This window comes from Aethalodelphis obliquidens, unplaced genomic scaffold (genome assembly GCF_003676395.1).
Source record: "Aethalodelphis obliquidens isolate GAN/ISIS:26980383/991018 unplaced genomic scaffold, ASM367639v1 scaffold16, whole genome shotgun sequence".
In the NCBI taxonomy this organism is placed as follows: domain Eukaryota; kingdom Metazoa; phylum Chordata; class Mammalia; order Artiodactyla; family Delphinidae; genus Aethalodelphis; species Aethalodelphis obliquidens.
Window position 1 is genome coordinate 24,418,211 of NW_020837960.1, and position 72,089 is coordinate 24,490,299.

General features: G+C 37.7%; 1 protein-coding gene across 2 annotated transcripts; it reads right to left on the reverse strand.

The window, feature by feature from the left end:
- Positions 1-15,160: 15,160 nt before the first annotated feature.
- RFC3 (replication factor C subunit 3) lies at positions 15,161-29,945 on the reverse strand. 2 transcript variants are annotated; one of them, XM_027116528.1, is made up of 9 exons: positions 29,756-29,945; positions 27,055-27,192; positions 24,363-24,430; positions 22,351-22,448; positions 20,129-20,310; positions 18,958-19,094; positions 18,769-18,867; positions 16,646-16,715; positions 15,161-15,449 (listed from the first exon to the last, which is right to left on the reverse strand). In XM_027116528.1, exons 1-9 carry the CDS (start codon positions 29,840-29,842, stop codon positions 15,258-15,260), a joined length of 1,071 nt encoding a protein of 356 aa, XP_026972329.1. In that variant the 5' UTR covers positions 29,843-29,945; the 3' UTR covers positions 15,161-15,257. The 2 variants fall into 2 exon arrangements, with proteins under 2 accessions (XP_026972329.1, XP_026972328.1); XM_027116527.1 differs by having other exon boundaries at positions 29,690-29,929.
- Between the last annotated feature and the right edge of the window lie 42,144 nt (positions 29,946-72,089).

Consider the following 72,089-nt stretch of genomic DNA (forward strand, 5'->3'; position numbering starts at 1 on the left):
CTGCATCCTCACAGAGCGTCACTTGAGGCATTTCTGCCTCCTTGCACATTTAGGTAACTGTAATGGGGTCAGCTCCAATCACAGGAACTCAAGTACCTTTCTTCCCCATCCAGCACCTCTTAATTCCATTTTCCTATTAAACCTTGGGCCCCTAATGCCATGTAGTGACATAAGTGCACCACCTCTCAGAAAGAGGCTTTTTTGGTCCTGTGCCACAGTGGCTGCCTCACTGCCTCTGGCTCCGGGATTGCTTGGGCAGTGAAACTCACCCCCTAGAGAAGAGTTTCCATTCATTCCCAATTTGTTTTGGCTGAAGATCCACCCTGAACAGATTCCTACACTAAGTGATTTTGATGCTTCTGAAGCTTGTGGCCCTGGGGAAAAGTTTTAAATGTCCCAGTGTCTGAGTAGCTTTTTTGTTCAACTACATCTTTTTTCTGAAGTACTGAAACATACCACTGGTACTGAATTTCCCTCTGTTATTTCCCCACTCCTTTCAAGAAGGCTATTTGAGCTTAACAATTTAATCTACTTCTTAAAGTGGCCACTTTCCTTCTCTAATACGTGTGGGAGCTAATGCTACTTGTTGAAACTTAGTGCCTCCCTTCCATTTATTTCATCTTTGCTTTCTGGTTATTTTTATAACTTCTCTGGATTCTTCATCATCATCATCATCATAGAGAACAAATCAACAAGTTCTGGATTCGTTGTTCAAATTTTGTCTACCTTACTCTTGATGAAATGAATAATCCCCGCCTAGATATATTCTTCCATCAGACATTTAATCAAAGCCTGGACTTGTTCTCTGATTCTCACATCTAGATTTCATCACATCTTCTCTCAACTTTCTTTTAGGATCCTCATTTCATAAATGTATTGACCAAGGTCAGTAAGTTCCCTCAGGGCAAAGGTAATGCCTGTTTCAACTGCAATGATGTGTCATATGGAAACTCAGCTGAAAAATGCTTTGAATATTTCACATGAATTTCCTTCCTCAATCCTGCCCCAATTTTTTATAACCACTTGGTACAGCTGTCCCACTCTTTAAGGAAGTGGTTCTCCAACTGCTCTGAGTGGGGACCCATGGCTTTCAGAAGTCATCATCCTCGGTGACTTGGCCTTTCTTGAAGGAATCAGATCTGCTATCTACTAGATTTGTTTGGATCCCAGTCATCATTGCTGATCTAGTAACAAAAATGTCTTTCCTTCTTTTAGAGCAGTTGGAATCTGGGTACTGCTTTTTCCCCCTTTTATATTGGTCTAAAACATCATCTTTAAGATGCCCTTTTCTTCTTTACTCTTCCTTAACATAAATGAATAAATTTTTAAAATCTCTTCCTCCAGCTTAATTGGCCTGTGTTCCTTTATTTTTTTAATCTTTCATTGCTTCTGAGTTTGACAGTAAAACTGAAGTACATCTTTCAAACCACTACAGTTTCTTCTTGTTTTCCTAAGCAAATGAATTTATTACTAGAGGCAAACAGTTCCAGGCACTGAGCATTTTTGTTTCCTTCTACCTCTGGGTTTGTAATAATGTCATTTAGTTGAATTTCTATCTTAAGGGGATGGCATTATTTAATAAGGGCTCACATATCTTATTTGTTCATTAAGTCTAACACAAGAACAAGGGTGAAGCCACAATTTGGGTGTCAGATATCAAGCCAGAGTTATAACTTACGATGTTAACATAGAGCCGATCTGAGATTCTATGATAGGACAGTGAGTCTTGAAAGTCAGAGGAAATGCCACATGGAATCAAGGTTAGTCAGTCCCTCCAGAGTGCCCTCCTTGATCCTGAAAGAGGAATAGAACCTAGTATTTCCAATCTAGATTACCTAGATTACCTAGGCTTGGTACTAACCATATAAAGCTAGAACATCTCTAGTGCTCTGTTCACATGCAGAATTCAGCTGCCCTGCAGTTGAAAAGTGGCAAATATTCTTCTGACAACCGATGCGTAAAACAGTTGTAAAACTCTTCTCTGCAATGGAATCTGTCTCAACAAGGAAAAGCAAGGCCTGTGCAGTAAACTAAAGCAATCTACCTGAAGCCCCCAACACAGCCAGAGGGTTGTGTCTTATTTTCTCACATAAATTGCATAAGTCATATGTTACAGTCACCTGCTAAGCTCAAAATACCTCATGACAGCTAAAATTTCTTTCTCAGGCGACAGAAATTCAAAGTCAAGTACAAAAGTGTAAAAACACATTTGGTCTAAAATAAGCCTCTATAAACCAGCAAGGTTTCTCCCCCAAACTAAAGTCCAAGACCCACGGTGTGGGCCCCGGATGCACAAAAAGCTTCTGACCAAATTGTCCCCCTCGAATTTGTCGTTTATTTTTCTTTCTCAATGTTGCTGGTGAATAAACAAAACTTGGGAATCTGAGAGCCCCTCCCCAATAAAAAGCACCTTTAATATACACTAGGCTTATAAACAAGTTGAGAAGTACAACAAAACAGAAAACTAGGAGGTCAAAATAATGCAGGCTGCAGGATATGGTTTGTTGGGGGGGCAGGGGCAGGGGTGCAGTGCTAGAGGTGGATAGGCCTCCCTGTAGGTAGGAAGTCTGACTAGTTAAGATTTATAACTTAGAACACACAGGCTCATTCCAAACAGGAAGAAAGCTGAAGCTAAGTCAAGCAGGTTCATTTATTCTTCCCAAAGTTGACAATCAAAAAAGACTCGATCTCTCTTGGAGCTGGATGAATAAAGGATGGAGAGAGACCTACAATGACATTAAGAGATCTCACTTTACAGGAAGGAAACATCAGAAATGGGAATTATTCCCAGCTAACAATGCTTGCAAACAAGGTTAAATTCTTTGCTTACTGGTTTTTATACTGAGAACAACGTTTCTCAATATATTTGTGCAATTCTGATAGGATATTCTCATATTTAGTTTTCAGTACCACATTGTGCTGCAATTTAATAAATCCCATTCGTGGATTACCAATGTTTCACAATATCGATATTAATTCATTTTCATAAAATTTGGTATCAGAAAGTCAATTTTAGAATTTAGTCTTCAACTACACAATTTGGGGAATGTTCATAGTTATGTCTGTTATTTAATGTCTGGAAATTGATTTCCCATAAGATTATAGGCCAGATGATTCACTGACAACTAATTTCCCAAAGACTTCAGTAGGAGCATATGTGTAATGGCTTAAGAATGACCTTACACAAAAATATTCACCGTTTAGATGCACTGTATTATCAACTAAAGAATCCAATCTTTGCAAAACAGGAGATAGGGGGTGGGGAAAAATTAAGAATAGATTTTCCCTTAGATGACATGAGCAAAGTTGACTTCTTTCAACAATTCAAAAATCATTCTCATCTAACCTTTGTGTAAAGATAGCCTACACCTATATTATTTTATGCACTCAACTTATCCAAGATATATCATTACATTTATACACGTTCTTTACCTTCTTTTAACAATGATTTATTTTCAATGTACAGGTCTTAAGCATTGTTTTTTAAACTTATTACTAATTATTTTAGCATTGTATTTGTAAATTATTTAAACTTTATTTTCCAATAATTTACTTGTTTATATAAAAATACAATTAATTTGTGTATATTAACTTTATATCTTGCGAGCCTGCTAAATTCACTAATTTGTTAAAAGAATTGTTGTTTAGGATTTTTCAGGTAAACAATAATTTCACCTGCTAAAAAAACAATTTTCCTCCATCCTTTTGTTTCCTTATGCCTGTTATGCATTTTTCTTGCCTTATTAAACTGGCTAGTTAATGATATACATGCTAACAGGCTGGGAGAAAACGTACTTACTTTGAAATGCAGCAAAAACATAAGATGACTAAAGAATGGAGTGATGGGTAGATATGTGATAAAGCAAATACAGTTAAATGTTCACTGTAAAATACCAGCATGAATGTTCATTGTCACTTTTTTTTCAGTTTTCTGTATGTTGGAAACTTTAATAAGATGACATTAGGAAAATAAAAACCAAAGCAACAATCCAATTTTGAGAGAGGGACTGAGGACAAAAGAGACAAGGACAAAGGGACATCATAGGTTTTGAGGGACAGGCTAAAATTGGTGAAATCCAAGGCTCAGGATTAAAAACAGATGAGCAGCTTCTCTGTCTCATCAAGAGAAAATATGAATGCACACAGAGTAAATCGGATACATACAAATGAACATACAGTAATACAGGATGCATACATATTTGGTTTTGGTAGCTGGCTGGTAAGGATATAAGGTTATCTGTTCTAAATGAAGTTCTGGAAAAGGCATTGTGGAGACTGGATCTGAGAAATGTGAGTTTGCTGGGTAGTACTGAGGGCCTATTTCTTGGTTGGTGGCTATGAATGTAGTTGAGGGCAGTCTGTGCTCAACTGCCTGGATCCAGTTTCTTCACCTGTAAAACAGGATAATAATGGCCAACTTCAAGATCATTAAGAGAATTAAGTGAGAGAATGCCTGTAAAGAATCTAACACAGTGTCCCACATAAAGACCAAGAACTTTTTTCGATGCCTACTTCTAGTGATTATTTTGTACAGCCGCACTTCAGGAAGTTGCTAAAGTTTCTCATGCTGCTATCTACAGAGAAGGTAATTTCAGTAGGCGATCAGCTCATCAAAAGAGCTGAAACAGGCACAGAAAGTACCAAGCCACAAAGGTACCATGCAGTGTTTGTAACCAGCATTAGGTTGTAATTTAAATGAGAGTTAAGGTTTGTAGGGACCACTTTCCTTTACTGAGAGGAAAGTAATTTATTATGTCTTCCATACCACAATCAAACTGATAAAGAGCATCTCATGATAACACTCCAAATTTCTATTGGAATTGTAAACAGGAAAGAAACCAAGGGGCAAATAGCTAATAAAATTTAGTTCATCAATTTGAAAAATATGAAATGATTATGTCTTTCTTGAGAACTAGGTAGAAAGAAAATGGCTGCTAAGGGTTGATTCTGTAATTTTTAAGAAATGTGTTTCATGATTTGGAGGGCTGTAATTTGGAAATAACATTTAAATTCCTATTACTCAGTTCTATAACTCAAACTATAACACAGTACTTAAGGAAAAACCACAGCAAGAGGTTTTTTTTGTGTGTGTGACACATATTACACAACTTCAAACCTTAGGAACAAAATTTAATTTATATTATAAAAACATAAGATCAAAGAGGAGTGACATCAGTATCATGGCAGCTTAAGATGTACCTCATCTTTGTCTTCCCACCAACAATAAAATTTGGCATCCACCTATGGAAAGAAATCCCTTTCAGGAAGCTGCGGAATCCAGCACCATAAGTCAAGGGACCCGGGAGGAGTCTCATCCAGCCATCCATCAGGTAATAGGGAGACAGGCCTCAGTCCCCGATGTGGACCCTGTCATGGCCTATAAACTGGCCCCAGCCTCTTTCAACCACCATCTAGGAGCCCCTGAGAACACCAACTTAGACATTCACTCAAGGACAAGAGAGACTTTGCAAAAGTTCAGGTTTCCAGAGAAGTCCCAGAATTCCATTGGAGGAAAAAAAAAGTTTGGATGTATTGGAGGAGGTAAGAGGGACAGTTTGACTTTACCCACATCACCCCTCCACCGAGGGATGGCACAGCTTAGGGCCAAGAGAGATCTTCCTCACAGTGATTTATCCCACAGAAGAAAGGGAGAGCATGTGAGTGAACACCCCGCTGCCCCAGCTGTACACAACATGCCAAAGGGGCTCCTTTCTCTCTTGCTCCATCCAGAGTATAGAATCATGAGTTACGTGACTGTGGGCAAGAATAAGTGGGGAGAGTGGCAGATACAACTACTGAAGGACAGTAAGAGGCACAGATCTTAACTGTGTTGTGAATTCCACCAAGAACCTGCCCAACAGCTGCTGGGAATGCATTACCAGTGGATCACAACTGGCTCACGGGAACCTCAAGCACTCTGTGTGCCTCACCTACAAACTCCCCATCTTGTGGTCAGCTCCCTGCGTGTGCTCCCGATGGTGGCAGCAAGAATAAGCTTTGGAAGATAGTGAGCATGCACATAAGCTGGCCAAATCTGCAGGCCAGGGAGAGATCACAAACTTGACCCTAAGCACCACCTGTGGGAAACAAAAGAGAGGCTGTCAGCACTCACTCAGCCTGGTGCATTGACGGATCCAGAGAAGGCATAAAGCCTAAGAATTCTGCCACAAGAGGGAGCAAGAAGCATGGAGGAGGTATACTCCAAAAAGGGTCTAAGATAGCCTCAGAATCTCTAATAAGGCTGATGGGAGGTATCTCTCTCCCAGAAGCAGTTAGTGAAGCCTTGAGGGGGTGACTGCTACTTTAGAAGTAAAGAGATAATGCAAAAGTTCAAAGAACATGAAAAATCAAGATAACATGGACACCACCAAAGGATCACAGTAATCTTCTGGTAACCAAACCCAAAGACATGGAGATCTGTGATTTACCCAATAAAGAATTCAAGTTTTAAGGAAGCTTGATGAGGTACAAGAAAACACAGAAAGACAACTGAACCATATCAGGAAAACAATAAATGAACAAAATAAGAAGTTTAGCAAATGCTCATAGCAGCACTATTTACAATAGCCAAGACACGGAAACAACCCAAATCCCCATCAACAGATGATTGGCTTAAGAAAATGTGGCATATATATATATATATATATAAAATATATAAATATGATGGAATATTACTCAGCCATAAAAAAGAATGAAATATTGCCATTTGCAGCAACATGGATAGACCTAGAGAATATCATACTGAGTGAAGTCAGACAAAGATAAATATATGAAGTCACTTGTATGTAGTATCTAAAAAGTAGTACAGACGAATCTATATACAAAACAGACTCACAGACACAGAAAACAAACTTATGGTTACCAAAGGGGGAAGGGAGGGGAGAAGGATAAATTAGGAGTTTGGGATTAACAAATACAAACTACTACACATAAAATAGATAAGGAACAAGGATTTACTGTATAACACAGGGAACTATATTCAATAACCTGTAATAACCTATAATGGAAAATAATCTAAAAAAATACATATGTAACTGAATCACTTTGCTGTACACTTAAAACTAACACAATACTGTAAATCAACTATGCTTCAATTAAAAAAAAAAAAGAAGAAGAAAAGTTTAGCAGAGAGACAGAAGTCATAAAAAGGAACCAAATGGAAATTCTGGGGCTGAAGGATACAATGAATGAAATGAAAAATGAAATAGAAAATATCAATGGCAGAATGAATCAAGCAGAAGAAAAAAATCTGTAAGACTGAAGAAAGAACTCAGAAATTACGCAATCAGAGAAGAACGAAGAAAAAAGATGTAAAAGAGTACAGAAAGTTACATAATCTATGACATATCATCTAAAGGACCAGTTTGTAAATTACTGAAGTTCCAGATTTAGAAAAGAGGGAGAAGGGGGCAGATAGCTTATTTAAAGAAATAATTACTAAGAACTTCCCAAGTCCATGGAGAGATTTGGAAATCCAAGTTCGTGAAGCTCATAGGCCACCCAACTAAGAGATTCTCTCCAAGGCACATTATAATAAAACTGTCAAATATCAAAGACAAAGAAAGAATCTTAAAAGCATTAACGGAAAAAAGCTTGCATTTTTTTAATGCTATCAGCAATTTTCTAAGAAGAAACCTTAGAGGTTTCTAAGGTTTATAATGCTATCAGCAATTTTATAATGCTATCAGCAATTTTCTAAGAAGAAACCTTAGAGGTCAAGACAGAGTGGGATAATATATTCAAAACACTGAAGGAAAAAAACTGCCAACCAAAAATATTTTATGTGGCAAAGCTGTCTTTCAGAAATGAAGGTGAGATAGACTATTCCAGACAAAGCTGAGGGAATTCATCACCACTAACCTGATTATAAGAAATGCTGAAAGGAGTTCTCCAAATTGAAATGAAGAAACACTAATTAGTAATATGAAAATGTACTGAACACTGGTAAAAATAAGTACACAGTCAAATTCAGAATACCCTAATACTGTAATACGGTTAAGTGTTAACCACTTAACTTTTGTACAAAGGTTAAAGGACAAGAGTATAAGAATTACTATAGCTACAATGATTTGTTAATGAATAAACAGTATAAAAACAGATAAATTGTGACATCAAAAGCATAAGAGGAAGGGGGAGTAAAAGGATAGTTATTGTGTGCAACTGAAGTTGTTAATAAAACAGACTGTTATATCTATGTTTTATGTAAGCCTCATGGTAATCACAAAGCAAAAATCTATAGGAGACTCACAAAAGATAAAGAAAAGGGAATCAAAACATACCCCTACAGAAAACCATCAATTCACAAAGCAGCAGCAGCAGAAGAAAAAAGCAAGGGACTTACAAAACAGCCAAAAAACCATTAATAAGATATCATTAATAAGTCCTTACCTGTCAATAATTACTCTAAATGTAAATGGAGATTCTTCAAATAATTAAAAATAGAATTACCATATGATCCAGTAACACCACTTCTGGGTATTTATCCAAAGTAAATGAAAACAAGATATGAAGCCTGTATCTGTACTTTCATGTTCATTGCAGCATTATTCACAACAGTCAAGATATGGAAACAACCTAAGTGTTCATCTATGGACAAATAAAGATGTGATATACATACATACACAAACACACACACATAATTATTATTCAGCCATGAAAAAGATGAAAACAGTGCCATCTGTGACAACATGGATGGACCTTGAGGGCATTATGCTAAGTGAAATAATTAACAAGAGAAAGAAACATACCGCATGCTATCACCTATATGTGGAATCTAAAAAAGCCGAACTCATAGAAACAGATAATAGAATGGTGGTTAACAGGGGCTGGTCAATGGGGAAATGGGGATACACTGGTCAAAGAGTACAAGCTACCAATTTTAAGATGAATAAGTTCTGGGGATCTAATATACAGCATGTTGATTATAATTAATAATACTGTATTACATACCAGAAAGTAGTTACGAGAGTAGATCTTAAGTGCTCTCACCACAAAAATAAAATTGTAATGATGTGATGTGATGGGAGGTATTGCTAATGCTATGGTGGTAATCATTTTGCAATATGTAAGTGTATCTATCAACACATTGTACACTTTAAACTTACACAATGTTAATCAATTATATCTCAATAAAGCTGGGGGGAAAAACGTAAATCATACATTTTTAAAGAACTACGTAAGATAGTGATTCACACCCAGGAATCAGGGCCTTCATTTAAAATCCTGACATCAAGACTTTTACTGCCAGTTAAAAAAGAGTAACTGATACTGGACTTGCCCTCCATTGTAAACAACTAGAAAACGAGACAAAACATAAAAGGAATGCTACATCAGACACTGGAGCAGGTAGTGCAATGCTGTGATACGTTAAAGAAAAGAAACCAAGGAAGTAAACTCTAAAATCACCCCTGATTTCTGCCTAGAGGCACTTTCCAGCCTACAGGGTAGGAAGGGCAAACCCAGGCAGACAACTGTGACAACAATGAGTTGAGGAGAAAAGAGCAAAATTCAGAGACTGGGGTGGCTGAACATGCATGCAGAGATCTGAAAAGAGGAGAATTATACAGAAAAAGTGCAACAGAAATCTGCATAATGGTTGCCTTGCATCCTTGGCTGATTACTAAGCTGCATATACATTGAGTATGACTCCACAAAGCCAGGCAGAGAGAAAAAAAACAACAACAAAAAAACTACTGGGGAAAGACCTACTAGAAACTAAGCTGAATAATTACCAGAGCTCACACAGGGCTGGAAGACAGTGAGTTCTGGTGACCCAGGACATAGCTCCTCAATGATCTCTGGGGACATTCGATCAACACTAGAAAGATCAAACCACAGCTGCAAAGCTCAACTAGGGATAAAGACTACTCTAGGCACACCCTAAAAGAGGTTAAAAATAAGCATGAAAAGGATCAAGCTGCTAATCAAATAACTGCCTGTGAAAACAAAGTTCAACACTGTTTAAAGAAAGACGGTTTCACTGGATGATCTTTAAAGCAAGTTAGACTGTGCAAAAGATTAGTGAATTTAAAGGCAACAGAAACTATTCAAACTGAAGGACAGTGAGAAAAAGTCTGGAAAAAAGATAGAAACCCTGTGATTTACGGGCACTATCATGAAGTCAGAGATGTAACTAGAGTCTCAGAGGAGAGGGCAGAAAAATAATGAAGAAAATGGCTAAATTTTCCTAAATTTGATAAAAAACACAAATCCACAAATCCAAAAACTGAAACAAATGTAAAGCCAGTATAAAGCAGTATGAACACAAAGAAAAATCATGCCAAGACACATCTTAAACTGCTGGAATTGGCCATAAAGAGAAGTTGTAAATCTTACAAGGAGCCACAGGAAGTAAAATAAAACAAAAAACGCATAGGAAAAAAATTAGAATGCAGATGTCTCCTCAGAAACAATGCAAACTGAAACACAAAACTGTATTTTTAAGATACAGAAAGAAAAACAACTGTCAAATTACAATTTTATACCCATTAAAAATGCTTTTCAAAAAAGAATGCAAAATAAAGCCATTTTAGGCCAAACCCCCCTCCCCCCAAAAACAAAAACAAAAACCTGGGAGAATTCACCAGAAGATCTGCCCCACAAGAAAAGCTAAACCTGTTTCAGAGTAAAGGAAAACTACATCAGATTGAAATTTGCATATACAAAAAAAGCAATGAAGAAATGAGTCAGTGGAGGGCTACTTCTATTAATTGAAACAGGAGGAGATTGAGTAATTTCCCTCCACAGAAAAGTATAAAAACAGACAAAATTGTCAAAAAATAACCAATCATGACACTGAAAATTGATCAAAATCAGACAACAAATTTGAAAAATGTTTATTGTTGAAAAACTAGATTTGGACAAAAATGGTAGCAACTCCATGACTTTCTATACTTGGTATTATTACCTTGTACCTACCACTTATTCAGTAAAAACTGTACCTTTATAAGTTTAAGGCTAGTTGCAGCCAGAGTATTAGACTGAATTAACAGTTGGGAACAAGGAAAACCCATAGCTTTGCTAAACCAAGGTTGCAAGTCCAGTTCATGGCCACTAAGAAATCAATCAGATAGTGAACTGAGAGATCCTAGAAGTGAAAGAGCCACACAGTGGCTAAGACAAGCTCTTAATTCACACATACCTGACCGACCGCTTAAGTGGAAAAATGAAAACCAAGGGATACTGAGAACTGGTTGCAACCTTGAATGTTTTCCTCAACTCACACACAGCTCAGCAGACTTAAAGTCTCAACTTGAAGATGTCTGAGTTCACACTCCACCCAAATCATTGGGTTGACCACTAAGCTATGCAGACAGAAAGATGAAGCCAGGCTAAAATAAAAACAACTGAGTAGAAACATCAGTGGCAGCACAATGCAAGGAAGATAAATTACAGAGTTTAAGTATAGGTAAGCTAGGAAACAAACAAAAAACATACAAAAAAAATCAGAAAACCAAAAGAGAATCCAAAGTTACTAAAATATATTATCTAAAATTAAAGTTTTCAGCCACAAAATTACCACACATTGGTGTAGGGGGAGGGGGAAGAAGTATAATGATACACAAGGGAAAAAGCAGTCAATATAAACTGACTGAGTGGGACCAGACGCTGGGTTCAGGAAAGACTTCAAAGCAACTATTACAAACATGTTCAAAGAATTAAAGGAAAACATGCTAACAAGGAGACAGAAAATAGGAAATCGTAATAGAAACATTGAAACTATATAGAACAAAATGGAAATTCTAGAGTTAAAATGTACGAACACTAAAGTGAAAAATAAATTAGATGAGATACCAGATATGAAATGGCAGAAGGATTCAGCGAGTTTGAAGATTTATCAATAAAATTATCCAAGCCAAAGAACTCAGAGAAAAAAGACTAAAGAAAAATGAACAGAGAATCAGCCACCTGTGGGCCAATGTCAAGTATTCCGGGATATAAGTAAAAGGAGTCTCAAAGTAGATGAGAAAAAAAGGTCAGAAAAAAAGTTTTGAATAAATAATAGCAAAAAAATTCCCTAAATTGATACTATAATACTAATACTACTCATAATAATCTGATCCAAGAAACTAAACAAAGCCCAAGTAAGATAAACACAAAGAACTACAACTAGTTACATCATAGTCATCTTGCTAAAAGGCAAAGAAAAAAAATACTGAAAACATCAAGAAGAAAGTAATGTATCATGTAAAAGTGAACAATCATATGTTACTGGCTAACTTCTCATCAGAAATAATAGAGATCAGAAGGTAGCAGAATGAAATATTTGAAGCGCTAGGGAAAAAATAATAAAAATTTTAAATGAACCTAGAATTCTGTGAGTGAAGACAAAATAGGTACATTCCAGATAATCAAAACTGAGAGAATGCTAGCAGACCTTAGCTATACGAAATATGTCTACCATACAAACTCTAATCAAAAGAAAGCTGGAGTGGTAATATTAATATAAGATAAAATAGATTCAGAGTAAGGAATATTACCAGAAATCAGGAGGAGCGTTCATAAAGGGGTCAATTCATCAGGAAGACATAACAATCCTAAAATTTTATGCACCTAATGAGCTTCTAAATGCATGAAAACCCAAAAGAACTAAATTAGACAAATCCATAAATACAGTTAGCGATTTCAATATTCCTCTTAGTAAATGACAGAAAATTAACAAGGGTAGAGAAGCCTTTAAAATATATCTGAAAATTTTCAATCATTTGGAAATTAAACAACACACTTCCAAGTAATCATTTGGTCAAAGAAAAACATCTCAAGTGAAACTGAAAAATAGTTTGAACTAAATGGAAATGAAAACACAAGATATCAAAATCTGTAAGAGGAAGTTAGATCAGTATTCAGGGTAAAATTTGTAATTTTAAATGATAGAAGAGAATGGTCTAAAATCAATTACCTAAACGTCCATTTTAAGACTCTGGAAAAATAAGAGCAAACTACATCAAAAGAAGAAGGATGGGATTAATAAAGATTGAAAAGGTAATCAATGAAATATAAAACAGACAATATAGAAAATCAATTAAACCAATTTTATAGAGACAACTAGAATGCCCATACAATGCTGGTAGGAATATAAAATGGTACACTTTGAGAATCTGGTGACTTCTTAAAAGTTAAACTGACACCTATCTTAGGTCTAATTATTCCATTCCTATGTATTTACTCAAGAGAAGTGAAAACATATGTCCACAAAATGACTTCCAAAATATTCAGAACAACTTTATTCATACTAAACAAATCCTGGAAACCCAAAGGTCCATAAACAAGTCAATGGGTTGTAAAAGTGTATATAAACATACACTGATCAATGAACATTAAAGAAATTAATGAAATATGCAGCAATACAGACGAATCTCAGTTATAATTCTGAGAGAATGAAGCCTTAACCAAAGACCATACAGTATTTGACTCTAAATTCTTGAACAGGCAAAACTAATCTATAATGACAGGAAGCAGATCAACGGTCACTTGAGTTGGGGTAGGGGTGGGATATCCCTTTTGACTGCAAAAGGGATATGGAAGAAATTTTTCAGGGTGATGGAATCTGTATCTTGATTGGGATGATGGTTACACTGAATACCTTTGTCAAAAATCAAACTGCAGACTTAAAATGGATATGTTTTATTGTATGAATTATACTTCATTTCTCTACATCTCAAGTTTCTTATTCATAGCTCAGAGATAATACTTCACAGAGTGGTAAGGTTATAATGAAATAGTACACATACCCAGTGCAATGCCTACCATGTAGTAAGCAGTTCGTTATTCATCAGTTCTCCACCTGAACACCTGCTGTTTCTAAGGAGCTTTCAAGACTCCCATACCATTATTAAGATAGCTGCAGTTAAAAAATTCTTCTTCATAGGGAACTAAAATGCCTCTCTCCAACCTACATCCACTGATCCTAAGTCTACCCTCTCTAGAGCAGTTGTTCTCAAACTGAGGCGTGCATCAGAATCACTTGGAGGGGTGGTACAACACAAAGACTGCTGAGGCTTATCCCGATCGTTTGATTCAGCAGACCTGGAGTGAGACCTGAGAGTTTGCATTTCTGAGTTCCCAGGTGATGCTGGTGATGCCAGGGATTCCACTCTGAGAAGCACTGCTTTAGAGAAACATAATTTATAAGACCACTCATACTTCCAAGTGCATCATTTTAAACACTGGAAGAGTTAACGTATTTTTTAACTTTCCTTTTTTCCAAATTAAAGCAGTCTTAGCTCTTCCAAACCTCACTTTCCTAGTTCTCTGTTAGAATGTCAATATCCCTCCTAACATGTAGCCCCCAGGACTGAGACTTCCAGTTGGGACCTGACTAGTACCACACCCCCCACCCCACAAAAAAGGCAACAATCATTTATCTTAACCTGAACAGTTTCCCAGGTTTAGGTTTTTCAGTGTGTGTGTAGTTGTGTCTTTGTCAATCAAACACTTCCTGATTGTTTATCACCAACTGCTATAAGAGCAGGTCTTGCTAATACTCTTATACAGAGCCTGTCATAAACTTCTGTCAAGCAAAGCCTTTGTTCCATGAACCAAATTCCTGAATTAAAAAATGCTCCAAAGGACAGGACCAATAATACAACAGTATACTGTAATTTCAAAGAGTAATTTCAACAGTAATATACCTTTGCTTCAGAACTACGTGATGCATATTCTTCAGGAGTCTTCAAGTACTTAATGAAAACATGCTTATCTGAATCACTGAAAATAAAAGCTGGAATTCTACAGTTTCAATAGAAATGGTATGTGCAATTTTCTCCACACCCATGCTATTACATTTCAAAATTAATTCCTGTATTTCCTGCAAAAATATAATTCTTGGTTGAGGGAAAAACTGATTAAACGTAATGACTTGCCAAGCAAAAATTTATGTACCTGTGGCCAAAAATGGTCATCTGAAGGATAGAAAACAATCCCTGCTTTCTTATGTGTAAATTTCCTCCAGCAGGTGAGAGAGTATACAGAAATGAGAGGATCAACACTGCATACTTGGAAAACAAATTTTTAAAGTAAATTAAAATCATGTTCCTAGACTCTAAAGTTTCTAGTTGTATCCTTTCAATACACTTCAATAGTACAGGAGCAATTATTTAACCTAGAGAATAATGATTAATAATTCAGAGGAATTATTACAAAAACCACAAATAAGACATAATTAAGTAAAGTTAGTTTATTTTACCTGTAGCTCTTCCAATATAAATTTAATGTAAATGCTGATACTGAGAAATATTAGGAAGAATTACTGATAGATGTCAGAATATCATGCCTTCCAATCCATCCTCCATGAACTTCTTATAAAGTGCCATAAATTTGGCCACAAATGCTTCCAAGTGATAAATGGCTTTGCTACCCAGCTGTAGACGATGTTCATAGTAAGCTGCCATCTGGGCCACTTCCCCTTTCAGTTGTCCATCACAATTATGTAAAAGCTCTGAGAGAAGGCCCTAAAGAAAGATAACTAGTAATTAAAAAAGTAATCATTTTTAAAAAATATTAGCTGAAAATGCTTTATTTCTCTCATTCAAAAAGGAAGTAAAACTTAAGTTAAATATGTTCTTTTTTTAATTTCTGATGGACCAGCAGACTTCATCCAAAAGTATATACCATTCTATAATGTAAAAATGTGGTAGTTATCTTTCATATTCCAACTCTAAATATTTAAATGTACAAGGGTGCAAAGATATAAGTACAAAGATGCTTACCGCAGCATTATTAATTATAATAATCTGTAGACAACCTAAAGCTCCACCAACAGGGGTCATATCCAAAAACTGTGGTATAGTCATATAATGAAATCCCACCCATCCACTAAAAAGAATAAGGTAAATCTGTACTGTCATGAAACAGCAACCACACTACACTGCTGGATTTTAAAAAAGAAGGGGAAAAAAAAACAAACAGCGCAGGACACTGAATTTTTGTGAAACACACACATATATGGGCTTATTTCTATGTGACTAGAAAAGAGGTCTTATGGAAACAGTGTGGAGCTTCACTTTTTTCTTTGTATATTTGGTATCATTTGAATTTTTTCATGTAAGGATTACCAGGTAATTTTAATAAATACAAACAAACAAAAAAAAAGTGTGTTCCCTAAAATCTAACAGTCAGCCTATCTATCCAGCTGGGGAGTTGATTAGGTTTAGATCAGCCCTAAAACTGTGTCTTACAATATCCCTCTGCCTCCTTCTTTAACCTCATTACTCAAGTGCACCGGGCCTTGCTGTCTGCAATACTTGTTCCCCAGCTACTTATATGGTTCCCTTCTTTTAATCTTTCAAGTTTTAGTTTAAACATACCTTTCTCACAGAAGCCATCACTGACCTTCCATAACTCTGCCCTCCATTGTTACCATTTCACCTTGTTACTTCCTTTGTGGCACCTGGAACATTCTGAAATCCTCTTGCTTCGTTTCCCATTTCACCCCACAAAAATGCAACTTCTCTGAAGGCAGGCCCACCCGTCCCCTTCAACACACCCCTAAAGGTGCCTGAAGCACCAGAAGCTCAATAAATATCTGTTGAACTAATGAGCTGGACAGAAAGAAGTGACAATGTATCTTAGTGCAGCAAAAGCCCTGAGATCACACAAAGTCCAAGTTTTATGGTTATAAACAGTTCAAAATTTGAAATCAGGATACCTTCATTATTATTTCAGGAGGAATACAATGAGTCAGAAGCTCATAGAGTCTCCCACGAACTTCAAGGAGCCTATACAAAACAAAACAATATTCTGTGATAAAAATGGGAGGTAATTTTTCCTCTGTACTGTCTTAGTTTACGAATTAAACATCCCAATACAGACATTTTCTTAAATGGCTTATCATACTTAAGATACACCTATGGAAGCTTATCCTAATTTCAGTTCATTTTTCTAAAATGATATAATAATTGCTCACTAAATATTAGCTGCTATTCAAATTAGAAAATTATGAATTTTCTAAGATAGGTCAAACAAGAATCAAGACTAAGGGGTCAAAAATCAGAAGGAGCCTGTGTGGACCAATGTTCAGAATGACACTAGCCATCCCAGTATTTCTGCATAGCTCCAAGGTTTTCTGAAATTAAGAGAAATTTCTTTTTATACAGCATAATGGCATCAACTCCCAAAACTGTTAGTCTAAATAGGCAACAGCAGCACTCGAACAAGTTCATTTATGAGCTGTCAAAACCTGTTTGGAAACTGGAGGAAAGGGCCGCAGCAGCTAGAATAATTAAGTAAAGTAATAATCAACTGAAGTCTTAAAAATACATCTAATAATAGTCAAATAGTCAAATACTGCAACATCTGTACCTAAATCTCTTAAGAGCAGGAAAGTTCAACTACTACCGCCAATTTTTCTTCATTAAAATCAGAACAAAAACAAGAAAGTCATCTTTAGCGTGGAAATATTTTATGGAAGTAAAAGGCTCCCAAGACACGCTTTGTTTGAATTTTATTTCTTTAAAGCCTGAAATTTCTTCACTGATTGACAATATTTTACAGAACGGAATGCACATTTTTTCCTAAAGTCAAGGTTTCTTTTCTGAAGAACCTACCTAAAACGTTTGCACTTTTCGAAAACTATTAATTTCTTCAACTAAAATAAATGAATTAATAGGAATTCAATGCAAATACCACATACCCATTATCTATGACTATTCACCTCCTCTAATCTATATGGTAGCCCAAGAGTACACATTATCATTTCCTTTGAAGAATTTCTTATAAAAATAAGAATTCATCAGATATACCATACAAGAAGAGAAACATGGTATAATCCTCTCATGATTATTTTCACATAAACCAGGGAAGCTTACATTTCAGTGGTTGCATTCAGTCTAGTCTGTTTCCTAAAAGAATCAACCCTCTCTAAAGTCCAAAGATGGTTTCTCAGTTCTGATAGGCAAAAAATAGTAGCAAACTGTGTCTCAGTGAGCCTAAGGGACCTTCACTAGATGTTCCAAAGGTAGTGAGTGGGCCTTAAGACTGTCACTCTTGATTTGGAGAAGAGCAGACTGCCCTTCTCAATCAAAGCTGTCATGATAAATCAAACAAGCAGTGGCTGAAGTACTCTCAGCATGGTCTACTACTGAAGAAGAGACCTAGGAAGTAAACAGAAACAACTGTACAGCAAATACGCACAGAACACTTCCTAAATACTGATGGCATATACACAATATTATTCTTAACAAAGCCTATCATCACACATGAGCACCGGGTCTTCTAGTTCTCAATCCATTATCACACAATCTCTTCTGCTCTTATAACAAAGGTACAAGTATCCTTGGTATAAATAATAGCATCTTCATTATACAAATGAAAAAGTTGAAGCTCTAAGATGAAGTTACCTGCTCAAGGACACTTAGCTAAAACTCAGTAGAAGAACTAGAAGTCTGACCCACAGTCTAGGGTCTTTCTATGACACATCAATACAAAGTTACATATTGTGATTTTCAATATTAGAAAGCTAGACACATCATGCTATGTATTAATATTAAATCATCCAAGATTCTGGGAAAAACCTAAAACTTCCAAAATTTGTTTTAATTTATGTAGAAGTTCCACATTTACATGCCAATAGCCATGATATCATATGCTAAACTATTCTGAACCACTAAATTTCTAAAATTAAATCCTACCTTTTCTTTATAAGTGTACTATTATAGATTTAATTATAATTCTAAATGGCATGGTATTAGCATAAAACAGCTAACCTAAAACTTAGAATATCTGTACTATATCAATGACCAAACTTTCATGGTGATCTTTTACAGTGGTTACCTCTGTGGAGTCTGCTGACTGACAATAGCATTGGCAGTCTCCCTCAGATACACCTCCCAATCTGTTTCAGGGATTTCTTGATCTCCAGTAAAAGGATATCTACATGACAAAAAGAGAACACAATAAATTAAATGAAAGTGGGCTTATGTCCCAAAATGTTTCCCACGGTAACTTCCCCCTTTCACTCACTGTTGCACTCTGCAGGCTTCACACATAAGCAGAGCTTTTCTGAGATTTCTGCAGGACTTCTCTGCAAGTCTACGGGCCAGTTGTGAAGGAAGATTTAGACCTTCCTTCTTGCACACAGTAGATAACACATGGCAAATCTACAAACAAAATAATTAACAAAAATGGGCAATCTGTCAAACAGCATACTGAGACAATTTCTGTTAATATCTTTATAGACCCTCCCCAACCTTTTTTTTGGTCACTACCCTACCCTAACCCACTGCTCCTTCAGCAGGAGGCTAGGGGTCTAGCCTAGCTGTCAGGAAGAGGCAGCAGCTAGATGGGCAACTGGAGGAAGCTCTGGTCCCAGCTCCAAGCCTGACAGCCTCCTCAAGGCAACATGGAGTTGGAGACAAAGGGTCTCATGTTGGGGGCAAAGATACTGCTCACAAGGCTGCCAAGTAGAGCCGTACAAGCTGAAGTGCACACGACTCAGGCACTAAGACCTGAATGGTGCCCATGGGAGTGGTGTAACCTGGCAGTGCTGCTGCTTTATAGACACTTTTAACTCTATCACCCCCAAAATTTTTACAAGTGAAACTTATAATAAAGTTACTTTAACTACTTTGAAACTAATACAATGTCACATATTATCCCCACTTTGCATAAAATTGTCCCAAATCTATTAAACAGCAGGAAACTGCCTGTGAGAAACTGGTATTTCTACTGACAGCTACTAAGAATGATAAAGAAAACAAAAAAATGTATTATGTTTCAGACTAACTTTGGTCCCCTAACAGGGGACTAGGTATTCCCAAATCATCTTCTTGCAAAATCTATTTCCTGAATACTCATGCCTCCTCCATAAGCCAGTTAAATCAGGTTAAGGTAGAAGCCATTAAATAACCAGCCTTTACCTACTTTAGTAAAATCCACAATAATTACTTGTTTAAAGTAAAAGATGATTTAATGGAAAGAACATTTTCTATATATTGGTATCTGGTATTTACTACATATATATATATATATAGGTTTATACGTATACTAATAGTTAGCATCCAGGCCATAGCTATTCCTAAATTACTGATATAGCTCACTATGTTTTCACAAAAACAAACATGACAGGGATGTACACACAGTACGCATGGAATTTGAAGTGAAATTTTTTTCTGAAAAGTTTAACTTGACTTACATCTTCAATGCTGGGAGCAGGCACACGAACTGCAAGGCACCTACTACGAATAGGTGGTATCACTTTTGATGTAGAATTGCAACACAAGATCAACCTGCAGGTGGACATATACTTTTCCATGGTTCTGCGCAAGGCATGCTGAGCATCTTTAGTGAGTTTGTCAACTTCTGTCAATAACACGACTGAGTCAAGGAAAAACAAAACAAACTTTAACTTAAGTATTTCTCTTCGTCTTCCTCCTCATTATTCAGAGTGAAATCCTAAATAATAAGCCTAATATACTACTTTCCCCTTTGGAGAAGACATGCAAAACTTATAGGTATGGCGAGAATAATTTCTTTTATTTTTATTTTAAAACATTCTAAGATCAAACAAGCCTAAGAAACACTAGGCTAAACAAAGTTAAAGAGGTTATTTTGTTGTAGAATTTACTGCAGCCTTTATTATATTTATACACAGTAGAAATCACCACGACAAGGATATAATGTGCTGCATTTACCCAAAATAATTTATCTCAGGAGCACATTTCTGTAGAACACCTTAGCATTAAGAAATACACTTTGGAAAACACTGGCACAAGAGATGTAGCAAATAGGCATAAAGACATCTGGTTACTTGTATAATAAGATTCCATCTGGTCATAATCAAGGATTGGCCTTAAAGTGCTTCAGGAATAGTATGTAGGTACTGAATCCAACTGTTGTATTTTTCATTGTATTAAATTATTTCTAGAAGATGACAGTGGTAGCATTTGTAGCATTTGAATCTCTCCCATAAAAACAGAAAAAGTAAAGATTCCAAGACCCAAGACAACATTTATATCAAAACTAGGTGACAAGTTGTCCCTAAGAACCCTAAATATGAGCAAGTGGGAACAAGAAACTATGTGTGGGAGGAAATGGCTGGGATCCACCAGGTTTTTGACAGCCTTTAGGACAGGAGAACCCCAAATCACCCACAAAAGCACACTGGAAATATCATGGGCCAATTTAAGAACAGCACTCAGAGGGCTCAATTCATGGCTAAGAGCTAAGGAACCTTGATGCAATAAGGTTTGAGAGAACATTGGACTGAAAATAATAAAATGAATATTCCTTCCAAGATAACACTTCACAGTTTGGAGACGTTCTGGAATTAGAACCGAAATTGAACAGAACAGGAAAAATAAAGACAAGGAGATTGATCCCAGTATCTGACAAGGATAACACCAAATAAAATGATAAAAAAATAAATCATTGCTAGGTGAGAAAACAGCAGCATATTTTAAAAATTAACACATCCTAACCAAGTGACATTTACTCCAGAAATGCAAAGCAGTTTCATTAAAAGATCCAGTAATATAATACTAAACACTAAGAAGAAAAATCATAAAACTACATTAATGGATACAGGAGAGCATTTGAAAAAAAATTTTTTAATTTATTTTGAAGTACAGACTGAGGAGGAAAGATAAGAAATACACTGGAATATGCACAGGTGATTTACAAAACAGTAAAATAAGCAATGAACAAAAGATAAAATCATCACATTCACTAAAAAAAACGAAGTACAAACAATTTATTTTCTCCACTCAAACTGACAAGGATTAAAAATAATTATCCAGTGTTGATAAATGTTAGAGAGAAATGGGCATTCCTAAACACTGCTGGTGGTAGCACAGAGCTATACCCTCTTTCACATGAAGAACTTGGCAAAATATATCAAAAGCATTAAATATTGGCATATTTATCAAAAAATCTCCTGTAAAAATATACGCATATATATGCACATAAATAATACTGCAAATGTTAAGAGTAACTATTATGGGGATTATAGCTGGTATGAATTTTCTTTTGTTTAGCTAAACATTTGATAATGAACATGTCACTTTGGTTCTAAGAACCATTATTTTTAAATCATGCAATTTCTTATTTTAAATTAAGTATTTTTTCATTACTTATCTAGTTCTAAAGTAACAAATGGGTGGCACAAATAGTTCTCTTTCTGCCAAAATTCAATTCCATTAGACTATAAACTCCCAGGAGCAGAGATCATGTCTCTCTTGTTCACTTTTACATATTTAAAGAAAAAAAAAAGGTAGCATAGTACTTGGCACAGAACAAGAGGTTAATAAATATTTGCTAAATGGATGGAATTTACATTCCCCACTACATTTTTCTCTTATACCCACTGCTTGTAATTTAAGTGTCTGCCTCATAAAAAGAAATCTTTTTATCACATACCTTTAAAATCTTTTTGAGAGTTTGTTTCAAGTTGCTGTGATTGTGCCACTGTTTTCAACATCTCCTGAATTACTACCCGGTCACTATTTCCAGCATCACTATACAAAACAAAAATAGTGGTAAATATGTGTGTAAATATTTAGAAAGTATTATGCCCTTATTCTTAATCTGTTATTGTACGAAAAATGTTGAAGATCTTAAGTGATCAAAAATTTAATCAAACTGAGTTACACCTATTACATTCACAAAACTTTAAAAGTGAAGTGTTTTAGGGTCATTAAATACTAAAAATATTCCAATACTCAACTACAATTTGGTTAATATCACTGAAAACACCAAGCATGTTCTTATATTAAGTTTACTGAGAAGATAAACAAAATTGATAAATCATTAGCCAGACTCATCAAGAAAAAAAGGGAGAAGACTCAAAAAAAAAAAAAGTGAGCCATGGCCACTGAGCCTGCGCGTCAGGAGCCTGTGCTCTGCAACGGGAGAGGCCACAACAGTGAGAGGCCCGTGTACCGCAAAAAAAAGAGCAATAGCTATCAACAGCTTATCAAATACTTTGATACTTCTGTACCCACTATAATTCATACCTAGTCAGAGCTAATTTAAAATATAAAAATAACTCCTTGGAACAGAAATTTAATCTCTGTTCCTCTTCCCCACCCCCAAAATAGTAAAGGTCTGAGAGAGAACAAGCCTAGACAAGTCCCTCTCAGCACAAGCAGAGTTGATTCAGAGTCTTCACAAGGGGATGGGATAAGCAAATTAAGTTTAGCACACAAATCAGTACTCTGTAAGCTGCTGACTTACAGGCATTACCTGTCATTTATACCAATATCATTGCTTTAGCACTTAAGTCCTGCACCTCACAAACCAACATAAGTCACCTGGTTAATTCAGGCTGAATGTCAATTTAAAACACCTGAAAAACAAACAGCTTACCCTCTGACTATTCTTGCTACAGAGGAACTCTCAAAGAGAAAAAGAGGGCATAGAAGTCAGCTTTAGTTTATTCTCCCAAACAGCCATTGTCTGTCTCAATTCAATATTATTAGATCAATATACGTACGGTGTTTCTTTTATAATCATTTCCTTGTCCAGAATCTAAAATAATTCGCTTTTGTCTATGGAATTACCACTCTCTACTTTTACGATCAGACCCTTTCCCACCAACCTTACTTTTTTCTTTGACATACCTAGGAAAAATAATATCAGTCTGTTAGGGCTGTTCTGAGGACTGAATAATCCATGTAAAGCTTCCCACACAGTGCCTGCTACTGAATACACATTAACTTAAAACTCTCTTCCTCTTATTCCATTCAGTCTAGAAAGGGATGCTCGATCTCATTGCTGTGCCACTGCCCATAAAGTTGCCTTTGCCTGAAGATGTCCTTGATTCTGTTCTCCTTCAAGAACATATCAGACCCCGTAGAACCCTGAAGGCTTAGCCAACTTTACGCCCAATACAATCATTTCTACATCATTTACTTAAGCAGAACGTAACTGCTGTGGCATGAGTTTTCAATGTGCCTCCCAACAAGATCCTAGTCATTATCTCATGATAGAGAATACACACAGTGGCTGATGGACTACAACACCCTCTAATCAAAAAACTGAAACAAAGAAAATGGGAACCCAAATTCACTTTCTGAAATATTTTTTCAGGCATTTACAAACTTTTTAGACACACTTTGCTCACCAGTTCTGAATGAGTCAATATAATTCAACAAAAACTTACTGACTATGCAAAATACTTTGTGTAAAGCACAGAGCTCTGTAGAGCAAGAAAACTTAATTAAAATTATTTGACTTGGGGGGGGGTATCAAAGAGAAGGGAAAGAAGGAAGGTTCTAGGCTCCCCGTCTCACACAGGGCAGCTTCACTTTTATCTATTTTATATATTGTTTCCATACATAATTTTATTTCAAAAAAACATTCTACTCTTTAAAAAAAAGTCTGAACATCACTATTCTAAAATTGCTTATTTCTATGTAGTAGCAACTTACCTGGGATTAACTTCAAGGTGGTAATTGCTTGCAATAGTGCTAATTTCAATTTTCTTTTTAGATGGAGTCTGTGGACAAAGAAAGTAGGTTTCTTTTTAGTGTTTATTCATGACTATTTCTCCTCTTTTCTGTATTTCATTCTTTTTAATAATGTAAACAATTTATGTTTACTAAAGAAAGAAAACTTTAGATGACCACCACTAATGCTTCAACTTCATTAACGCCATTCCTTTCTTAAGGTGCAGGTAAACATACATGTTTTTACGTACATTGGGTCATATCACACATTGTTTTTAGTGTGATCACTTTTCTCCTTTACCTCCAGTAATCTCCAAACCATTCCCTGTTATCAGATCATCGTTGTAAACAATCTGCCTATGTCCTTTCACAGCCTTTTCCATGATAACACACAAAAATAAACACATACTAATACATTACTACATAGAGTCTGTCAGCATACTTGCAAAAATTGTTTTAAAAAGAGGCAATCATATATATTTCTCTGTGTTTTGCTTTTCCTTAACAACACATCTAGACAACCTTCTCAGACAAGTGGTATAGGCTGTTATAGTTGCATATCAACCATAACATGGATGTCCCAAAGCCAGTCATGCAGATGGGCATTTTGTTTCTTGCTTTTTACAATCTCGAACAATTCCATAATTAACATCCTTGTGCATATGTCTCATGCACTGCTTTCACGTCTATGTAACAGATTCCCAATAAAAGATCTGCTGGCTTGAAGATGATGTGTTCTCTAAATTTTTATACGTATGTATGTGTTTATTAGACTCTCACTGCTTTTCCTCAACTACCACAAAGGTCAAACATCTTCACATAGGTTTACTGACTGTTTATCTTTCTCTCCTGTGGCCATTTTTTGTTCAGTTTTCTACCAGGTTGTTTTTCCATTGTCACTTTGTAAAATCTTTTATCTAATACGTTCCTTTCAAATATTTTTTATAATTCTTCATTTTTCTATTGATCTTATGTATATTATCTTGTCATACAAACTTTTAAAATTCATATATAGCCAAGTATATATTTTCTTCTACAGCTCCCATGTTTTTTATTAAAAGGTGCTCCTGACTCATACACTGTTCATACTGTCTAAGAAATTCTATTCTAAGAAATTTAGTTTTATTTTACCATTTCAGCCTTTAATTGATCTGGATATAAATTATGTGTAATAGGGATTCAACTTTATTTTCTTCTGGGTTGGTAACTAGTTATGCTAGCACATTTTGCTGACCAATCCTCTTCCTACTGATGTGAAATTGATCTTGGGCTGTCATATTTCTGGGCTCTCTATTCAGTTCCACTGATGTAATCCTCTATCCCATTGCCATAGCAATATTGTTTTGCTTATAGTAGGCTTACAGTATGGTTTAATAAACACATGTCCCACTTCACAAATCTTCTTTTTCATAATTATTTTAGCTAGTCTCAGAAATGTACTTTAAGATCACTTCATACAATTAAAAAAATAAATTGCATTTTAATTGGAATTTCACTAAAATTTATACTGAACATGGGGAGAAGAGATACTTTTAAATACTACTGAGAACATGATGCATCTTTCCATTTGATCAGCTCTTGTTTTTTGTCCTTTTATAAGATTATGTATAAGGTTTTCTTACTACCTTTCTTATTAAATTTGTCCCTGCATATTTTAAAGAATTTCCACCAGGATGTACTACCAACATCTCAAATTCAATGTGTCTAAACACAAGCTAATCCACATTAGCCTACAGTCCATTTATTCTCCTAAAGATTCTATTAATAGCACAACCTACTGTCCAGTCACTCAGTTTACATTTTTTCAGTGCCTAATATGTGCAAGACACTATACCAGAGGCTATGAAGAACATAAAAATGATGGCAACTGGACTTATTGTGATTATTTCATAATGCATAAAAACATCAAATCACTATGCAGTATACCTGAAACTAATATAATGCCACATGTCAAGTATAACTTACAAAAATATAAAATTTACCCTATATAACTTCAAAACAAATACAATCTTGTCAGAGTCAAGATGTATAAATAACTATGATCAAGGCAAAACAAAGTAATGCTCTAAAAAGTATAAACTATGGGTTGTAGGAGGAAACATTAATTATAACGGGGTTGGGGGGGCACTTCCAAGAGGATACCTTTCAGCTAGATCTTAAACACTGTCAGTAAAGAAAGAGTATGAAAATGCATTGCATAGCATGAGGCTACAAAACACAGCCAGGGCAAGATCATGGGAACTCTGAACATCCCAGAGCCTCATGTCTCCTCTCCCAGGCAGTCAGCTGCCCAATCTTTCCCGAGTCACCAGATTCCACGTTTAAAATTTTTCTCCAAATCGTTCCCTTTCCATACCCACTACTGCTCTCAGAACAATGAACTTTAGAAACTTGAGTTCTAGTTCCAGCTGACACTAATTTGAATCTGAAATGAATCCCACTACCTACATCTTACCCAAAGTCTCCTGTTGCTTATATTTCTTCTCTAACGTAATGTAACTTTTGTCTGGTTATAATACTTAGGTCTATAAATCAGCAACTCTCAATCCTGTACACCAGGATTACCTGTGAAATTCTTACTTAAATCACACATTGGGCAGCAAAGGGTCCTATATGATGAGGACTGAAAATCCCTGCTCTAAATATTTGGAGGGCCTCAAAGTGAAATGCTTACTGTGATGGTCTGATGTTCAATTCTCAATTTTTCCACTCCCACACCATAAAGTTCACGTAGAATACACATAATTCTTGTCTTTTTTCCAGCACCTGATGGTCCATAGACTAACAGATGAGGAAAGTCACCACACTGCACCTGGAAAAAAAAGAACAAGGCATTTTCCCCAAACTACTGCCCAACCTGTGGAAGTAAACTACTTTTCAAGTATCAAATATTTTGTGTCTCTACCTATGAAACTTCAAAACTGTGTGTGTGTGTGTGTGTGTGTGTGTGTGTGTGTATAGAGAGAGACAGATCTTTATCTCTGAAATGTTGATTATCCCCCTGGGATTAATGTTACATAACTTATATATCTAGCACAGTACATGTAAGATACAACACTATATGCTAGAAAGCAAGAAATCCCAAACCTGGCTGACTGTCAGAATCTTCCAGAGAACTTTTAATAAAAAGACTAATTACTGGACCCCATCCACAAGATTATGATTCAGTAACTGAGACTGATGCCTGTCGTAGTTTGGGCTTCTACAAATAGTCCCTTTGATAAGAAACGAGTGCATCTGGTTTTATTTGGAAGGTAAAGGAAAACTTTGTAGGGGAGCAGGAAAGCAAGGAAGGAAGGCAGCCAACAACAGTGCTGTTAACTTAAATACCACTCTGGGCATCTGGGGCGTGATCCTGCTGTGGATACTCCTGAAGCCAGTGCAAAATACACCACACTATTAAACCACCCAAGGGTGGAGGAGCTGGAGTATGATACACTACCTCTCATCAGTCCTTTGCTGGCTTGGGAAAGTGAACGGAGAGAAAGAGAGGGCATTAATTCCCTGACATTTCAAGTCTTCTTAGAGGTGTCAGCAAGAGAAAGCCTTCAGGAAATGCAGATGCAGGGAGTTGGAAGTCGGTCTGTGTAATTTTATAAATTAAGAGCAAGGGAATGGAGTAGGACGCTGACAGTGTTGCATTTCAAAACAAGATTGTTTGTTTTTAAAAAAACGTTCCCAGGTGATTGTGATGCTCAGTCAGGTCTGGGGATCAGTGTTATGAAGGCTATAAAGATGACAAGAACACAGACCTTAGCTTCAGGTGCATAAAATCTTGTGGAGCAAAAGTTTTATAAATAACCGTTTTAGAAAAAATGAAAATAAGTATCTTAACAGAAGTGCTTGTTACAGTGAATTTTAATACTCTGTAAACTCATCTATCTCTGGCACTGAAAGAAAAAAGTGTCAAGGAAAGGAACTATTTACCTAAGACAACGCATGGAAAATAGTAGGTACTCCACAAATATAGCCTTCATTTTTTTAAACTTCTATCTCACCAAAATTAAGTTATGCTGCAAATGTTTCACACTTCTATTAGGTTTTAGATTCAAAGGTAAACAGGTGAATACTTTTGAAAAGCCAAATCTATTAACACAAGACTAATACACTAAATTTTTGTGCAAATATTTATTCCAAATTCTATAGAATAGAAAACTGGCAATAGAATATAAAATATATTCCATGGTTAAGAAAATCAAAGTCGAAGCTATTGTAAGAAAATGCAATTTGTCTATAAATGAAGCTGTATCCATTTATAAATTGCATTTTCTTAGAACAGCTTTGACTCTGATTTTCTTAACCATGGGATACATTTATTTAGATTTATTTAAACAGTATTTTAAATACTAAAAATAAATAAAATACTGAATTAATAGATTTACTTAAAATTAGTATAGTATTAGTATTGGAATACCAATAATTTTAAAAGAGAGTTTAAAAAAACACTTCACTCTCACAACACCACCAACTTTTCTAATGCCTTTCATATATAAAGATGGAGTTCTTTTATTATAATTTCTCATTAAAAAAAAAACTTTACAAATAGTACATGTAATTCTGAAAAAGATGGGTACTGGAAGCCCAGAGGACTGAGCAAAAACACTTCCATCATGAAGTGGTACTTTAGGCCCTTAAAAAGAGTAGATAAGTGGCTTTTCTACTCAAGACCCTTCTTCCATCTCCACTCTCTACAAACTTCAGTTTGTTTTTCACAAAGCACTGCCATTAGATACTTTTATCAGCTACAACATAAAAATAGGCATCGCGACAGGAAAAGAAAAATCTTCCATTAAGGAATTAAACTTAAGGACAACCTAATACCACATAGTTTAGAATTAAAAATGACCTTAGAAATTAATAAACCCAATATCTTCCTTTTTGTAAATGCGGGCAATGACACCAAGACATTTTAAGTAAGTTTATTAAAAAGTCAGATGATGTCACTTCTCTGTTCAAAACGTTCCAAAGGCTTCCCATCTCACTCTATTAAAATTTACTGTATCTGCACTTCCTCCCACCCCCAAACTCCCCCATTTCCTACTTCTCTTCCCGCTGGCCCACGGTTAGCCACGCACTGGCCTCCCGAGTGACGGGCTGTGCACACTCCTGCCTCAGGCATTCTGCACCTGCTGTTCCCTCTACCCGCTCCACTCCTCGCCCCGGAGCTCCCTACTGTGGGCTCTCCCACTTCCTTCAAGCTTCGGCTCAGATGACAGTCCTCACGGAGACTTTCTTGGTTTACAAGCACAGGCCCCTCCCCCACACCGTGTCCTCGTCCCAGTTTTACTTTTCTCCACAGCATTCATCACCTTCTGAAGCGGGAGAGCGAAGGCCTCGCCTCCTCCGGCTCTCCCCGCCCCGTCCCGCCAACTCACCAAGTTGCGCAGCTGGGCCGCCTGCTTCTTGTGATAGTCCAGCTGTCCCAAAGAGCAGGGCCGGTATTTGTCCACCCAGAGGCTCATGCCGACCCGAGTTCCCGGGGTCGGACACTCGAACTTCCCGCGCGCTCGTCCTCCGCCCCGGACTCACAGACAAGTTTTCCCGCGAGCTCTAAATCTCGCGACATCACTACCTGCGCGGCGGCGTAAACGGGTTAGGGGCGGAAAGACTACGGAAGCCTAGTACGGACAGAATTGGGCGCAAAGTCGGATATCACCTACTCGTTAAGGCTCATTGTTTTATTTAATCATTTTCTTTGTTCTCACCCTCTATCATAGTACAGTAATTATTAAGCAAAATTGGAAATTTGGCTCTGATACTCTAAGAGTCAAATTCGGGAACTTAAGAGAGACCATCCTCCTAAATTCATTTCATTCGTTCATTCAATCACTCATTCGTTCTACAGAAACTTACAAAATATTTATTGTGTGGAGCTCTGTTTTTGGCACCAGAAAATATCCGGCTTTTCTCACTTGGCAGGCACCAAAAGAAGCTTTATTGAATAAACCGCTAAAACTAATATCTAACCTTCACTACCTTTCCTTACCTCCATTCCTCAAGATTCTTACTGAATTTAAAGCAAAGGAATCTAAAGGTCGTGAAAAGCTACAGAAATGTGGCCACTCAAACTGCACCTCTTAAATGCACTTCTCTAGGGTAATTTTAATTACTTATTTAACTTATGCTTTTATTTTACATATTGTTCAAAATCCTAAATACTGCCACAGGACAGGAATTGATTTCCAAATATGTTTAATAACCTTCTATCAAGGTGCCCCCTCTCATTCACTTATGACACAAGAATTTATTGAATTCTTTGAATCATCATATTTACTGAATTATTCCTGTGGGCAAGAAATTATTGGGCACAATTAATAACACCACCGGGCTTCCCTGGTGGCGCAGTGGTTGAGAGTCTGCCTGCCGATGCAGGGGACACGGGTTTGTGCCCCGGTCCGGGAAGATCCCACATGCCGCGGAGCGGATAGGCCCGTGAGCCATGGCCGCTGAGCCGCGCATCCAGAGCCTGTGCTCCGCAATGGGAGAGGCCACAAGGGTGAGAGGCCTGTGTAAAAAAAAAAAAAGAAAAAAAAATAACACCACCAAGTATAAGACACAATCTCTGTTCTCAAAAAACTTTTGAAACACCCTGGGAGACTTGTACCTCAAGGTCTTTGTGCTTACGATTTCCTCTTCCTGAACCACTTCTGTCCAAGTGTCAACAGAGCTGGGTCCCTCTTCAGCCCGTTTGCTCGGAGTCATCTCCTCAGTGAGGCCTCCCTGACCATCCTATTTAATACTGCAAAACTCTCCACAATCCCTATGCTCCTACCCTGTTGAATTGAGATGTTTGAAATTAGAAGGTAAAAGAAATCAAAAGCAAGGGTATTGAAGTGTCATTTATGTGGATACTGGAATCATAAAAAAATAATGAAATTATTACCGTGAGAAAGGAAGTGAATCAGGTGCTAAAACAATCAATGAATTGACATGAGTGACAACAAGCATGGCAGACAACTTCAACAAGGAGGGGTTCATGTAGAAAGTGGAGTCTGAAGACCTGTGTTTCAAAGTTGCGAGTGCTAAGGAAGCAGAAATGGTGTGGAGGGGACAACAATGCATAAGAAAGACACTTAGCTCACCTTGACTTGCCAGATTTCACAAATAAAAATACAGGAGGCCAAGTTTAATTTGAATTCCAGATAACTTTTTAGTGTAACTATGACCATGCAATATTTGCAGTAATATTGCATGGGCATACTTATACAAAAAAAAAATTCATTGTTTATCTAAAATTAAAACCTAATTGTCATTCTGTATTTTATCTGGCAATCTCACTCCAGACCCTTGAATATATGGGATGTGAGAGATGGCTGCTCAGAAGAGAGCCAGAACATGAAAGAAGTATTCAGAGAAGAAGGTATGAGTATACAGCAGCAGCCAGCAAACTACAGCTCCAATCACTTAATGACTCAGGTTCCTCAGCTCAAAATGGGGTTAATGAAACTTGCTTTATGGCTCATTTGAAGATTAAGGGAGGTAATGTAAACACCTGTCACACAGAAGGCATGCAATAATTAATGGTTACATTTTATTGAGAAAAGACACATTCACAGTGATGTCTGCCATCTTGTACCTATAACCAAGGACTAAAAAGAACCAACCAAACCTTCCAAAGACCCTCAAGATGAAGGACTGTGTTACCTGGGCTCTTCTGCTCCTAACCCTTGACAGTTCTTCCCAGTGCACGTCTCTGGGGCAAACCTGTAATTGGTTCTTGCCAGAATCAGGAGTAAGGTTCTTCTCCAGGCTGGATCTAATTTTGGTTCTTTAAAGAGAAGTAATGAGGAAGAAATTTCAGGGTCTCTAGAGGCTGAGAGACTAGTTAAGGGTATAAAATATATATATAACTTTGGCTTAGCCCCTATCCTTGTGAGTTTTCTTCTTTTTTCATATGCCCACACTTTCTCTGTTCATTGGCCAGTTAGATGCAGAAAATCCAGAGGAGGGCTTTGAAGCTCTAGGGGACAGTTGAGGCCCTTGCTAGAAGGAAACTGGGTCCCTGCATCTTAGCCCAGGGTGATCCACCCTCTCCCCCAAAACAAAGCGGGTAAGTTATTAGGGAGATGATCAAATGGATCAGCAGTGAGAGACTGAGGAAAGCGAAATGGGAGGAAGTAAAGCCAAAGCAAGGTGTGTTATCAAGGTCACTTCTATGGGCAACTGGGGCTTGATCCCTCTGGGGACTTTCTGAGGAATGAATAGAGTATTTCTTTGAATCATCTATTGAGGAAAGATGGGAAGAAGCATTCATCCACCAGCTCCCATACTCTATTGGTTGAGGGTTTCTCCCTTGAGGATGGTAATTCCCAACACACACAGAGTTCCGTACTGGGCCTCTGTGCTGGGCAGGACCCTGCCTGTGCCCATGCTGTCAAAGGACAACAATCCTACCATTTTTTCCTATCCATTCTCTGTTTTCTTATCCATTTATTCTCTTATGCTCCAAGAAAACAGGTAATAATGGGTTTGTGCTTTCCATATTAAATTTACACACAGTGTTAAAATATCCCAGGATATTAAAGATGGATTTTTTTTTATTTTGTATTTTTTTTTTTGGCTGCATTTCACGGCATGCAGCATCTAAGTTCCCCTGACCAGGGATCGAATCCACGCCGCCTGCAGTGGAAGCACAGAGTCTTAACCACTGGACCGCCAAGGAAGTCCCAAGACTGAATTTTTATAAAGATAATTATAATAGAAACAATAGCCATGATTTATCAGAGAGATTGATGCATAGCAGAGAAGTATTTTTCTCATAAAAGGAAAACTGGCATCTCCTTAAAATGCCAGGGATTCTCAAACTGAGTGGGAAGGCAGACGGTTCTTTGGCTAGTGTCCCTTTGCCCCTGTGTGGATGACACCATTCGTGGCTTCAAAAAAGAAATCTAAGAATTCAAACCGTATGGTCCACTCTATGTCAAGGGCTGCTTCAGCCAATTGTCACCATCAAGAGTATATGCTAACTGAATGACCTCTATTACTAGACTAAATTTCCTTCTAATGTTCTATTTTTATTTTAATATGAAAATTGTTTTCTTTCTAAATGTGTATTTTTTTTCTTATGTTAAATCTACTGATTACATTGCAATGAAAGAGGAGGATCTCTGAAATAATGTCTCATGAAAATAAAGGCAAAGTACAGCCGTGGTATGCTACAATGTAGGGTTTTTTATAGGTCATGTGAGGCACTTCTGCCCATAACCTAAGTATCCTAATAGACTTCTGAGTATGTTGGTTGTGAACTGGCATGGCTGGTGTCCCTGGCTCTGAGGAGTATCTCAGGACGGCAGGTGTTGATAGTGGACAATGGGAATGTGGGTGCTGTGAATCAGAGAGCATGTCAGCATGGAGGGTCTTCCTCCACTGCTCTCTGAGCCACATGTCCATGCAATACCATGCATCCAAACAGGAGCCAGAGCACAAGATTGAGATCTGTGCCTGGATGACAGGGATTGGAGGGTAGTAACAGCAGACACCACGAGTGCTTTCATATTCAATCAGACAAGTATTGTCATTTATGTTTTTATACATGTATCTGTGTAACCATAATCCAGATCAAGATATAGAACATTTTCACCACTCTAGAAGGTTCTCTCATGCCCCTTCCCATTCAATACATCCCTCTGGAGTAGCCACTATTCTAAATTCTCCCATTGTATACTATTTTCCCTGTTCTTAATCTTCATAGAAATGAAACCGCATAGTATATTCTCTTTTGTGTCTGACTTCTTTTATTCACAATATATCACGATATTCATCCGCTTGTATGTAGCAATAGGTTGTACCTATTTTTATTGCCATGTAGTATTGCATTGTATTAATATCAGGCAGGCTTCCTGGGATGTCACCTGTGCAATGTCACATAGCCTTTTGCTTGGCGTAATGCTCTGCTGTTGCCATCTTGAAATTCTTAATAATTTCTTAACAAAGCACCTGAATTTTTAAATATTTTGCGCTGGGCCCTGTAAATTATGTAGCCAGCCCTGATCAATATATCTTAATTTATTTATTCATTGTACTATTGATGGACATTTGGGTTGTTTCCATGTTTTGGTTAGTAAAAATAATATAGCTGAACATTCTTGTGCATATATTTGAGATATGTACTAATTTCTATTGGACACATGCATCTAGGAATTAAATTCCTGAGTGATAAGGGTAGGCATATGTTCAGCTGCAATAGATACTAACAAGAGTTTTCAAAAATATTTGGACCAATTTACACACCCGTAAGCAAGGAATAAAAGTTACATATTTCATATCCTTCCTGACAAAAACCTCTTTCTTTATCGTGGTAAAATATTTGTAACATAAAATTTACCATTTGAGCTATTTTTTTTTAGCTATACCATATTTTATTAAATTAACCTTTTATTTAGAAAAAAATTTACATTCACATGCAGTTGTAAGGAATAATACAGCAAGATTCTGAGGACCCTTCACCCTGCTTCCACCGATGGTAACATCTTACAAAACTATAGGATGATATCACAACCAGGATGTTGACATGGACACAGCCAAGATACTGAACATTTCCATCAGTGCAAGGCCCCCCTTGTGTAGCCCCATCCTCCCTACCCCAGCCCTAGCCCTGGGCAATCATTCACCTTCACTAATCTGTTCTCCATCTCTATAATTTTGCCATCTCAAGAATTATGTATAAATAGAAGCATACTGTAATGTAACCTTTGGGCACTGGCTTTTGTTCACTTAGTAAAACTCCCTTGTAACCTGTTGCATAAGTTAACAATTATCTTAATTGCTGAGTAGTATTCTGTGGCATGGAGATACAAGAGTTTGTGTGACTATTCACCCACTGAAGGGTATCTGGGTGGTTTCTAGTTTTAGCTACTATGAATAAAGCTGCTCTGAACATTTGCATACACATTTTGTTATAAAGTAGAAACTAACACACCATTGTAAAGCAATTATACCCCAATAAAGATGTAAAAAAAAAAACACCACAATGGGGTATCACTACAGACCTAACAGAATGGCTGAAATAATAAATATTGACAACATCAAATGCTGGTGGAGATACAGAGAAACTGAATCACTCTTACATGCTGGTAGGAATGTAAATTCGTATATTCACATTGGCAAACAGTTTGGCAGTTTTTACAAAACTAAACGTGCAATTAGTGTAAAACCAAGCAAGTAAACATTTGGATATTTATCCTAGAGGAATGGAGACTTATGTTCACACAAAATCCATTTGAGCTATTTTTAAGTGTACAGTTCAGTAGCATTAAGTACATTCATTCACATTGTTGTACGACCATCACCACCATCCGTCTCCAGAACTTTTTCATCATCCCAAACTGGAACTCTGCACCTATTAAAAGTAACTCCTGGTGCTGGTAATCCCCAGGCTCTGGCAACCAGCATTCTGTTTTCTATAAATTTGACTAGTCTAGGTACCTTTATAAGTGGAACCATATAATATTTATCTTTTTGTGTCTGGTTTCTTTTACTTACTCTAATGCCTTTAAATTTCATCAATGATGTAACATGTATCAGAATTTCATTTCTTTCAAGGCTGAATAATATTCCATTGTAGGTATATACCATAATTTGTTTATGCACTTATCCATCAATAGACATTTGGGTTCTTTTCATCTTTTGGCTTCTGTGAATAATGCTGCTATGAACATTAGTGTGCAAATATCTGTTCAAGCTTCTGATTCCTATTCCTTAGGGCATATGCTCAGAAGTGGAATTCCTATAGTACTGTTTTTCATGTCAGTTGCACCATTTTATGTTCCCACCAGCAATGCACAAAGGTTACAGTGCCTCTGCATCCTCACCAACCAGCAAGCTTTTTTCATTTTAGCCATTCTGGTGGGTTTAGAGAGGAGTAATTCATGGTGTTGAGCATTTTATCACGTGCCTATTGGATATCAGAATATTCTTTTGTAAAGTGGTTTCAAGTTTTTTGCTATTTTTTTACTAGATTGTCTCTTTCTTATTGACTTGTTTCTTTTCAAACGAATATATTGTAAGTATCTTTTTTTCTATGCGTGACTTGGTTTTGAACTCTCTTAAAGGTTTCTTCTGATGAACAGAAGTTTTAAATTTCACTGTAGTTTAGTGCATATTGTTTTTAAAAGATGTTTGCCTACTCCAAAGTCATGAAGATGTTATCCTGTGGGCTTTTTAAAACTTTATTGCTTTATTCTCATATTTAGATTTTAAATCCACTGGAATTGATTTTTTTTCTGTGATCTACGACATAAGAGTCAAGGTCCTTTTTTTCCCCATGTGAATATCCAATTATGCCAACACTATTTTTTGAAAAGAACTTTCTCCATTACACTGAAGGGTAAACTTGTCATAAGCCAGGTGACATATATGTGTGGATTTGTTTCTGAACTCCCTATTCTGTTCCATTGGTCTATTTGTCTATACAGGCACAGATACCACACTATCCTGATTACTGTAGCTTTATGACAGGTCTTGATTTCTGGTAGTCTGACTTTTTATCTTCTTATTCCAGGCTGCCTTTGCCAGTCTTTGTGCTCTGCATTTTCATATAAATGATAGAATCAGCTTGTCAGTTTTGCAAAAGTCTTGGCTAAGATTCTGTTTGGGATTGCTAGTTACAAGTATTTAAGCCCATATTTGAATATTGTGGATTTCATCTCTTTGGTCTTAGAAATCATAAAATATAAATTGTTCCACTTGAGCACATTACAAATCTGTCACCCATTTTACTCAACCTTTTACATATGAAGCTGTAATTTCAAAAGGGAAAAAGCACTTTCTTCTGCATGATTTAACTGTGATATATATTTAACATGTCTTCAGTTGCCCTTGCTACCTTCTTGAAAGGTAATATATTAAAACTAAAAATAGTCACTAATAGGGCTTCCCTGGTGGCGCAGTGGTTGAGAGTCCGCCTGCCGATGCAGGGGACACGGGTTCGTGCCCCGGTCCGGGAGGATCCCACATCCCACATCCCACATCCCACATCCCACATGCCGCGGAGCCGCTGGGCCCGTGAGCCATGCCCGCTGCGCCTGCGCGTCCGGAGCCTGTGCTCCGCAATGGGAGAGGCCACAACAGTGAGAGGCCCGCGTACTGCAAAAAAAAGAAAAAATAGTCACTAATAGATGTTGAAAGGGAGGATTTATTTTACATAAAATGGCATAAAAAAACAATTACAACTTTAAAAACACAAAATGTGATTAAATATCCAGTGTAAAAAGAAGAATGCCTTTATTTCTTTGAGGTTCTGAGGCACTTGTCACTGATATTATTTCATCTTGATGTTTTAAAAATGACTAATCTGTGGCCTCTGAGAGAGAGATCTAGTAATGAGGAGATCCCACAGTGGAAGAGAGCAAGAGGGCATTGCAGGCAACAGGGCAGGAAAATCCCAGGCAACAGTGATAGAGCAAGCTTGGCAAACGACCTATTCAGGCTGGAGTAGGAGGATAACTACCTCCTGAAGATGAAATTAGTATCTAATGTGCTCACGCATCCTGAGATGAGATTTATACATATGCAAGAGAATATGGGGAAATTAGCAGGATGTATTAATACATTAAAAACTAACCAATGAGAAAACAATTAGCAAGAGCAGTAAACATAAAAATTATATAAAAGGCATATGTAGTATCTAAGAAAGGAAACGTTATAACGTTTTATCATGTGGCTTAACTGTGCATAACACAGATTCAAAATAATATAAACACCACATACTTATCTAACTAGAAATTATGATATAAATGCACTGGGAAGATGACAGGAGGGGAAGTGTGCCTAGATTCTAAAACCCTGAGCAGTTTTCCCAGGGATTTCCTCGGTGATGGAAAGCTCTCTGCTGAGTGTCAGGGCATAGCTCCACCCTGGCCCGGCTTCATTCTGGCTTCTTTTTTGACTTTGATTAAGTCACTTTCTCTAGGCCTGAATGGACTCAACCACAAAAATGAAAGGCTGGGCTACTAACTCCGAAGGGCCCTGCAAGCCCTAACACTCTTTTCACTTTTGCACTCGTATCTGTACTTTTACCAAAAGGAAGAATTGCCAGTTGACATGTTTCTACAGAGTGGAATGGCAACACCAGTGAATGCTGGTTTTAGCAAATGGGACACAGAGACAATGGTCTAGGATGGGTGGCAGTCTATCATGACAGTTTTAGATCAGTTCATTGAAACATTGTTTTTGAAAATATAGTTTGCTTTTTTCTCTCAGAAATTATTATATTTCTATAAACTAGATAATATTTTCAGCAACATTATTATGCTTTTTCTATAATCACAGCAGCTCATTAACCCATACTGTTTGATTATTTTTTCTCATTTCATATATCTTCTGCATTCCTCTTCACAGGAGTTACAAACAGAAACGCCAGCACGGGCTGAACAGGCAAATAAATGCATGATCTCAGCTTGGGAGAATAAAACAGGAAGAGAATGCAGTAAGTTTCTTCCTACCAAAAAGGGGTGGCAGCCCCTCAGCTTCACTCGATCACCCACAAGCAGGATCCTGGACCACTGGTCATAGAATTTCATGTGTTTTGAAAGAAGCCACAGTCCACATTTTTTTTGTACAATCTCCTGAGAAAAACAAGGACACTGTCAGGGCCAACAGAACTTATCTGCAGGCCAGATTCAGCCTGCCTCCTTGGCTTGCGAACTCTGCTTAGACCTTGTAACATTCAAACCTCAGAAAGAGAAGCAACAAACTCAAAATTCAAATCATGCAGTATCTGGTTTATTCTCCCCTGCTTGATCCTGGAGGGAAAACTCTGGTGCAGACAGAAACGGAAACAATTGACTAAGAGAAGCGAGGAGCTCGTTTGATGGTCACTGATGCAAACATCCTCTGCCTCCTAGCATCAGGGATCCCAGAAGCTGGTAACTATTATCTGAAAGGCTATCACTCTGGTTTAACAGGTTAATGGAGTTTTGCCTGCTTGGTTTACAAAAACGTGTAATATAACACATTTATCTATATTTTTCACATTTGAAGACTAATCATGTTTTCTATAAATAATGTGTCCACAAATGATACTCAGAGATGTAAAGCAAAGCACATCTGACCATTTAGTAATTTATTTCCACAATAATCTGTAATATGGAAATCAATTTTCTTTTTCATTTCTGAATGAAAAGGCTCAGAAATCCCTTCAGTTTCATTTATTCTGTGAGTTGGATGATATATATTACAGCCAATAATTATAAAAGGCTTTTATTATAAATGTGATTGTATAAGTAAAAGTGCAAGGATCAGTAATAACTTCTAACAGAACCCCATTGATTTTCCTTATATTCCTTATACTTTTTTATGTCTCTGATATTTTTAATTCAAATACTCTGCTAAATTCCTCATCCTTCCTACCTCTTAAGTTGGAGGAATGATTACATTTTATAGGAACTATTTACCCATAGAGGTAATTTTGAATTATCATGTCCTTTCCTATGGTGCTTTTGAATATTAGTCATTAGAAATACAGTTTCAAAAAGCAGTTCTGTTTATTCATGGGTTATGGGTTTGAAAACATCTGTATTTTAGATATTTCCCTAGGAAACATTAGTATTTCAAACTTACTCATGATTTTGCTACTAATTATTGTAAGAAAAACATTAGACCTGCAATTTCTACGTTGCATTTCACTGGTAAAACTAGATACATTCTAGATAAAGGAGGTTTTAAAAAATTCTAAATAAAACAGCAACTATTCAAATCAGAACATGGTTTTTATGGTATACAATTAGCCTGGTTCAGCCACCTTTGAACATGGGTATATAAATAAAAAGAAAGCTAATTTAACAGGAATTTATATTTACAAACATCCCTCCATCCAAAACTGAAAACCATAACCAGTTCAAAAACAACACTGATCTTACACTAATGTCATGGTATCATTCTGCCAAGTTACAAAATTCCAGCTGCTTTAAGTAGGATACGCAATCTACTGTAAAAACAGACCCCAAAATCTATAATGATGCAAGAAAGATGGACTTTTATTTTTCACTTATGAAAGATCAAAAATGAGTGATCCTGAACAGCAAGTGGCTCTCTTGCAGTCAGTAATACAGGGTCACAGGCTCCTTCTCTCTTTTGTCTCTGCTATCTTCACCAGCTGGCATCCACAGCCTCCATACTTGTCTTCATCAAGCCCATGGAGAGGAGAAGAATGTGCAGGACCACATGTGGAAGGTTCCTGTGGGCCAGGACCAGAAGCAGCATATGGCACATCCCATTTGCTAGACTCAGTGGTGTACACACACCTAACTCGAATGGAAGCTGGAAAAAACAGTCCCCCTTTTGCGAGCTCTTGCTGCGGCCCCTTAGCACTATGTCTATGAAGCTGTTGTGATAAATTAACCTATAAACTGTTGTTACAGTTGTAGACAGCCTGTGGAATGACTGCTAAGTGTCAGGTGCTGCACTAGACCCTGGAGGAGAGACCCAAGGAGGAAGGCGTCGTGGTCCTTGTCTTCAAGGACTTTACTCTCTTACACGGGCTTTCATAGAAGAAGCTGACAGGCAACCAAAAAGGAAATGGAAGAGGACCCACACTTATATTGAGAGAGAGAAGTGTTTATGTTAGACACTTAGCTTAAGGCTTCACTCTATCCTTGCCACTCAAAGGGTGGTACCTGAATTAGAAACATCTGCAATACCTAAGAGCTTTATGAGAACACAGACTCTCAGGCCCCACTCATCATCCTGGTCTGCATTTTAATAAGATCCCTAGATGATGTTTATACACATTAAAGTTTGAGAAACACTAGCCTATATCTCAATTAAGAGACTTATAAATCATTCTTCTATCTACATAGAATTAATACTTCTGTGTACACTCATAGACCAGTGCCAGATAAGAAAAGTTCTTTTGTATCATGCTGAGGAACTTGAATTCACAACATGTGACTTGTTATAGAAAAAAATATAAGCCTAGAAACAGTGTGGATGGTGGATTGGAATAGACAATGAAGCTGGGAGAACTGTTAAAAACATACTGTGAACGTCTAGTCATGGGATGACATGAGCCTTTTCTAAGTGCAACTAAGGACAGGTATTTAGAAGATACTTAGATGGGATTTGGGGGTACAGAGAAGAGTTGTCAAAAATATTTCTAAAATTTCTTATTTAAATGACTGAGTAATAGTAAAGCTATTTACTGAGCTCTGAAAGTTCAAGTGCATTTTTTTTATTTATTTTTTAAATATTTATTTATTTATTTGGTAGTGCTGAGTCTTAGTTGTGGCAGGCAGGCTCCTTAGCTGCAGCACGTGCTCCTTAGTTGCGGCCAGTGGGCTCCTTAGTTGTGGCACATGGGCTACTTTAGTTGCAGCAGGCAGGCTCCTTACTTGAGGCTCAAGGGCTCCTTAGTTGCGGCTTGCCTGCTCCTTAGTTGCGGCATGCGAACTCTTAGTTGCGGCATGAGTGTGGGATCTAGTTCCCTGAACCCAGGCCCCCTGCATTGGGATCACATAGTCTTATCCACTGTGCCACCAGGGAAGTCCCTCAAGTGCATTTTAAATAAATAGAATTGCTCCTAAATTTTTATCTTGTCTATCATAAATTTAATATTATAGCCCAAGCCCTTAGTGAATGTTGTAAACACTGAAGAATGCAGACTCTCATCCTCGCCCCCCCTCTACTTTTACTTATTTTATTAGTAATTTGAAGTACATTTTTCATATGACACATTAAAATCAAAATATTATAGAACCACTGGATAAAGAACAGCTATGCCAAGTAAGCATTTCAAAGAAAATTTGCTTTTACCTCCTAGGGAAGTAGTTACTAAATGATTTTTGTCCCCCAAGAATGTTAAGTGTTATTAAATGAGAAAGTAGAGTTTTCAATTGGCCCCCAGGTGGCTGAGATTCTTTTTCCTGAGTCTTCAAGTTGTCACTGTTGTTCCTCAAAGTAAATTCTCGAATGTAGCAGAGCCTACAGAAGCTTTCAGTAAAGACCATTCAAAGGCTAATTCCCAGAGATACAGATTATAGTACTCCACAGTGGTCTGCAAAGTAACCAGATGCCTTGCTCTGCAAACTTTTAGACACAGCAAAAGAAAGTTTGTTTAAAACATAACAGACATACCTTGGAGATCTTGCAGGTTGGGTTTCACTGAAATAAAGCCAATATAGCAATAAAGTGAGTCACGAATTTTGGGGTTTCCCAAAATAAAAAGTTATGTTTACACTATACTGTAGTCTATTAAGTGTGCAATAGCATTATGTCTAAAAAAAAAATAATGTACATATCTTAATTTTAAAATAATTTATTGCTAAAAAAATGCTAGCCAGCATCTGAGCCTTCAGTGAGTCATAATCTTTTTGTTGGTGGAGGATTTGAAATATTACGAGAATTACCAAAATGTAACACAGAGACATGAAGTGAGCAAATGCTCTTGGAAAAATGGCACGGACAGACTTGCTCGAGGTAGCGTTGCCACGAACCTTCAATTTGTAAAAAAACACAGTTCCTGCAAAGTGTAATAAAACGAGGTATGCCGTATACAATTGTGTTTGTTTCCTGGGGCTGCCATAACAAATTACCACAAACTTGGTGGCCTAAAACAACAGAAATGTATGCTTCCACAGTTCTGGAGGCCAGAAGTCTGAAATCAAGTTGTCGGCAGTGTCGGCTCTTTCTGGAGCCTCAGAGGGAGAATTTACCACATGCCTCTCCCTAGCTTCTCTTCTTCTAGTTGCTGGCAATCATTAGCATTCCTTGGGTTTAGATGCATCATTCTAATCTCAGCCTCTGTCTTTCCCTCTGTTTTTTTCTCCTTTGTCTGTATGTCTCCAATCTCCCTCTTCCTTTTCTCATAAGAACACAAATCACTGGACTTAGGGCTCACCCAAAATCCAGGATCATCTCATCTGGAGATTTTTAACTTAATTTTATCTGTATAGACCCTATTTCCTTTGCCACTTGTAGCAACATAGATGGACCTGGAGGGCATTAAGCTAAGTGAAATAGGTCACACATAGAAAGACAAACACTGTATGATATCGTGTATATGTGGAATCTTAAAAATACAACAAACTAGTGAATAAAACAAAAAAGAAGCAGACTCACAGATATGGAGAACAAACTAGTGATTACCAGTGGGGAGAGGGAAGGGGAGAGAGGCAATATAGGGGTAGGAGGGAAAAAGGGTTAATATGGGATTATATAAATCAAATGTGTGAAACTTTTGAAAATTGTAAAGCACTATGGAACTTAAAGAAACTTTTATTCAATAAATAGATAAATACCCTATTTCCAAATAAGGTCACATGCACAGGTGTTTTGGGGAGATGCAATTCAACCCACTACACAACCAATCCAAGTAGAAAAATGAGTTTTTGTGATGTCAAAGGGGCCAAAGACAATGAAACCCAAATTTAAGTTAATTTATCAAACCCATGGGCCTAAGAGGAGAAACAAAACTCTATTCAAAATAAATGCTCCCAGGGTACTCTCTATTCAGACTTCTTTTTTTCAGCTGATGAAGAGTCCTGTTTTTATATTTTTCTACAGGCTGAATTTTTCTACTACAAATTTTTTTTTCTTTGAATAGTTTAGAATGATAAAGGTTTTTGGAAGTGTTGAATCATCATTACTTTTTTCTTTTCCTTCAGCAATAAATCGAAGAAAAACAGAATGTTGCCTACTTTGCTTACACACCTTTTCCTCTCTTTATTGCAATTTTATTCACTAGGTGAATTTATGCTGAACATTTCCATATTTTCAGTTAACTTTTATTTACAGTTTTGAAATAGGAACCTCTGAACAATGAAAAGGGCAAAAAATCAACTGAAGTTCTTTGATGCCTACATGAAGCAAATATGTATATCTGCTTAATAGCTAAATAATGTTAAATATGTCCACTGAGATCGAACTTTAGTTTTACTTTAAGGATTTAAAAGATCTTTTTAAGGGAATTAAAGTCTTTTTTAAAAAAGCAATTTGCATTTTGGCAACCTTTGTTTATAGATCTCTCATCAGTAGATGATAAATAACTTGGAAACTAATTTTATATTTTCAACAATATTTACTGATGAAAAGTATAGATAGAGATGTTTGAAAGAATTCCAATGTAGATTCCACATAACTGTTTTTTTTTTTTAATTTCTTCCTTTATTGCATTGTTGAATTCATTCCAAACTATTCATCAAGTACTTGCTCTGAGCTGAGCACTGTTTTCAGGAAACAGTGAACAGGCAAACTACAACCCCTTTTTCATGGGATGTCATCCTAGCAGGAGAAGACAGACAATAAATAAGCACCAGGATAATTTCAGGTATTGATGAACACAGTGAAGACAATCATGGAGGGCAATGTGACTGAGTGTGACACAAGAGTGTGAGGTGAGAGATGTCTGCTTTAACTAAAGTAATCAGGGAAGCCCTCCCTAAGGACATGATGTTAGAATTGACACTGAAGGATGAAAAGGTACTTTTAATACTGCTGAAATGGCTAACTCTGTTATTAGCAAAGCCAAATTCATTCACTCTCACACTGAGCACAAGAAGTCCAAAGGAAAAAGAAATGATGCCAAATGCTTCAAGACAAGATTTGAAACAGAACATGTATTTCCAAGTTGATGACTCATTATAGATCTAGTGTGTATGGCCAGAAAACACCTTATATGTATGGCCCGAAACCAGCTGGGAAGCATTCCAGACCCAGCCCTGTGGTCCTTGTGCCCAGATGCATTTTTATTCGATAGATTCTGGGCATGTCAGCAGCAGCAGGACCTTAGCAGCAAACAGCAGTAAGGGGTTGAACTGAAATCCTGGGGAACCCTTTCTCCAGTCTGCCTTTTCCTCATCCACAGTCAGCACTTAGTTGCACATGACCAAATCCCCGTGGTCCCTAGGGTTTGGAGGGGTTGACCTGAAAAAGCTTAAAGGGAGGATGAGGATTTAAAACAGAGCCTAATTTTTGGTAGAGAAGCAAAGAAAAGCTTTCCAGTGTATTACCTCGGTCTCCCAGTGCTGCACCTGGATAGAACCCAGCAGAATACCTATCTTGAAGTTATGGTCAGATTTTTAATTTGCATTGGAGGTCAAGCTTTGGATTCTATTCAAGACCAAATCAGTGGTCATTATTATTATTATTATTTTGGTTCCCATTCTTTTTCTTTTAAAAAATCAATTATATTGAGGCATAATTTATATACCATAAAATGTTTACAGGTTAATCTGTGTTTACAAATGTAAATATCTGTGTAAACATCACACAATGAAGATACAAAGTACTGCCAAGGGTTCTCTTGTGATCCTTCTCATTCTATTCTTATTCCCCACCCTCGGTCCTAAGAACACTGACCTACTTTCAATCACTATGAATTTGTCTTTCCTGGAGGTTCATATAAATGGAATCAGACAGCATGTGACCTTTTGTGTCTGGCTTTTTCCATTTAGCATAAAACCCGGAGATTTATCTGTGTTGCTCCATGTTTCAGTAGTTTATTACTTTTAATAGCTGAGAAATATTCCATTGTATAGATATACCACAATTTATTCACTCACGTCTTGATGGACATTTGGGTTTCCAATTTTTACTAATATGAATAAAGATGTTATTAACATTCAGGTATATGGATATACCTGATGTGGTATATCCATATATCTCATTTTTCTTGAGTAAATATCTGAGTGGAATTGATGGGTTATACGGTTAAGGGTATATTCAACTTTATAAGAAATAGCTAAATAGTTTTCCAAAGTTGTTGTACCATTTTACATTTCCATCAGCAATGTATGAGTGCTCCCATCTTTGCCAACATCTGGTATCTTATTCATTTATTTATTTATTTGTTTGTTTTTAGTCATTTGATTGAGTGTATATTTGAATGAGTGGTATTTCATTGTGGTTTTAATTTTTATTTGCCTGATGACTAATGATATTAAGCATTTTTTCATGTGCTTGTTGACCATTCATATATCTTCACTTGTGGTCCATTCAAATATTTTGCCCATTTTTAATTGGGCTGCTTTATGTTATTGAATTGTTAGAATTCTTTATATATGGTGGATATAGTCTTTTGTTAGGTATATATTGTGCGTATTGTCTCCCAATATGTGGCTTGCCTTTTCATTTTATTTATGGTAATTTTCAAAAAGCAAAATTGTTTTCTTTCTTTTTCCTATTACATTGCTGATTTTTTGTGTATTTTTCCTCTTGTCATATCCCTAATTTATGAATGTTGAGAAACTAAGATTATAATTTGTAATATATATTGCTAAATATTAAATGGGTAAAAAATTGTACTATGGCATTGAAAGAATGTTCTACAATTATAACTGCCTGTATTAGTTTTCCATAGCTAACACAAATGGTGCAGCGTAAGACAACACTTGTTTATTATGTTATAGTTCTATAGATCAGAAATCTGGTCACAGCATAGTTCAGGTAGTTCTCTGCTCCTGGTTTCATAAGGCCAAGATGAAGGTGTTTGCTGGGTGGATTCCTTTTTGCAAGTTCTAGAGATGAATCCACTTTCAGGTTCATTCAGGTTGTTGGCATAATCTAGTTCCTTGCAGTTGTATGACTCAGGTACCCGGTTCCTTGTTGACTGTCAGCTGGGGATTGTTCCCAAGGCTGCTCACTTTCCCTGGCACATGACACCCTTCAAAGCCAGCAATGGCAGCTGAGTTCTTGTCAAGGTCTCCATGTCCTTCTGCCTCATTTCTCCTGCCTTCCTCTTCTGCTGTATCTCTTTGACTAACTCTTGTGCCTTCCTCTTCTATTGATACTTATTAAGGGTTCACATGATTGGATGGGCACCACTGAGATAATCTAGAATAATATTCTATTGGTTTGCAATCTTGGGAGCTTGCTGGGGGAAATCTAAACCTGCTCCCAAAACACATGAGATAAGAGACCGAAGAAAGAGGCAGAACACTCAGATTGGTAGGTTAGCAGGTTTAATAGCAAAAGGGAACTTACACACGAGGCTTGCCTTGGACAGCTGCAAGATGAGCAGATCTCCACACCCACTCACCAGAATCTTAAAAGTTTATAAAGAGAACTTAATTGGGTTTTGTCACATATACTGTCCAGATGGTCTCAGCAGCATCTTACTTTCCCAAGACTATGTCCCTGGAACAGCTCCCACTGTGAGAACAGTGGGCAGAAAGTACATTCCAAAACGGAGGAGGGGGTGAGGAGCCTCTGATTGCCCAGGTCCAGCTCTCAGTCAACTGGTGGTCACATCCTTTCAATTACTTCCTCCAACACCTCCCTGTTTTAGCTCACCTGATTATTAATCTTAATTATATCTACAAAAGTTCCTTTATAGAAGTACCTAGATTAGTGTTCATTGGGTAATGAGGGAATGGGAATCTTAAGGGAATGTCTTTAGAATTCTACCTAACACACTGCCTAACTAATATCTATATTATATGTTTATGTGACGGGGGTGTGGGGGAGGGTTAAAATTAGATTCAGCAATAGCAATAGGTTGGAGTGGAATTCTAAGAGGATATTTTAATTTGATATAATCATTTTAATGTTAAATATTAGCTTATAAATTAAAACTAGTAAGGTAAAATTTACACACATTCTGCATAGGCATTTTATTCAAACTGTCACTTTTTATGTTTCTTTAATCACTATCACACTGAGTGTGAAAAAAGGAAACCTTTATTTTTTTTAAATTTTGCTTTTTTCCTCTTTGATTAGCAATTGATTTGATGGACACCCTAAAAATGAATTAATAATTTGCACCAACAAATCAACAGTGAATCTAAATTTTTTTGAGAAATTGCTAATACTAGCAGAATTTAAAAAAGAAACGATGACTACAACACACTATTAAAATACTGCAAATTGTTCCTCTTCTTTTACCCTCTTTCCTTGCTTTGTCCCCCTTCACCAGAAAACAAACATAGTGTTTTCAATGTTAAGTTGCTGTATTAGTCTGCTAGGGCTTCCATAACAAAACGCCACAAACTGGGTGGTTTAAACGACAGAAATTTATTTCCTCACACTCTGGAAGCTGGAAGTCCAAGATCAAGGTGCTGCCACAACTGCTTCTGGTGAGTCCTCTCTTCCTGGCTTGTTTATGGCCACTTTCTCCCTGTGTCTTCACGTGGCCATTCCTCCACAAATGTATGAAGAGAGAGATGTCTCTCCTGTCTTTTCCTCTTCTTATAAGGATGCCAGTCCTATTGGCCTAAGGCTGTAACATATGACTTCAGTTAACCTTTGTTACCTCCTTAAAGGCGTTATATCCAAATATGGTCACAGTGGGAGTTAGGTCTTCAGCGTACGAATTCTGGAGAGACACATTTCATTCTGTAACAGTTGCTATAATAACATTTTTGGCATATAGAAATGACAGCGAATTTGTTATTGGTTGAATTGTGTCTCTCCAAAAAAGTTATGTTGAAATCCTCACCCCCACTACCTCAGAATGTGACCTTATTCGGAAATAAGATTTTTGAAAGGTCATTCATGGGCTTTACTTGAATGATTTAATATAATAGGCCGTTAATAATCTACAAGAGTAGACAGTTAATACAAAATTCATCCATGACTTCTTTTTTAAAATATTATGGTAAAAGATACACAGCATGAGATCTACCCTCTTAACAAATTTTTGAGTGCACAACACAGTATTGTCAACTATGGTTACAATGTTGTACAGCAGATCTCTGGAACTTTTTCATCTTACATGACTCAAACTTTATACCCATTGATCAACAGCCTCTCATTTTCCTACCCCCTCAGCCCCTGACAACCGCCATTGTACTCTCTTCTTCAATGACTTTTGGCTACTTAGGTCCCTCATATAAGTGGAATCATGGAGTATTTGTCCTTCTGTGACTGGCTCATTCCACTTAACCTATCGTTATCAAGATGCATCCATGCCGCATATGAGAGACACGTGTAACGGTTCATTTTACGTGTCAGCCTGACTGGGTGTGTCTGTAAGGGTGTTTGTGGATGAGATTAAAACTTGAATCAGTAGATTGAGTAAAGAAGGTTGTCCTCCCTAATGTGGTGAGTCTCATTCAACCTGCTGAAGACCTGAATGGAACAAAACAGCTGAGTGAGAGGGAGCTCCTCCTGTCTGGCTTCTTGATCTGGAACATTGGCCTTTTCCTGCCTTTAATCGAACTGAAGAATTGGCTCTTCTTGGGTCTTGAACCTGTTGGCTTCAGACTGGAATTTATACCATTAGCTCTCCTCATTCTCAGATCCTCAAATTTAGACTAGAGCTGCATCATCAGCTCTCCTGCGTCTCCAGCTTGCTGAATGCAGATCTTGGGACTTCTCAGCCTCCTTAATCACATGAGCCTGTTCCTCATAGTAAGTCTCTTTGGTTCTGGTTCTCTGGAGAACCCTGACTAATACAACAGGTTTTCCCTCTTTTTAATGGCTGAATACTATTTCACTGTACATATATACCACATTATCAAAGGACATTTAGGTTGTTTCTACATTTTGGCTATCATGAATCATGTGACATTAAACATGGGAGTGCCAGTATGTGTTCAAGGTCCTGATTTCAATTCTTTTGAATAAATACTCAGATATGGAATTCCTGGATCATATGGTATTTCTATTCTTAATTTATTGGGAAAATCCATACTGTTTTCCATAGTGGTTGCACCATTTTAGTTTCCCACCAACAGTGCACAAGGGTTCCAATTTCTCTACATTCTCATTAACACTTGTTATTTTCTAGGTTTTTCTTTTTTCTTTTTCTTTTTTTTTTATAATGGCCATCTTAACAGGTGGGAGGTGATACTGCAGTTTTTATTTGCATTTTTCTGATAATTAATCATGTCAAGTATTTTTTCATATACCTGTTGCTCATTTGTATTTATTCTTTGGAGAAATACATGTTCAAGTTCTTTGTCCTTTTTTTTATTCAGATAATTCACTTTTTTGCTATTGAGATGTAGGAGTTTCTTACATATTTTTGATATTAATCCCTTATTAGATATATGGATTGCAAATATTTTCTCCTATTCCATATGTTGCCTTTTGATTTTGTTGATTGTTTGCTTTGCTGTGCAGAAGCTTTTCAGTTTGATGTAGTTCCATTTGTCTATTGTTGCTTTTTGTATTGTGTATCCATTAACATATTTTATAATTATTTGTATACTTTAGTCTTTTGATCTAAAGATATTTATGCATGACTGTTACAGTGTTACAGTGTTCTGTATTTGTCTATATGTTTACTTTATTAGTATACTTTACACTTTCATGTTGCTGTTAGCATTTTTTTGTTTCATCTTGAAGGACTTCCTTTAGTATTTATTTTAAGGCGGGTCTAATGGTGATGAACTTCTTCAGCAATTGTTTATATAGGAAAGTGTTTATCTCTCCTTCACTTGAAAGACAATTTTTCCAGAGGTAGTAGTCATAGTATTCTTGGCTGGGAGTTTTTTTTTTTTTCCTTTCTTTTAACACTTTGAATACATCATTTCACTCCCTTCCGGCCTACAGGGCTTTTGGTGAGAAATCCACTCACAGTCTTGTGGGGGTTCCTTTGTGTGTGATGAGTCAATTTTCTCTTGCTACTTTAAAAATTCTCTTTGTGACTTCTGACAATTTGAGGGTCTAGAGCTTCTTATTCCACCATCTTTCTGACATCACTCCCTGGTCTTTGCGGATTCAACCAAGTTAAGATGAGATCATCATGGTGAGCCCCAATCCAGTATAGCTGGTGTCCTTATAAAAATGGGAAATTTGGACACAGGCATACACAGAGGGAAGACAGTGTGAAGACACACAAGGAGAAGATGGTCATGTGACTAGAGTGATGCCAAGGAATGGGAGGATTGCTGGCAAACACCAGAAGCTAGAAGAGGCAAGGAAGGATTTTCCTCTGGTATCATCAGAGAGCATTATTTACTTGCTGACAGTTTGATTTCAGACTTCTAGCCTCCAGCACTGTGAGGCAATAAATTTATGTTATTTTAAGGTACCCAGTTTTGGGTACTTTGTTACAGCAGCTCCTGGAAACTAACACAAGGCTCCTTTAACAAACTTGGTTTCACTGTGGATTCCCTCCTACCCACCAAGATATATGCATAGAGACAACCACTTCTGAGTGGTTCCTATTCTCTATACAAGAACAACTAGGAGATTGGGAGAAGGGAGTGCAAAAACATGTGCGAGGTTACGGAGCTATAATTGATGCTTCTTTTGAGAAATTTGTTGAAGAATCCAAATTTTTACTTGATAGTGTTATATCAAAAGCAGAACATATTGCAGTAGAACTGGCTTATTACTTCCTTATATCCTCAATAAATGTCACTAATTTACATCATTTCTTTGGTGATCTACATCCCAACGCCTGCCCTCTGAGGAATTTTTAAGTCTTTTTTTGCAAGAAAAATAAAACAAGAATTAAACAAATTACAAAATTATATATAGCACGGTCATGACGTTCAAGCAAAATATGTTTAAAGACCCAAATATGTGAAAATAGAGGCAAATATAACTGAAATATTGAAGTGAACAATTAGATAGCACTAAAGTTATTTACAGAGCATTTAAAAAATTCCTGCCCCTCGGGACTTCCCTGGTGGCGCAGTGGTTAAGAATCCGCCTGCCGGTACAGGGGCCACGGGTTCGAGCCCTGGTCTGGGAAGATCCTACATGCCACGGAGCAACTAAGTCCGTGCGCCACAACTACTGAGCCTGCACTCTAGAGCCCATGAGCCACAACTACTGAAGCCCATGCTCCTAGAGCCCGTGCTCTGCAACAAGAGAAGCCACCACAATGAGAAGCCCTCACACTGCAATGAAGAGTAGCCCCCGCTCACCGCAACTAGAGAAAGCCCGCGCGCGGCAATGAAAACACAATGCGGCCAAAAATAAATAAATAAATAAATAAATTCTTGCCCCTAAAATAAATATTATTCTTATTTCTTGTTTTCTTTTATACACACAGTATGACTAGTGGACTCTAGTGTTTGTGATAGAACTGAGCCAACAATGAACTCAACATTCCGCTCTTTACTTCAAGCAAAACATAAATTCTCAATGAAACTTCCCCACTTTCTTTTTACTTGCATTTCCAGGACTAGAAATTGGCTTTCCTTTAGGGTCTCTTTTTTCCCAAAAGAAGAAAGGTTTGTCATTTCACAAGAGTGAAGAACAAGAAAGCAGAGGTGTGGATGTGATGGCAAGGTGCACTCGAGAGACAGGAACCCATCCCCATACACAGCCTCAGCTGTGGGATATAAATGTATGCAAATTTCTACATGTCCTCAACCTTTGAAGTTAAAACCATAATGGTAAATGGTAAATCCATAAATGCTTAGGGGGTCCTGTAACTAAAGCTAAGCCCTAAATGGCAGTAAACATGGATGGTGGGACTCTGTTCAAATCATACCAAGAAAGAGATATCAGGGGAATGTGTGATATAGTTTTCTAAATTATCTCCATCAAATAATATTGGGATCCTACAGGATCCCACCCTGAACAATACATGGAAGATACCAACACTAAATATCATTCATTAATACTAATTTCAAGTTTAAGAAAAATGAACCTAGGAAAAGTAAGAGTATTGTAGAAGAATATATTTATTACTTAGGAAGTTTTTGAACTTATACGACAATTGGAAAACATAATACTTAAAATGCATTAAAACATAAAAGCAGTAACTTCTGCCCAGTCAGATCTCTCCAAGAAAAGTGTTCTTTCAATGTGTGTTCTTTACTAAGAACATTCATCTTCATGCCTGTCAGTGCCACCAGTTGGTTTTAAATTCCATAGAAACAACATTAATTATGAGAAATATCAAGAGCAGCAATAAATATAATAATTATAAAAAATGCCTACTTTGGGGGAAATTTTCAGCTCTTTTAGGAGTTTGATTTCTCCTTTGTCTCATGGAGGCAAATTATAATAATTGTTTTGTCAGTTGGTACTGGGGATCTTTTAACTTCATATCACATCAGTTCAGAGATCCCAAGTCTAACTGCCACTCAGATAGTGCTAAATAACTGGGACCCTGAAGGAAGCTACTGCTTTCTAATTCATTCCACTGAGTGTGGATAAAATTCAGTATTCCCTTGACACAGCACTCCTCCAATCCCACAATGCTTTGGGGTTATTTTTAATTAGATACATTGAAAAGATATTAATTTTTACAACAACAATGCACTAGGAAACTGCATATGCGAATTTAAAAGATTGGAGAAGTCTACATATTGTGATTTCCCATTCAACAATAACTGACAGTTCGTATGTAATTGAGAATTAAATCTTTGTCAGTTAATGGGATTTGTGTGAAATAATGGGTGAGTTATTACAGTAATTAAAAAAAAAACTATTCTAACTTACCCCTTAAGCCAATGAATAGCTGTATAGAAGCAAGAATAAATAATATAGGTAAAACTAGAAAAAAAGAAATTTCTAGAAATCAGCCTCTCATTGAGAGTTCTATAAAATCAGGGGCAGTGCTTTCCATGTTCATCACCACTGCATCATCAGCACAGCGCTCGAAATGCAGTCAGCATACAATAAATAACTACTGAATTGTTGAAGGAAAAGCATAGTGGCTCTCATAAAAGATCTTTTCACAGTCATTTTGACACAATCTTATCTTGATGTTTTTACATCTGTATACTTTTTTATTATAGTCCAAAATAAAAGTATAGGTAAGAAAGGATAAGTATAACTATTTTCTCCATTGGTGTTTTGGAACAACACTGTGCTAGAAGTCAGATGACTTCTGGTGGGATGACCCTATCTGTGTCAGGGTGTGACCTTGAACTAGCCAAAATCTGAAGTGCAGAGAATAATATCTAGCAAGGGTTTATTACAGATGAAGTAATTTTAATAACAATATAAAATAATGACATATACACACTGCAAGTGACAAGAGAAATATTAGCATGCTGCCTGTGTGTGTAAAGTGCTCTAGCATTTACAAAATCCATCCATTTTTTATCACCCCACTTGCTAATCACAGTAATGCCACAAGAGAAACGGAGCTCAACCAGCAAATAAAAATATGTTAGCCTCGAGTCATCTAAAATAAAACATGGCCATTTTCTAATTTTTTAGGTATAATTTGCAAACCATGTAATTCACCCTTTTTAAATAAAAAATGCAACAGTTTTTAGTAAATTTACTGTTAAGGAACCACCACCATCCATTTTTAGAACATTTTCATCACCCCAAAATGATTCCCTCTGCCCATTTACCATCACACCTTGTTCCTTCCTCCATCCCCCAAAACAGAAAAACAATAAATAATATTTTAGTACAAGTAGGTCCCATCTATTGAATGAGACATGCTTATACCAGAACATTTTTCACTGTTTATCTGAAATTTATTTTTAACCAAGGATCCTGTATTTTATCTGATCACCCTACCAAAACATGGACTTTTAAAACTAGTTTTCTTTTTAGTATCGTTGATGGATTTATACATAGTTATTTATAATCTCTTAGTGGTAACCCAAAGTATGTTTTATAAGATGGCTGACCAAGGACTTATGTTTTACAATTCTTCCCTTGTAAATCACTATTAAGACAACCAATGAATTCTAAAAACAAGAATCTCTAAGGAAACTAATCCCCACATCTTTTTCAGATTCAAGTGCAGCTACCAGAGGAGGTAGGGTTTGGCACTGCTCTGGGATGTCTGAATGTTTATGATTCTATCCGATGTGTCCTGAAGCAGTACACTTCCACCTTTTGCATTCTTCTAGGCACTTGTGCATTTTAAAATTAGCTGCGGTACACTGTCTACTTGCCATATGCACTGCGTGACCCCACTCAGTGGGGAAGCTGTTCGGGGGACTAGTAAGTGTCAAGCCACATAGAAACCACAAAGAAAAGAGCTCACTCTGCTTTATTCTTATCGCCATTATACTGGAGACCTGAGCCTTCAGGCTGGGACTACTTAGTAGCCAGAGACCTGTTTTTATTTCAAATAGAAACTTCGGCTGAAACATGCATGCTATGTTTCTGGGAGTCGAGGCTAGACAAACGTTAGGTAGAAAATACTCTATTATACGATCTCTTCCAATCTCTGTGGGGTTCCTATTGCTTCCCTCATTTTATAACCTCAATTTAGACATTCAATCTGTCCACAAATACTTCCTTAGGGTATTGATTTGAGAACTACATGGTGTGGCGAAGACACAGAAGCACAGAAGCTCCAGGATTATGTTTGGATTTTGCTTGCCTTTTTGGGCTCAGTGCCTACCTCGGTGCCTGGTAGGGACGGCAGTCAAATTCATGTGCCAAATAAAGGAATACATGCAGCAGTGAATAAGATAGAAATAGCTCTTGCCCTCACCAAGTTTACAGCCTATTTTACTGGCCCTTCGCAGAAAAGTTTTGAAGCGCAACAGAGAAAATCAGGCCACAGCAATCTCTGCAGTTTAGTTTTACTCTACTTTAGCCTTTTGCTTTAATCTTTAACACTAAAATCTTTTAATTGCTCATGTCAGACCCCTGACCAAAAATTCTAAATGATTCTTCCTAAGGTTAGAAGTAGAAAATACTATTTCAGGCTGGAACGGTCAGGGAAGGTTTCTCTGAAGGCGGAGAAGCATGCAATTTGGGGAGATGTCACTGTAAATCGGAGCAGATGATACAAATAAAAATCCAGAGGCAGAGAGGCTGAAATCAATAAAAATAGGATTTTGTGATAATATGGGGCTTTTCTTTATTAGAGTGCTTTTGATAATCAGCTGGGCATATTGTGTGGGTTCACTTCTGGGTTCTTTGTTTTGTTCCATTGATCTATGTATTTATCCCTCTGCCAATTATCTTGACTCTATATAGTAAGAGTTAAAATCAGGTAGCGATGTCTCCAACTTTATTCTGCTTTTTCAAAACTATTTTATCTATTCTAGATTTTATGACTTTTCATATAAATTTTAGAATAAGCTTATCTGTGTCTATAAAAAAGCCTTGCTGTATTTCGATAGGAATTGCACTAAGTGCAATCAATTTGGAGTTAAAGTGTTTTTATATATATGAAATCATTTTATCTTCTGGAAAACCATGGTAAAGTTTTCACAGTGACAACACACACACACACACACACACACACACACACACACACAAATTCCAATGAGATTTGGGCAAGTATGTCCACCAAGTGAAGCAGTGACGACTATAGGACCCTCTTTTGCAACAGAAGTGACCGAGAACACTGGTTCAAATGGGAAATGGAGTAGGATGTAAAGTACTATATAGGGATCAACGCCATATCCCAGGTAGGATGTCAAGATAACGTTGGCCAAAAGGTGGCGCTGCTCACTTGATGGGGCTTTATCAGAGGTTTCTACCCTAGTAGCTCACATCGAATTTTCCTCAGACTGAGGGAACCATTGGAAATGGCAATTTTCTTTCTTTTCCTTGGCTTATAATTTTCTTTGAATTACATGGAAATCTCAGTTAGATCAGTTTATGGTAGAGCAGTGCTCTGACACTCCAAATCCATGAATAAAACCAAACCAAACCAAAACAAAACAAAACCAAAATAAAAACAAAGCAAAACGGCATACTACTAAATTTACTGTTTCAAATTAATGCAAAGTACCGAAAGCTCAGTTATATGACAGTAAATAATCTTGTCTTATTGGGATTTCATTATTAGTTAATAATTACTAACATCATTCAATATTTAGTTAATGAAATCTGTAATAAAAAGGACAATAGCTTTGAGGGAATGTAAAATGCTGCAGCCTCTATAGAAAACAGTATGGAGTTTCCTCCAAAAAGTAAAAATAGAATTACCACATGGTCCAGCAATCCCACTTCTGGGTATACATCCAAAAGGATTGAAAGCAGGATCTTGAAGAGACATTTGCACACCCATGTTCAGTGCAGCATTATTCACAATAGCCAAGAGACAGAAGCAATGCAAATGTCCATAGACAGATGAACTGATAAAGAGAATGTCATATACACACAACAGAATACCACTCAGCCTTAAAAAAAGGCAAAAATCCTGTCTCATGCTACAAATCCTGCTTCATGAATTTTGAATATACCAGGCAAAGTGAAATAATTCAGTCACAAAAAGACAAATACTGTAGGAGTTCATGTATATGAGGTACCTAAAGTGGCCAAATTCACAGAAACAGAAAGTGGAATGGTTGTTACCAAGGGCTGGAGGGAGGGGGGAATGGGGGCTGTTGTTCAGGGATATAGAATTTCAGTTTTGCAAAATGAAAAATTTCTAGAAATGTGTTGCACAACAATGTGACTATAGTTAACACCAATGAGCTGTACACTTAAAAGTGGTTAGGAGAATAAATTCTACGTTATGCATCTTACCACAATTTTCAAAAAGACAATAGTGGTTATGCTGAGATTCAGTATAAGAAAGAGGATTGCAGGTTTTGCTTTTAAAGCTTGTTATCTCCCTATAAAATGAGTCTTGTTGCAGACTGGACAGAGATTATTTCCAAATTTGCATTGGAGATTCATGCTAAACATGTATCACTATGTGTGGAGCCTAAAAAGGAGAGTTATTTAAAATAGATTAAATGATGTGGAATAAAACTTCCAAAAGCTGTCATTGAAAGTGTCAGAAACATTAGCTTTGAAACAAGTAACATTTAATCACATAGATTATACAGAAACATAAATTTTTGTAGGTTGTTTTCTTCAATCAAATTTACATTTTAATCTGCTGAGACTGTTCATCACTTTTGGCTGTCTGGTACCAAGCAGCTTGTCAAACTTATAGAGGCAAACCGCCTACATTAGAAACAGGACTTTTCATTTAAGTACAAAAGATGATGATAGTTTAATTCGAGTTTTCAAGGCTGCAAGTGTCTCCAAGACACTACAAGATAGCAAGTGTCTGAGAGTAGTGAGATTAAAACAAAGGGCATTTGTCTATCAATATTTCTTTAGCTACTAAGAGTTAAACATTATAATTATTTATGCCCATAGAACACGTTTAAGGGCCACCAAAATGTAAAACTTTTCAGCATTGGACACTTGCCAAAGGAAAGAATTTGACAGGATTTATACTGTGTGGATGACAGAGGAAAGCCCTGAGATAAACAGGCACTCTCTTCAAAGGCTGGGTTGGGAAAGGACACTTACGGTCATTTTGGAGGACCTGCTACACAGGAGGGTTCCAGAAGGAAAAGAACCCATATAGCTACAGATTTGGGCAGTTCTCTCAGCTAAGTCTTATATTCCCACTCCTCGTCACAGTTGTCCAGGAAATTGTTCTCAATACCGGGTTCTGGAGCAACTCATGATTTTACCAGCATCACAGAGGGCTGCTGCTGCTGTTTTTTTCAATGAAGTATCGCTACCTGCGGTTGTTGAGGTCTTGCTAACAGATTCTAGTTTGTTGTGCATGTGTTTATTTGTATTCTCTTTCATAACACAAGTCCTGCCAGGTACAAACGTCATATGGGAGAAGAGTTGAAAACTGTGGGTGAATCTTGTATAAAGGCAGAACCTTCCCAAAACATGCAACTTTGGCCAGAGATGAGAGTGACATCCAGATCAATGGCATAGTGACTAAACATTTTACCAAACTATGGTGGTTATACATTTCTCCAAAAATGCTGTAATGGGGAAAAGCAACCTTTAAAAATTGTATTTAGAAAAGGAAAAAGTGTTGTAATGAGTTTAAGCTTGTTTACATGGAGTCAAGGCACAGAAGACTTTACCTAAATTGCTACCATTGTTATGTGGTGGATGAGAAAGCAATTCCTTGGGATTGGCCAATGAGGAGACTACAACATCACCAAAGAGCATGCTCTGCCAACCTCCCTGTGAAGCATCATGCTACCACCTGAGTGATCCAAACCCCTGTCGTCCACAGAGAGCGATATTTGCCCAAGGAATCAGAGAAAAAGGAACGTGAAGATTCAAAGAAAGAATACACTATTCCACATTAGGTCCCTGTCTTATTCCTTTTCTTACTGGGAGTCTATCTATAATAGGTCAAAAATGTGATACTTACATTTCATGAACACAAGAATGATAGTTAATAGCTCCCTGGTTTCATGCTAATAATAGTAGATAGAAAATCTATTTACTTTAGCACCAGCATAGGATAAATGTTAACTCATAAGTCGAATACTACGTGGTAATTGTAAGGAAGACCAGGCAGGCATAATAAGAAAGGACAATTCCTTGTTAATAAATATTGCTCCCCTGATTGTTGTGCTCAAACAATTCCCTACAGCCCAAGTGAGAATGAATTAACTGGATAGACTCTCTCAGTAACAGTAGGAATCAGTACATAGCAGGCCTGAAGTGTGCATTGGGGTCATTTAAAGTGAGTTCGGTCTTGGTTGCCTTGAGCCGAAGATGTTTATGGGCCATCCCAGTGGAAATGTAAAGGAAGAGCTTGAATATGCACATTCAGCATTCACAAAGATCTAGACAGGAGATACAGGCTTCAGTATAACAAAGGTAACTGATGTTGCCACGGTGGATGAGATGACCAAGGAAAACTATGCAGTGTGAAAAAAGAAGAGGCAAAGAATAAAGCCCACACGCTGGACTTTGAGTTTTCCAGGGAGCAGCCTCTGAAACAGAGTTTTGTGCTCAAGATGATCATTGAGGAGTGTACTTGGAATCCACACCTGCAAAAGGGGTGTGGAGGAGGCGGGCTTAGGCAAAGGGAGAAGCTGAGCTGCAGTGCCGCTCCAGGAAGGTCTCTCCAGGTGGAATGACCTATCAGAGCTGTCCTACATGCGGTCAAAATAACCAGGCCTTTATATCCTGCCTTAGTCAGTCAGTCATTGGATATGCGTCCCGGAAGGGTAGGGACCCTACGTGAGAGCTCTGAGAGCTCTCTCTGAAGCTGAGACCACACCAGGCTGAGCTGAAAGCTCTCTTGTCTGTCGTCCCAGCAGCTATGACAGCAGGTCCCTCCCCTGGGGGATCTGGGCAGCAGGTCTCCATGTCTACCACACTGAGAAATGCAGACATGTACAGGGTGAGCAGATAAAGAGAAGCCTAAAATCAGAAGTTTGAAAGGTCGGGTAGAAAAGCAGTAAAACAATAAACAGCTCCTGCTGTGTTGGAAAGTGTTGGAAGCCAGAGGAAAAAGGAGGGAGTGGTCAACAGTGTGAAGTGCTATTTAAAAATCACAAGTAAAATAAGGACCACCAAGTGTAGATGGCTGTCAGGAGTTTACAGCTCCCCGAAGAGGTACAGGCTTTAAGAAGCCATAGTTTCTACATGAGGCTGAAGGACTAATGGTCCAAAAGTGTCATGCAGTAGCAAAAAGCTGCTGAGACTAAATCTTAGCCCAGATCTATATGGGGTTGGAAGAATAGGCCAAACGTACTTAAAAGGGCCAAGGCATGTCTTCAAGGGAAGGTCAGGTATCAGTTAAGGAAAGAGGTGCGTGTGGTTTCCAATAAAGAAGTTAAGCATGCCAAAGCCTCGTTTATTATATTAAATGTTCTAAAGCCCAACAGGAAGGCTTGTGAGGGGAAAGGAGGGGGAGGAAATGGAAGAGAAGAGGAGGAAACAGAAGGAAAGGGCAATGAGCAATATAATTTCAACCCAGGTGAAATACACAGCAGCCCGTGGTGTGAGATTACAGGAAAGGGGGGGATGCTCAATGGGGCTTCTAACACCTTGGATGGAAATGTGAGGCCTGGTGGGATTTTCCAATCTCAGGATTGTCAAAACAACTTGTCCTAGCAGGCCCAGGCTTAAAAAGGCATAGACCTAACTATGGAAAGAGTTAATGTTGCTTGAGTGAGGGTGTTTCAAGGGATTTGTACCTCAGGTGAACGACAAGGAGACTGACTTGTTTTCAGGACTCTCACAAGCGTTAAATATAGCAGCAGCCCTCAGTAGAAGGGCAGGCTCCTTGGAAGGCATCAAGAGGAGAACTCTCATGGGGCTATCACAATGTTAATGTTCCTTTGTCTTTTTTCCTCTTCTATCTTTTTTCTGTATATTAAACAATAAATATTTATTGAGAGTTTATCATCCCAGGCAGCTGTCCTAGAGCTTGAAGATACAGAGATAAATAAAGCACATCCTTTGTCCTCCAGATGCTCAGAGCACAATAATGCTAGCATAGTTATATTTGTCAAGAAAATGCCATGCAATGGTCATGCAAAGGAGCAACCACAACCTGGAATAAACCAGAGCCAGCCAGATAGCAAGCTGTTGGTAAGTAAAGATTTGAATAAAAGTGGAGAAATATACTTTGGCACTCTTCTGCACATATTTCCTACTTCTGCTGCTCACTGCTTGTCAGTTATAACATTGCTAATATATTAAGTGAGGAAAGGACAGTGACAGTGGAGTTGGTTACCTGCATAATTATTCAGTTCTTTGAAACATCATCTGTAAGAGCAGAACTTGCCAACGGTTTAGTCACCTACCCACTAGTCAAACTTCCCACTAAGTAGGCTGGGAACGATCGCTTGTCTTTCATGGAGGCCAGGTCCTTCTCTGCCTGTCTTGGATCCCACCTGATCCTCTTGCTCTACATTCCATCTCCTGCCTTCTCATCAGTTAACAAGAACAATCCAGATGAAGGGCTTGTTTGGGACCCACTACAAAACATGCCCAGGCTGCCCCACTCCCCATGATCCACAGTCACCTCTTGCCAAAACTGGCTTCTCACGAATATATAATTGCTCTGGCCCCATATCTTGACAAGCGGTTTCAGCCCTTATTATCAGGGCAAATATTAAATTGCTATAATTTATTCATGAGACATTTACTGAGTACCTGTTAGGCCTTATTCAAAATGAATAAGACATGAGCCCTTCAACAAGGAATAAAGGAAAGGAAAACATCAGCAAAATATTCTCTGAGAACTAAAGGCTAAAGTGCTTAGAGGGTAAGCTTAAGAGATGGACAAAATCTTTCCATTACTTCTTTCATGGCGTAATAAAAGCCTGGAAATAATTAACAGCTAATGATGTAATCTTTTCCCTATTCTTGTTGACAGGGATTCTGGTGATTATAAACCAAATTCTATTTGCATGATTGTATACATAAATATTTAACACATGTGGGCTTCCCTGGTGGCGCAGTGGTTGAGAGTCTGCCTGCCGATGCAGGGGACACGGGTTCGTGCCCCTGTCTGGGAAGATTCCACATGCCGCGGAGCTGCTGGGCCCGTGAGCCATGGACGCTGAGCCTGTGAGTCCGGAGCCTGTTGCTCCGCAACAGGAGAGGCCACAACAGTGAGAGGCCCGCGTACCGCAAGGAAAAAAAAAAAATATATATATATATAGATAGATAGATATAGATATTTAACACATGTGAACATATTTTATTTATTCATATAATAATCATGCATATAGGTATGTTCAACTCTGAAACTTAAGTGTATCATGTCTACATTTCACTTATTCAACAAATATTTGTTGAGTCTTGATTCTGTGCAAAGATGGAGAGAGATTCAAAGATGAATCAGACATTAAAAAAAAACCTCTTTTTAAAAGTTTTCAGTATAAAAAGGGAGGCAAGCCTGTATATCTAAATAATTAATATTAACTTTTTTGGACAGTTTTCACCAAATTTGGAAGGCATATTTGGGATGTATAGACTTAAAATACAGGTTATGTGGGCATACTGGAAATTCAGTTAAGAGAACCTTGGAGAATCCCTCAATCAGATAGGCTGTCTTTCCAGATATCAGTTATTTGGGGCCTCCTGGCCTCTAACAGTACCTTGTCTTCTGGAGGATGTGATATTGTGATTTATATTAAGAAATACACATTTGGCCTTCTTCCCTGTTTCTGATACAGAGCTCCTAAAACCCTTGGAATTTCCTAAGTTATAAGAGCGACAGAGGTATCTTGGTATTCCTAACAAACCCCTTTCAACCACACCTGGGTTTATGTCAATGAGGTAACTACTGGAAAGCACCTAAGGATGGGGGCTGTTTGCTAGGTGAACCCACTATATGATTAGAGGCCTGGAACTTTCAGTCTCACCCTTGCTGACCTCTGGGGAGGGGAGAGGGACTGGAGGTGGAATTGATTGCCAATGGCCAATGATTTAATCAATCGTACCCATGTAATGAGCCCCCATAAAACCCCTAAAGGACGGGGCTCAGAGAGCTTCTGAGTTGGTGAACACATGGAGGTGCTGGGAGGGTCGTGCACCCAGAGAGGGCATGAAAGCTTTGCATCCCTTTCCCCATACCTTACCCTTCCCCATACCTTGTATACATAAATATTTAACACATGTGGGCTTCCCTGGTGGCGCAGTGGTTGAGAGTCCACCTGCCGATGCAGGGGATACGGGTTCGTGCCCCGGTCCGGGAAGATCCACCTGGCTGTTCCTAAGTTATATACTTTTATAATAAACCAGTTATCTAGTAAGTAAAATGTTTCTCTGAGTTCTGTGAGCTCCTCTAGCAAATTAATTGAACCCAAGGAGGAGATCGTTGGAACCTCCAATTTATAGCCTGTCAGTTAGAAGCTAACTGAAGGTGACAACCTGGACTTTGGACTGGCACCTGAAGTGGGGGCAATCTTGTGGAACTGAGCCTTAACCTCTAGGATCTTATGCTATCTCCAGGTAGATAGTGTCAGAATTGAGTTAATTTCTTGGTGGTGTGAACAAAACACACACACACACTGGAATTGGTGTCAGAACTGGAGAGATATTACCTCTCCTCCTTGGTGTGCAGTCTCAGCAAGATGGTAAATCAAGGGACCCGGCCCTCTCACAACAGATGCTGAGCACACCCCCCCAACCTCTGAGAACACCCAGAGGCAGGCAAGTAAACCAAGCTTGCCTAATCAGCCTCTCTCTCCCAGGACTTTGAATCTTAATCAGAACAATCCAAAAATAATAATAATAAATGACTAGACTTGGCTCCTCCCAGGAGTAGATTCTGAGTGACGATGCCCTTCCTCTCCTGGCAGTAATACCTGTAGTAGGTCCCTGGTCTCTGTTTTATGCCTGGTTCTTCTGCCTTCCTTGGGATTCTGTAAGCTTCTGTATAGTCTTTAAATAAAGACTTTTAAAAAACATTTATCCAATATCCATTTCTGCTGCTTTCAACCAAAGAACCCTAACTGATACCACAGACATCTCCCAAGGGCAGCTAGAGGCCCACATGGCTGCTAAAGGGAAGAGAAATACCAAAATCACCTACACAAAGGGACTTCAAACATGAGTCTCAAAGTATAAGTTATCAGGGCAGACATTCCAAATTGCAGATATTGGTTTGTGACAGAGCTGCTTCCCATTTGGACTCCTTGGCGTAGAAAGAAGGAATTTAATTGCTTAATGGTGGCTAACAATTGTCCTGAGAATGGAGGAGAAGCCAGGTACAACATAATTAAAATTCAAAGGGGAATGAGGTCCCTGTCATAAGAGAAGGACAAGTAAAATGCTATGGAACTCCAAGGAAAGCGACTTCATATAGTTGAAGAAGCCAAGGAGACAATACTGAACTAGGTCATCAAAGGAATTCATAGCTGGGGGAGTAAGATGAGCAAGTAAGTCAGAGAGGCATGAAATTATAGACTTTGAGTAGCTGGTAATTCAGCTTTGCTAAATCTTAGGGTCAGTGATGAGAAGATGTGGAAAGTCAAGTTTGGAAAAGCAGTTTGTTAATACAGAACTAGGAGATAAATAAGTTCCGTCTCCACTCTAATCCACAGGTGGTGTGTGTATAGTACGCTAGACAGGCACGGGACTTCCTATATCATTCTACTTGTCGAACTACCCAGTTTTCAGCTGGATCTACTGATTGTAGGTACAGAGCTTTAACAAATCAGAAAGATTCCTTTCTCATGACTTGCTATAGGCCTTTGGGAGGTTTTAAGGAAGCGTGGCATGGTTAATATTGTGTTTTCTCTTGCCCTCTCTGGAGGCCATTGAAATAGGAGCTAGACATCATATCCATGTGCCTAGTATGTGAGAGGCATATAGGAGGTGCTTGGTAAGCAGAAGTTCCTTTCACCATTACTTCTATCGTTAATGCCTTGGTAAAGCATTTCCGATGTTTCACGGTATCCTCAAGGATCCTACTTAACTTCAGTTACCATTCTTGTCCTAGTCTAAAAATATTTGTTATCATTTCCAAAATATCTGATTTAAAATTTGGAAACCAAACTGGACACAGTCTTCTTTAGAAGCAGAATATAAGTGGTTCTTACCAGCCATAGGAGGTAATAAATATACAACCCAGTCCATAAAATCAGGATGCAAAAGATGTAACCTTTTGCTTTCTACAATTCACCTTAATTTTAACCCTCTTTCCATCAGTCCCTGGCATGTGGTAGATACTCAATAACTGTTTGTTGAATGAGTGTATTTATGAAGGAGTACATGAAGGAATAAATTAATTTGTTAGAACAAAACTACAGGTCAACAAGTCCAACTTTCTACCTATTCCATTAATCCTCTCTGACAATGAGTTATCCAACTCTTTAAACCATCCTAGTTTTTATTATCTTAGAAAATATATCGACATCTTACTGTAATTGTGGTCAACAAGAAAACCATGTGTCCTAGTCCTCTAAGCAAGTCTGGATTTTAAATATCTTAGTCTATTGTCAGATCACAAATTACAATTCTTGTTTTAGGAAATATGATCACTGTATATGATTCTAGTGTTACTTTCATACCTAGCTTATCCTCATCACTTTTGGTTTTCTTTCTTCCTTTTTCATCCTCTAAAGATTTGGAAGAAAGTCAGGAGAGACGCTGTCCATAAATGAATGGAGCAGAGGGCAGGAGAAAGAGATATCTGAAAGCCATCTCCAAAGGCAGTTTCTATAGCACTGAAAATGATCTGGCTGTGCAGGTAACTGGACCAACAACCTGTGTAGCCTGTGGGTCAGCAGGGAAATAGACCCCAATAACATAAGGGTCAAAGAGTCAGCCCAGGATACTGACCTGCTATTGTCTGCAGTGATGAATGTTGTACCCAAGTCATGGGTCCTATCTGGGCAAATGTAAATTGATAGCTACACACCTCAACACATATGACCTACATCTGTGGCCTCTGTCAGCCTTTGATTTTGAGATGTCCAGTAATAGGGGTACTCAAGGACTTGCCAAGCCAGAAATACTGAACCAAAGAAAACCATTTAACTTGGGGATAGTTTTAAATCAGGCTTTTCTTCTGTAATCACTCTGTCACGGGGTTCAGTACCATGCTTTTTAAATATGTGTGAATTGCAAGTGGCCTTCCACACACCTCTCCACTTCCACTCAGCAGGAGACAGACACTCTCCCCACGTTCTTCTGGTTCATTCTAAATGGCCTGACAGCAGAGTTCTCAGATTTGAAGTGTCAAAAGTTAAGTTTGCAATCTCAATGGCCTCAAAGTCACAATCTTCAGAAACTCATTCTTCTTTGAGATATAATCAGGACACATATTATCCCAAAATTACAGCTGTGGACAGAGGTTCCAAGAGGTGACGGTAATTGCCCAAAGTCACTGAGAGAGGTAGTGCCCAAACTCTACCTAGACTTGCTGGTCAAGTTCACTGTTTTCTCTATATTTGTAAATGCAAACTGGTTTCCTGTGGCTCCTCTTGCCTCTCCTAGGAGAAAGGGTTGCAAGCATAAGGGCTATTAGAGAAAGATTATAGGTAAAAATTTCTCAATTATATGTGAGAATTTCCTCAAATTTAGAAATATCTAGCCCTTGTCTTAAATTAAATGATCAAATTCTGTGCACTTTCTCTTTAAGACAATCTACCAACTAAGCAGCCAGAGGTTTACAAACATCAGAGGTCTCTGAGCAGATTCTGTCGAGATATTATTCTTTTTAAACCTCCTATTTTCTGGTTTGTAGCACAGTGTTAAAATGACTGATGAACAAATAAGTTCACAGTGGTTGAGGCAAACGTTTACCCAGGTGAACCAACTACAAACCATACATCATTTTGTAGCATTAAATCCTTCGCCTGTTGCAAAAAAAAAAAAGTTAAATAAATAAAAAATAAAAAGCCACACACCCACAATTCTTAATGACAACACAGAAGGAAACGGGTGATTTCTGCATCAGTCTGACGCTGCTGTTTTTCTTAGAAACAGTTCCCAACCCAAAGGCCTCTGTAATGGTGAGCTGTGAGCTAGATGTCTCATTCCTCTTTTCTGGGCTACTTCCAGAAACATTTGCAGTAGTACACACACATCTTTCATCCTTAATACACTTACAGCTGAAGACGAAAAAAGCACAATGCACTGCTTTCAAGATACTAACCTCATTCATCTTGAACTGCTATTGAAGTAGTTCATGGCTCTAGTACAGAAGAGTTTTCAAGTCAGTTCTACCACATTTATTAAGCACCTATATTTGCAGGTTGTTCAGCAGAGATACAGAGATGAATAACACTTAACACAGTCCCCGTGCATTTTATTTTACAGTTGGGGAGATATGAGAGAGAGACAAGGAAGAAATGACAGCACAGTGTGATAAATGCAATGACAAGTGTGCATACAAGAAATAGAAAATGGTCCTGGGTGGGGTCAGGGGAGGGGTCTCATCTATTTGGAGTGCTCAGAGGAGATTGCCCAAGCAGCGGTGTCGGAACTGGACTTTGAAGAATCAGTAGTAATCCTCATGGTAAAGAACTCGGGGGCTGCATTCTGGGAAGAAGGAGTGATATATCCAGAGCCAAAGAGCTATGAGCAGAAGCAACTGGAGGCTGCTAACATATAAAGGAAGAGGGTGTGGAGATCTGCCATGATGAAGTGGGAGGTGACACAGGAGGGAACATTTATGGAATGAGGACCCAGAGACCTTGGTTTATTCAGATCTTCAAAAGCAGCCAGACTCTTTCCCTCTCCCTTTTGAAAATCCCCTGATATTTATCCATTTGCACTGCACCTACCAGACAGAAAACGCTACCAAATATTATAGGCAGATGTGTTGTTTTCCAAATAAGTACATTTCTTTCCCTCAAAGAAGGCTTTCTACCAAACTCAAGGTCAGTGTGGCCTAGAGGTTAGAGCATTGGCTTTGGAGTCAGGACTGAGTACAAATCCTGTCAATACCATGCATATCCTGGCAAGTTACTTAAACCTTTAAGTTTCTGTTTTCCTGCCTGTATTATGGCTGCTATGAGAATTAAATAACAAGAACTTACTGCAGTGTCTGGAGTGTAGTAAGCGTGAGAACACAAGAACTGCGGCTATTATTACTTTTTTATTGACAGTCCCCTAAGCATAATATTGCTTTAGTGTCAATTGGATAAATAAACTGCCTCATTATAAATCCTTCCAACTAAGCTCTACGGCAAGTGGATCGGATATCGAGGAGTAAGGAACACCCCTGGAAGCCTTGAGATGTACTAAGGAGAGAAAGCACAAGGCTCCTGAAGATAGGACCCTACTCCCAATGTACCCTGTCACCTGCCTTCAGTGGGAGCTTTCTCAGATCCCCGAATGATTAAGTGAAGCAGCCCAGAGGTAAGACAGGTGTTCTCATAAAGTCCTGGTTGTGTGTATATGGAAATTATGGTCTCCCCAATCCCAGTGGCATGCTTGCATTGAGAATTCTGGGCCAGAGTTATTAGGCTGCTCCCTCATACTGCCCTCTGCAGATGCATTTGGTAAAGCCTTAAGTGTTAAATCCACAGAGTACAATGAAAATAGCTTTAATAGCAAGATCTGAAAATGTTTATTCCTTCCAAAAATAGTTTCTTAAACAACCCGAGCTATTTATTCAATCTTGCATCTTAGAAGAAAATTAGATGTTGAGGTAAGAGTGCCCCAATGGGAATATCAGAGCTGATTTCCAAAGAATGAAGAATTTCTTTAGAGTAGAGAAATGAAACTGCCTCAGGCCCCTGTTCCAACAGAATCGTATGTTCATTTGTGAATGAGAATCTGTTGTATGTGAGATTACTCTGGAGTTTTTACTGTGATAACTTCCATAATTTCTGCTTTGAAAAACATGCCAGTCTTATTATTCTGGTACTCTGACAGAGTACCTGGATATCTGTCACAGAAATGAAAGTGACTAATGTCTTGAGTATATTCTGCAATGCCAAAATGCATATCTTGCCAGCTCTTCCTCACCACGTTCTGGGGCAGGGTTTTCACACTGTCTTCCCATGCAAAGGCTGGGCGCATGAGGCCGCTGGTAAAAGCGGAGCTCCAACACCAAACTTCACTAAGGTCAATTTATGAATTAAACGTCATTGCTTGGCCACCAGCTCCCTAACTCCCCAGCCATAAGCAAGCAACAAGTATTCTGGGGGCATCTAGTTTTAGGTACAAAACAGTGCTAAGTACTGTGCAGAATGCTGAAGAGTAAATTATGCTCTTCGAGATTAAGAATTTTGTAAAGTTAAGGGAGGGAGAGGGTTGCAGAAATGAACGTGCAAAACCAAGAGCAAACAACAGAATCAAAGCAATGTAATGTTACTGAAGGAGCCTGGAATTAATTAATTAATTTATTTATTCATTTATTTCTTATTTATCATTGAAGTATAACTGACTTACAATATTAGGTGATTAACAACATAGTGATTAGATATTTATACATTACAAAATGGTCACAATACATCTAGTAGCAATCTGCCATCATACAAAGTTATTAAAATATTGACTATATTCCCTATGCTGTACATTACATCCCCGTGACATTTATTATATAACTAGAATTTTGTACCTCTTAACCTTCCTCACCTATTTCATTCATTCCCTACCCCATCACCATTTTGTTCTCTATATCTATGAGTCTGTTTCTGTTCTGATTTGTTCATGAACAAATCAATGAACAAATCAATGAACAAATCAACAAATCAAAAACAAATGAACAAAAAAAAAAAAACAAAAAAAAATGTGGATTTTTCGATTCCACATATAAGTGAAACCATATGATATTTGTCTTTCTCTGACTTATTTCACTTAGCATAATACTATCTAGGTCCATCCATGTTGTTACAAATGACAAGATTTCCTTCTTTTTTATGGCTGAGTAATCTTCCATTGTATATACACCACATCTTCTTTATCCACTTACCTGTTGATGAACACTTAGGTTCCTTCTGTATCTTGGCTACTGTGAATAATGCTGCAATGAACATAGGGGTGCATATATTGTTTCAAATTAGTGTTTTTGTTTTCTTCCGAAAAATACCCAGAAGTGGAATTGCTTGATCAGTCTATCTTTAATTTTTTTAGGAAATTGCATACTATTTTTCATAGTGGCTGCACCAATTTATATTCCTACCAACAGTGCACAAGCGTTCTCTTTTCTCCACATCCTCACTAACACTTGTTATTTGTTGTCTTTTTGATAGTAGCCTTTCTGACAGGTGTGAGGTGGTAACTCGTTGGGGTGTTGCACTATTTACAATAGCAGAACATGGAAGCAACCTAAATGTCCATGGACAGAGGAATGGATAAAGAAGATTTGGTACACATATATACAATGGAATATTACTCAGCCATAAAAAGAAATGAAACTGAGTTATTTGTAGTGAGGTGGATGGACCTAGAGTCTGTCATACAGAGAGAAGTAAGTCAGAAAGCGAAAAACCAACACCATATGCTAACACATATATATGGAATCTAGAAAAATGGTACTGATGGACCTAGTGGCAGGGCAGGAATAAGGATGCAGATATAGAGAACGGACTTTAGGACACAGTGGGGGAAGGGGAGGCTGGGACAAAGTGAGAGAGTGGCATGGACATATATACACTACCAAATGTAAAATAGATAGCTAGTGGGAAGCTGCTGCATAGCACAGAGAGATCAGCTCAGTCCTTTGTGACAATCTAGAGGGGTAGGATAGGGAGGGTGGGAGGGAGGCTCAGAAGGAAGGGGATATGGGGATATATGTGTACATATAGATGGTTCACTTTGTTGTACAGCAGAAACTAATACAACATTGTAAAGCAATTATACTTCAATAAAGATGCAAAAAAAAAAAAGAAAAAAAAGAATTACTATCCCTGATGATTAGTGATGCTGAACATCTTTTTTGTGTCTGTTGGCCATCCGTATGCCTTCTTTGGAAAAATCTATTCAGTCTTCTGCCCATTTTATAATCAGGTACTTTTTTTTTTTTTTTTTGATGTTGAGCTGTATGAGTTCTTTGTATTTGGGGATATTAACCCTTTATCGGATATATTGTTTGCAAAATTTTCTCCCATTCAGTAGGCCGCCTTTTCGTTTTTCTGATAGTTTCCTTCTCTGTGCAAAAGCTTTTTAATTTGATGTGGTCCCATTTGTTTATTTTTGCTTTTGTTTCCCTTCTTGAGGAGACATATCGAGAAAAATACTGCTAAGACTGATGTCAAAGAGCGTACTGCCTATGTCTTCTTCTAGTAGTTTCATGGTTTCAAGTTTCCCATTTAAGTCATTCATTTATTTTGAGTTTACTTTTTGTATGTGGTGTAAGAAAGTAGTCCAGTTTAGTTCTTTTGCATGTAGCTGTCCCGTTTTCTCTACACCATTTATAGAAGAGGCTGTCTTTTCCCCATTGTATATTTTTGCCTCCTTTGTTATAGATTAGTTGACCATAAGTGTGTGGGTTTATTTCTGGGCTCTCTATTCAGTTCCACTGAGCTATGTGCCTGTTTTTGTGCCAATACCATACTGTTTTGATTGCTGTAGCTTTGTAGTATAATTTGAAACCAGGGAGTGTGATACTTCCAACTTTGTTCTTCTTTTTCAAGATTGTTTTGGCTATATGTCTTTTCTGTTTCCATACAAATTTTAGAATTATTTATTCTAGTTCCATGAAAAGTGTCATTAGTGGGGCTTCCCTGGTGGTGCAATGGTTAAGAATCTGCCTGCCAATGCAGGGGATATGGGTTCGAGACCTGGTCCAGGACGATCCCACATGCT

What these genes read in the sequence shown, in the direction of transcription:
- RFC3 (XM_027116527.1), bottom strand. Translation starts at nt 29,842, where the DNA reads ATGAGCCTCTGGGTGGACAAATACCGGCCCTGCTCTTTGGGACAGCTG. An exon ending in TCGCTCTCCCGCTTCAGAAG is followed by an intron (nt 27,193 to 29,689) that starts GTGATGAATGCT and finishes TTTTTTTTCCAG; the next exon opens with GTGCAGTGTGGTGACTTTCC. An exon ending in CACCTTGAAGTTAATCCCAG is followed by an intron (nt 22,449 to 24,362) that starts GTAAGTTGCTAC and finishes TGTTTTGTATAG; the next exon opens with TGATGCTGGAAATAGTGACC.